We start from the raw sequence: 71,366 nt of genomic DNA, 5'->3' as shown, positions 1-71,366 counted from the left end.
AGGTTCAATAATTTGCTAGAATGGGTCATAGAACTCAGGAACAGTTTACTTACTATTACCAACTTATTATAAAGGATGCAAATAAACAGCCAGATGAAAAGGTACATAGGGTGAGATCTGGAAGGATTCTGAGCACAGGAGCTTCTGTCCCCGTGGAGTAGGAGTGCACCACCCTCCTAGGCATGATTGATTAAATCACTGGCCATTGGTGATTAACTCAATCTCCAGTCCCTCTCTGCTCCCTGGAGGTTGGGGGATGGGGCTCAAAATTCCAACCCTCTAATCATGCCTTGTTCTTTTTCATGACCAGTCCCCATCCTGAAGCCATCTTGGGGCCCACCAAGAGTGGCCTTATCAGAAAAAAATACGGACCTATCACCCAGGAAATTCTAAGAGATTTAGGAGCTCTGTGTCAGGAACTGGGGATGAAGACCAAATATATATTTTTTATTATCTCACAGCTACCCTAAAGACTTGGAATAAAATTTTCTAGGACACTGCCAGCAAATCTTTCTCTTCCTCCAAGAAGTATCTGAATTTGTCTAGCAAGGATTTAACACTATTTTGTCCTCGCAAAAGTACCCTAACTCACTGATCATTGAAAAAGCAGACTAGAAATGTCTTTGAACAATCAATAAGCCAATACTTATTAAACAATTGCTATGCATAGGCACTTGCTGGGAGCTATAGGAGACACGACACAAAGGAGTAAGACGCTCCTTGACTTCTTTTTGTTGAGGACAAGTCAGCAACAAATCCCAGATTTGACGCCCAGGTTTCAACATTGTGTTCAAGTTTCAGCTTGCTCCCTAGCTGCCGAGGACTCGGGCCTCTGTTTCCTTCTCTGTGATATGGTGATAATAAGAACATTGAGTCATAGGGCTGTTGGGAGGATTAAATGAGATAATCCCTGGAAAGCAGTTACAGTGGTGCTTGGCATATGGTAAGCGCTCAGTAGGTGTTGTCTGAGCATCTGAGACATGTGTTCATGCACGAAGCTGCTAACACCAGGAGACACTGTACCAGAGAGGTGACAAGACATCCCACGCCCAAGGCCAAATGAACAGTAGAACGGGGTTATGGGGGAGAGAGTTCCTGCGACTGACTGGGCTGCCTTCCAGAGTGTCTGAGGCTTCTATCACCTAAATGACTAGTCTGAGCCTCGGCCCACTGAGGAGGCCTGCCCTGAAGGAACGTGGACTGGCCCAGGCTGGACTGGCCTCAGTGCACCTAGGCTTTCTGTCTCCTAAATAGAACTGTGAGTTCCAAGAGTGTGGGGGGAATGGTCGGCCAGGGAGGGCTTCATGGAGGAGGTGGCATTGGAGCCACAGCTTCAAGGACGGGTAGGGTTTCAGAAGGTTAGGGGGCAGAGGTAATGAAGAAGTCAGCTTAAGGGCGGCCCATCTCCTCTCTCTAGAGGCCCCTCCTCTGGGCACAGATTCCATGGCCACCTCTTCCAGGGTGGACATTGTACACTGTTGGGTGTGTATCCCTCTTTCCCCTGAAAAATCCCCCTTCTGCTGCCCAAACAGGAACCTACTTTTTCTTGCCTCATTCTTGGGAGAGCTGCTACCAACATCCCCTGTTCCACAGAACAGCCCCTTTCAGATCTGAAGGCTGAGGTGGTGCCAGCCCTTCCCTTGGGTTTTCTCCTCTCCCCAGGACCGTGTTCGGCTGGGCTCCTAGAGGCCACGACTCGTCTTGTTCACGGCCCAGCACAGAGTGCCAACCTGCAGTGGGCTGCACTGGCAGGACCTAGGCATGTGGCTGCCATCTCCTCACCCTCTCCACCGCCCTCTGTCTCCAGAGCGGCAGGAACATGCTGCCACTGGCACCCCACCCTAGGTCAGCTCAGAGACTCTATTCTCAGTACCCTGGCATCCCACTCTGGGCCATCACAGGAGACTTCAAATGGAAAAGAAAACAAAAACTGAGGAATGTCTTCCTATTTTATCACCATATATAAGCAGTCAAACATAATCCCAGCTCCGCCACTTATCAGTGGGTTGAGCTCGGGCAAATTACAGTCATGCGTCATTTAACCACAGGGACATGTTCTGAGAAATGCATCATCAGGCAATTTCATCGTGTGTGAACATCATAGAGTGTATGGTGTACACCTAGATGGTATAGCCTACTGCTCTCTTAGGCTCTATGGTACTAATCTCATGGGACCACTGTCGTGTATGAGGTCCGTCGTTGACCAAAATGCCATTATGCAGCACAAGACTGCATAACCTTTCCATGCCTCAGTTTCCCAACTATTAAACAGAAATAATAGTAGTTCCTATCATAGTGTTGTTGTGAGGACTGAATGAGTTACTATAGAAGAAGTCCAGAGTAAGGGCACTATTAGTATTATGTTGTTATCACGGTTAAGAGGGCAGAGGACTGAATCAGGCAGACTTTGGAGACATCACTTAACCTCTCTGAGCTTCAGTTTCTTCGTCTTCTTAAAGCAGGGATAATAATAGTACCAACTTCATTCTACTGTGGGAGGGCCAATTGAGATGCTGCATGCTAATTGTTTTATGTTAATAATTTAGCACCTAACTGGGCATATAGAAAGTCAGAAAAAGGTTTATACAACTGAAAAAAAAAGAAGCTTGGAAGAAAGAAAGACAGATCCTAGCTAGAAAAGTAATGACCAAACTCATTAAAGATGTAAGAATACCTGCAACTCAGCCTCCCAAAGGCAGGTGCCTGCATATTGCCCACGGTCTGCAGCCCCCTCCAGAGCATCGCCACATCTGGGTGGTCCTCGCATCCCCTCACTGTGCCTAGCTTGGGGTCTTGGACAGCACAATCACTGAAGTAAACCAGTGTTGAACGAACAGCATGTTTAAACATGCCTACCTGGCCCCCAGGAAACCAGGAGAGTAAAAAGAATTGCTTTTAGAATTTTCCCTACTTGCTCAACGCTCAGTTCCACCCTCTAGGACGGTGGCTGCTGTGGGCGGCACAGATCTCATGGACCAGCCACGTGGCTTTGAGTGCAGTGGTCAGGAGCCCAGGCCCTGGCTTTTGAAAGACTGTGGTTCAAGTCTCGATTGTGCCAGTTACTGGCTGTGAGATTCAAGTAAATTTCTTCTTCCTTCCCAGCCTCAGTTTCCTCTTCGTAAAACGGGAATTGTGAAAGAACCTTACCATGGAGTTGTGAGAATGAAATGAATTATCTGTAAGATGTCATCTTACAGATAACAGATAACTGCACAGTGTCTGGTAGACGTAAGAGCTTAATAAATTTTGGCCATTATTAAAAACTCTGGATTTCTCAAAACCCAGAAGACAGCAGGGCATTCTCTTCAGGAAGTAGTTTTAGGGAAAATCTGTACTTTCTTAACTTTTCTGGCTGGGGGTCAGGAGAAGAAGGGTGTGGCCATGGCCTGAGCCCCTGGAATGCTTTTGCCCAGGCGCCCCACATCACTGACATATGTCCATCCTATTTGGGGGTCATCGTCCTCCTCTGGCTGCAATTGTCATTCCCGTCACCATCAACACCCCTCCTTCTGCAGAGATGTGAACACTCTGGCATTGTTTCTTGCAGTCAATGGCTTCTCTCTGGCCTGTGATTGGTACCCCCGAGATTCCATTGCAATCCAGGCATCCCAGCTATGTCAGCGTGACTCAAGCTGTGTGTGTCTGACATCCACATGGCCCCGTAGAAGGCCGGCTCCAGTAAAAGGTTATTTGGAATGCTGCTGAATGTTTGAGGGCTGTCAAGTTATCTTTTTGGGGTTAGGCCATTAAAGTTGCATCTGATGTTTTATGGAACAAATGAGATAAACCGCATGTTGAAAATTCATGGGGCATGGAGAGGATTTATATGGATGTAGACATAGTGGCAGCTAAAAGCAGTTTTTTTCCCCTAAAACTTTGTAGTTGTTCTTCCACATGGTGATTTTCCTTGAATTCAAAGCAGAAACAACCCCCGAAAGCGAAGCATGGAGACTGCCAGAGCAACAAATTCAGTAAAGCTGGGGGCTGCTGGCTCACCTATAAAGAGCACGGATCCGTCCAGCTGGCTCAGATCATCCCAGTCAGAGAGCTGTCTGCTCTCTCCTTAAATTCTCTACCCAACCTTCATCAAAGAAAAATTCTTTTCCAGGCAAACCTAATCCCTGTCGGGTGCTTTTTAGACCATGGCCCTGATATCTCTCCATTCCCACGCTATCCCAAGGTGACCAAGGCTCCAGATGCTCCAGCTACACCAGCCAGTTCCCAGCCTCTGAGCATACTGTGCACTTCCCCACTTCTGTTCCTGGGCTTTGCCTCCTTTGCCCAGAGCATCCTTCCCTTTCATCTCTGCCAGGATTCATCTGACCAAACGGTTAACAAAAAGTCCAACCAAATAACAGGCTCACTGCTAAGCAATGACAGGAAGATGAGGAGACCAAGCATCGGAGTCTTCCCATCCTCCAAGCCCAGACTTGAGAGCCACCTCCTCCATGAAGCCCTCTCAGTCATCCACTCAACTGAGCCCCTTAGTCTCTGTGTTCCTGCACTCCTAGAACATTGAGGTGACTCTTATCTCCCTCTCTCTTATATTAAAGTAAAAGCTATGTGTGGATGTGTCTGCTTCCCTATAGACTGTAAGGATGTTGAAGACAGGGGCCTCGAGATGTTCATTTTCTACCCTGGATCACTTAAGTTATAGAATCAAGACCCCATGATTTTTCCCCTCCTATGGACAAATGCACAAAGAAGAAAAGTACAAACAATGCTTGATGGAACATTGCTAATAAAAGCAAAAAACTGGTGAAGGAAGGCACTCAAATGCCCATTAATTGTAGGAAGTAGTTAAATCATGATACATTCTTACTATGGAAAAGCATTCTGCACTTACAATGAATGAAGTGTATCCATATGTACTGGCATAGAGATTATTGTTAACTGAAAATCAAGTTACAAAACGATATGTTTGGAATGATCGTATTCAGGTTTTAAACTCTTATGTGCAAAAAAGAAAACCAAAAAGTCAGGATCTCTCTGATGTGATTGGGAAGGTGGTGGGTTATCTGAAAATGTTTGGAAAGTGAGAAATCATAAAAAAAAGAATCATGCATACCTTAAACATTTCTTTGAAGTTAATGCACATTTATTCACCAATCTCTCTCCCTCTTTTTTTTTTTTGGTGAGAAAGATTGGCCCTGAGCTAACATCTGTGCCAATCTTTCTCTATTTCATATGTGGGACACCACCACAGCATGGCTTGATGAGCGGTGCATAAGTGCGCACCTGGGATCCGAACCTGGGACCCCGGGCCGCCAAAGCAGAGTGCGCGAACTTAACTACTATGCCACCGAGCCAGCCTACACCAATCTCTTGATGTCAGTCCAAAGCCTATTTTTTAGCATGGGTCTGATGATGAGACTTCTACATCATCTTTCATGTATAAGCCACACCCATATTGCATTGTCTAAGATTTCTAGTTTCATTTTCTGTAAAGTGGAACGAGAACTTAAAGACAGGGATACAGTAATTTGAATTCAGGAGTCTAAGTTATGATATGTAGAAGCTGTGTGACCTATACAAGTTAAGTAACCTCTCTAGGCATCAGTTTCTTATCTGTAACACAGGGCACAGTAACAGCAGCCATAGATAACAGAGGAAAAAAGATGATTCTGTGTGTACAATGCCTAGTGCTCGATAAAGCTTAGCTAAGCCAGGAAGCACTTTACTTTCCTATTATTATACCTCAGTAAGAAGATGAAGAAGCCAGAGGAGACCACTCTACCTGGGACTCTGGCCACCTTCTCTTTCTGCCTCGAAGATGCTCAAAGGCGGGGCCGACCTGGTGGCACAGCGGTTAAGTGCACGCATTTCGCTGCGGCGGCCCGGGGCTCGCAGGGTCAGCTCCTGGGCGCGCACTGACGCACTGCTTGTCAAGCCATGCTGTGGCGGCGTCCCATATAAAGTAGAGGAAGATGGGCACAGATGTTAGCCCAGGGCCAGTCTTCCTCAACAAAAAGAGGAGGATTGGCATTGGATGTTAGCTCAGGGCTCATCTTCCTCACACACACACACAAAAAAATGCTCAAAGGCCATAGGTCCCAGGGGGAAATGAGTATGGTGGCCTGAAGCGTAGATGAATGAGAACCTGCTATGTGACAAAACTGGACTAGGTGGCATGGCAACACAGAGCTTAGTAAATTAGTTAATGTTCCAAAGGACATTATAATCTAATGACAAAGGGTTGCATATACATGGGGAGGTAATAATAATAATATTTTCAGTTTCAAATGATAAAAAAACTAAAAAATTAGCTTAAATACTAAATTTTTAAATTGGCTCAAGCAATGGAAAATTCCAGAGGTTGGAGGACTTCAGGAGATAATTGATCAGGCCTCTAGTTCTAATTCTCTTTGATTCCTCAGCTCTGCCTTACTACATGTGTCAGCTTTGTTCTCCGGCTGGCTTCCTGCTAGTAAAATCAATGGCTCTAGCAATTCCAGGTCTCACATCTGAGACCACATCATCAAACTGCAGTCTCAAAAGTCACTCTGGACTAGTCAAGTTCATGTACCCATCTCTAACCCAATCATTCTGGCAAGATGGATGGGATTATGATGATCAGCTCAGGCTAGTCAAGGCTCACCCTAGACCTGGTGATGGAGTCAATTTATTGAGTGCTTCTTTCATGTGTCAGGCACTGTGCTATCTGCCTCTACACATTTATCCTCACAACAACCCTATGAGGTAAGTGCTACTAGCATCTCTAGTTTATGGTTGAGGAAACTGAGGCCCAGAGAGGTTAAGTAAATTTTCCCAAGGTTGCACAGCTAATAAGCAGTAGAGCCAGGATTCACAGAAGTAGTAGAGCTGCATTCATAACCACTAAACCCCAAGGCATACGTCCCCAGGCGGTGCCTGATCTGTAGCACGACAGCACTTGCTGGGTAGATTGGGAGGGAAGAGCGCTTGGCCAGGCTGAGGTGATGATGGAAAAGGCAGGGCTTTAGCCACATCTCAAGCAAGGGTGGGAAAATTAGATCAAGTGAACTTTCAGAAGCAGGAGTCATGTGATAGCAGAAATAACAAAGGCAATGGGATCATACAGCTGCCAAGTCTGCCATCTATGTGTGAGCTGAGTGACCCTTTCTGAGTTATTTGACTTCTCTGAAACCATAGTTGAAATAAGAAGCCATCAGAGTGAATCAAAGGCCCATGGGGAGAATCTAAAGAGAGAAGAGGTCAGAGAACATAATCTTGGAAACCCTGAAAAGGACCAGTGGGAGTCAAGCTAAATCCTATGTGAAATGGAAAGCCCTTTGGGAGGATAGAGAACAGGAATCCACAACCCATGGACTCACTCTAGTGACAAGTCTAGAGCAGTTATTTTCCAGCAGCCTTACCATTGCCAGCTAGGAAACAGGAAAGTGGGGGAAGAAGATGAAGCCTCAGGAACTGTAAGCATACCCTGATGAAGACAGCTGCTGACAATCACCCAATTCTGGAACTGGATGGAACCACGGACAACACACAGGACAACCTGCTTGTTTTATAGAGAAGAAAGGAGACCCATTTGAACACTTATATACAGAGGCTCGAGGGTACGGTAGGTGCTCAATTGATAGTAGTTCTTATTATTTATTCAAGTGACTTATCCAAGGTCTCAGAAGTTGGCTAGTGACCAAAAAAGATGAAAATCCATGTCTTTTAATGCCCGGTGTAGTTCCTTCCATTACTCTTAGCTTTTTTCTTCCATGGTAAATTTGAGTTGAAGGATGCTAGATACCATTGAAAGAAGCGAAAAGAAAGAAGAGTTATTTAGTCCCTCTCACCCAAAGCCAGCAGCCCTCCCTTAGTACCCAGAGTGGGGGACACTATCACAGAAGGAAAATGCTGGAACAAGCACTAGACAAGGAGTTGGGATATTGGTCTGCCGTTAACTAGCTCAGTGATCTTTTCAGCTTGGCCCCCAGCTTACTTATTATAAAATTAGAGATTTGTAAAAAATAATCTCAGTTGCCTTCCAACTCTGCAATTCTATGAAAGTAGGTTCCACTCTTGACACTGCAGTAGCTTTCTTATAGGAAAAATTTTATAGCACAAAGTTCACATTAAAAAATTGGAAGTGAGAAAAGACATGAGAATTGGCTTCCAATGTTTGAACAATTCAAGTCACACAGGGGTTAGACTTCCTTTGTGTGAGGCTCTAGAGGGCAGAAATAAGACCAAGGAGTAAAAGCAACGGAGGCAGGTTTCTGGTCAACACAAAACAAATTTTTTTCATGTATTTTGGGGGTTCTTTTATTAGGTGCATATATGTTTATAATTGTTAGGTCTTCTAGGTGAGTCGACTCTTATCGTGATAAATTATTCTTTTTGTCTCCAGTAAAAATTTGCGTCTTAAATTCCGTTTTGTCTGGTATCAGCACAGCCACTTCAGCTCCCTTTTGGTTAGTATTTGCATGACGTCCATCTTTCCATCTTTTTACTTTAAACTTATTCATGTCTTTGAATCTAAAGTTTCTCTCTCGTAGTGAGCACGCAGCTGGATCATATTTTCTTTATCTATTCTGCCAATCACTTCCTTTTGATTAAAGTGTCTAGCCCATTGTACATTTAATGTAATCACTGATAAGGTAGGATTTATGTCTGCCATTTTGCTATTCGTTTTTTATATGTATTATGTGTTTTATGTTCTTGTATTCTATTTTTTAGTGTCTTCTTTTGTGTTAAATAGTATTATCTAGTGTGCCATTTAAATTCTCTTGTTGTTTCATTTCCTTTTTTTCCAAAAAATTATTTTCTTAGTGGGTGTCCTGGGGATTACAGTTAACATCTTAACTTAAAACAATGAAGTTTAGATTAATACCAACTTAACTTTAATAGTGTATAAAAATTTTACTCCAATACAGCTCTGTTAGCTTTCACTCTTTTGTGCTATTATTGTCATATAAATTACATCTTTATACATTATAAGCCTGTCAACAGTTTTATAATTATTGCTTTATGCTTTTTGGCTTTTAAATTAGATAAGAGAAGAAAATTTTTACCAAAAAAGAAAAAAAACTACATCTATATTGTCTTTTATATTTACTTATGTAGTTACATTTACCAGTGTTTTTTATTTACTTCTGTGGATTTGAGTCACTGTCTAATGTCCTTTCATTTAAACCACAAGAGCTCCTTTATTATTGCTTGTAGAGAAAGTCTGCTAGCAACAAACTCTCTCAGTTTTTGTTTATCTGAAAATGTCTTAATTGCTTCTTCATTTTTGAAGGATAATTTTGCCAGATATAGAATTCTTGGTTGACAGTCTTTTTCTTTTAGCACTTTGAACATGACATCCCACTGCTTTTTGGCCTCCATGGTTTCTGATGAGAAGTCAGCTGTTAAACTTATTGAGGCTGCCTTGTATATGATGAGTTGCTTTTTTCTTTCTATTTTCAAGATTTTCTCTTTGTCTTTTGAAAGTTTGACTGTGATGTGTGTAGGTGTGACTATCCTTGAGTTTATCCTACTTAGAGTTTGTTGAGCCTGTTGGATGTGTAGACTAATGTTTTAAAATAAAGATTAATGGGGAAGTTTTCAGCCATTGTTTCTTCAAATATTCTTTCTGCCTCTTTTTCTCTCTTCTCCTTCTGGGACTCCCATTATGTGTATGTTAGTATGCTTGATGGTGTCTCATAAGTCTCTGAGACTGTTTATTTTTCTTCATTCTTCTTTATCTCTGTTCCTCAGACTGGATAATCTCAAATGACTTATCTTCAAGCTAGCTTATTCTTTTTCCTGCTAGTTCAAATCGCCTGTTGAGGCCCCCTAGTGAATTCTTCATTTTAGTTATTGTACTTTTCAACTCCAGAATTTATATTCAGTTCTTTTTTTTTTTTTTGGTGAGGAAGATTGGCCCTGAGCTAATATTTGTTGCTAACCTACCTCTTTTTGCTTGACAAAGATTGTCCCTGAGCTAACATCTGTGCCAATCTTCCTCTATTTTATATGTGGGATGCCACCACAGCATGGCTTGAGGAGTGGTGTGTAGGTCTGCACCTGGGATCTGAACCCATGAACCCTAGGCTGCTGAAGCAGAGTGCACAAACTTAACCACTATGCCACTGGGCAGGCTCCTATATTTGGTTCTTTTTAATACCTTGTCTCTTTATTGATATTCTCTATTTCTTATGCTTTAATTCTTTAGGATGGTTTCCTTTAGTGCTTTGAACATATTTATATTTTAAATAATTGATTTAAAGCCTTTGTCTCATAAGTGCAATATATGGGCTGCCTCAGGGATGGTTTCTATTGACTGCATTTTTCCCTGTGTATACGCCATACTTTCCTGTTTCTTTGTGTGTCTTGTAATTTTTTATTGAAAACTAGACATTTCAGATAATATAAGGTAACAACTCTGCAAGTCAGATCCCCCAAGCACACTCGCTGCCGAATTTATTGTTTTTTGTTATTGTTATTGTTGCTATTTGTTTACTTAGTGACTTTCCTAGACTAATTCTATAAAGTCTGTATTCTTGGTCATGTGCAACCACTGAAGTCTCTGTTTAGTTTGCTTCATGATCAGCTAATGATTAGATGGAGATTTCCTTAAATGTCTTGAGCCAATATGTCACCTAGCCTTTGTCAAGGGACTGTGTGTGTTGGGGGGCATGCCTTCAGCAATCTAGCAGGCAGTTTAAAACTCTGCCTTAACTATCACTTCCTGTTTGCACAGAGTCTCAAGGTCAGCTGGTGGTGAGTAATTAGGGCTTTCTCAGCTCTTTCCTGGGTACATGCAAAGCCACGCACATGCATATGGCCTTCTAGATTCCCAAGAATATGCGAGAGCTTTTCAAAGCCCCCGAGGACAGTGCATTTCCCAGTGTTTCCTTCTAATTTTTTTCAGCCACCTCTTGTTTGCCCCCATGGGTACTGCCACCTCAGGTAGTTGAAATGCTAAACAGTTGCCACAGATTGTTTTGGACAAACACGCTGGGGATAGGGCTATTCACCGAGAATGGAGGTTTTCCAGCGAACTGCTGAATTAGTCAAATAATGACATTTCTCTGCCTTTTTAAAGGCAGCAAAGTTTGTAAAAGTGACAAGACAAAAGGAAAACCTACTTGGAGAGGCAAAAATAATAGGCAGCAGTGGTCTGGAAAAAGCAGAGCACTCAGTCCAAAAGTCCAAAGTAGGGAAAAATCATTAAAACAGAAATGAGCAATAAGATATATCTAAGGCCATTCAGAGAAAAGAACACGTTTGTGAAACACAATAAAATATTGACAGAAGAAACAAGAAGAAAGGGGAATTGTAACAATACTGTTTAAACAAAAAGAATCCATGCAAAGCCTTAACGTCTTTACTTTCAGAAGTCAGGGGTGTTAGTCCCAGCACTGCCACTGACAGGCTGTGTGATTGTGGGTGTAAGTGAGCTGCTGTCCTTCAGTTTTCTAAGGAAGAATTGGAGTTTATTTCCCAAATTTTAATTATTTGCACACAACCTTCCTGATTTTTAAAAACCATATCTATATATCACATCTTCAACTTACTTAATTTTTAAAAAATTGATTATTTTTTGAACTTAAATGCCATTATAATATTTGTGAAATTATGAGTTTGATATGTTACATGTTTTTATAATACTCATTAAAATAAACCTCAAACCATTAAAATACAAAATGCTCCTCCATGTACCAACCCCTTACTTTGGTAAACAATGGATTCAATATGTAAAGGTTCTTTCCACTTCTGTGATTGTGTTGATTCATTTTCCCCTGTCCCTTTTAACCAGGTTGGAATATTACCTCTTAGTACATGTCTGTCTGAGGATGAGGTACTCTGGAGTTTAGAATGGACTGGTTTCAGATAAAATCATATTGGCAGCAGTCACTGACCACATGGTGGTGATCAACAGTAGGTAGAGCTAGCCTAGAGCCGAGATCTGGTACAGAAATGCCCATACTGTTTTAGAGTGTATGAAATACGCTAATAGTTCCATGGAATCCTAGTGCTGAATTGATTCTGGGAGAACACAACACAATAGAGTTTAATAATAATAAACCCCACTTAGCTTTATCTCAGTGCTTACTGTATGTCAGGGCACGATGCTAAGCACACCACAAACATTTACTCCTTACAACCACTCTGCTAGGTAGATATTATTATCCTCATCTTACAGATGAGGAAACCTAGGCTCAGAGCAAATAAATGACTCACCAATCCCCGTGAAACATCCCTAATAAGTTACTATAGGTCCGCTATTTGATCACTAAAGGTAACCTTTGCCTTGTTGGCATGGATTGCAGAGGAAGCTTATTATATGAGCAGAAATCTGCCTCCTTCTAACGTTTTATTAGAGACACTAGTTTTGTTCCCTGGGGCCATAGAATATAGATATGGTAAAATCATCCATAGTTTAATTCATTCAATTTATAGAGGAGAAAATGGAATGCAATTCTGGGTTTCATTAATAAAATCAGCCTCCAGAAGATGGGATAACTATTTTCTCTTTCCTGTCTACACTATCCTCAGAGGTACTGGGGGATGCCGCAATGGTATCAGGAAAGTGGGGTGAGGGGAGGCAAATGGTGGTCTACGGCCTACTGTGTTTTGCTGTAACCATCTTGATGGTCTGTAGGTTTCTGAAGTTACTCCAAGTTGCTCGTTCTCATCAGCCACACATTAAGAAAGATACCATACTTTAAGATGGATGTCTATGAATCAGTCAGGATCTAGAGGAGGGCAGCCTGCTAGCGAGACGCTAGCATCCAACTGAACAGCTGAACAGGAAAGGTAGGCTAGCCTGGAGGAGAATGGATGGAGGGATGGCACCCTCGAATCTCTGACCAACTGTCAGCATAAATGAGGGAGATGGCTAGTTCTACCTTGTTTCAGTGGCCAGAGACAGCACTTGTGGGAAGAAATTGCCAGAAAGTAGGAAGTTTTGGGCCCCTAACTAGCTGTGTGACCCTCAGTAAGTCATTTATCCTATCTGTCCTTCAGGATCCTAATGGTAAATGGTTCCTGGAAAGATCCTATAAAGCAAAGGATCTAGCTCAAGGCCCACAAATAGTAAGTAGACACTCACCAACGCTGCTAAGTTTAGATGCTGATGAAGCATCTTGTTCAACCTAAGAAAGCAATGTATAAACTTAGAATAGACAATGGGGATGCCTTACAGAACATGAGTTCCTCATCAGTAGAAATGTTTGAGCTAAGGTATCATCTTTATCTGTCAAGGATGTCTAAAGGGGTTCCTCCATGATCAGTGGGGGTGTGGATTGGGAGACCCACAGAGCTCCTTTACAATCCTAAAATGTTGTAATTCTGTAAGAGTCTTGTCTCAAGTTATACAGCTTGTGGCATAGTAGGGACTAGCACCCACCTCCCTCAACCCTAGTCCAGTGCTCTCTCCATGACACCATATACCACATATTAAAAAAAATTATTTAGAACATTGTCCAGAAACTATTCCAAATGTAATTGTTTATTAATTACTACAAGTTTCTCTTTCTTACTAGCCACACTTTAAGAGGAAATGTGTCTACAAACACATACTTTGTAAAGCAAATAATTTACATCTAAGTGGATTTCATTGGAATACAAAGAACCCCAATAAATGAAGTTTCTCATATGTTCAAAGCAATAAAACATGCTGAAGAAAAGTAGGAAACAGCAGAAAGCTGTACTTGCTTATTTCTACTTATTAGGAAATGCCAGAAAGCAAGGAGGGATGTCTTGTCTAAAGATTTCAGCTCTGGGAAATTTGCTTTACTCCCTCTTCACCAAAGGAGCCTCCTGACGCACCATGAGTTCCATGTAGTTCAGAATAAGGCTCATTTAAATAGGCCCACAAGGCTCTGAGCTGTCACTCAGTCAGACTACCTAAAAGAAGGATCTGCAAGTTAGGGTCCATTCAAAACTACATGCCTATATGTGCTCTAATGGGGGCTGTGTTTGAGTTGTAGGAATAAGCATTAGGTTAATCTATGTGCTGGGATTTCCTTAAGCACCCTGGAACAATGATAAATTCCATATATCTTTATATTCCATACATATTTGTGTGTGTGTGTGTGTGTGTGTGTGTGTGTGTGAGAGGAAGATTAGCCCTGAGCTAACATCTGTTGCAAATCCTCCACTTTTTGCTGAGGAAGATTGGCCCTGAGCTAATATCCGTGCCCATCTTCCTCTACTTTATGTGGGGGACGCCTGCCACAGCATGGCTTGATAAGCAGTGCATCGGTCTGTGCCTGGGATCCGAACCTGCGAACCCTAGGCCGCCGAAGTGGAGCGTGTGAACTTAACCACTACACCACCAGGTTGGCCTCATACTTTCCAAATATTTTTGAAGACTGACATCCTGTTCTATTGTCTTAGGGTAAGGAAAATAGCCTTCTCCATCAGCTGAAAACATGCACCAGGTGCCCACCTATATAAGGAACTGAGTTTAAAAGGTTCCAATCAGTGATGAGTTAATATCTCCCAGATACCTAGAGAGCGAGAATATACCTAAATCCACAATTTAAGAACTGTGATGTAAAAAATAAAATATATAAAAGATGCTATAAGACTTGATTCCTATTTTGATGATGATGATGATAATAAAGCCATGGGAACTTGAGAAATTTAGAGCTGAAAGGGAACTTAATGAGCATTCACTACGCTAGCTAATTTTGTAGCTGAGGAACCTCAGAAATGGAAACACGTACGCTATCCCCGGGTCACAGTGCTGACTGGTGGCAGAGTAGGAACCAGAATGAGAGTGTTCTGACTTCCAGCCTAGAGCCATTTCACCAGCGTGATGCCAATGACAAGGACGATATTCTCTCCGTCAGTTTTAGGAGACACCCAAGCTAACAGTCAGAGGTCTATATTCTGTTCTGGGTGACTCAGGGCAAGTAAAGGAGCTGCTATGACATCAGCTTCCTAACCAAACGGGGGAAAGACTAATCAATGCCCTGTCAGACTGAGGGAGGGTTCCTTCAGACGAGAGACAGGTGCTCTGGGAATACAGCTATTTAAAGAAAGGCGTGTTCTCAGACTGATGGACCAAGAAAGCGGCTCTAGCTTTGGCCACTTGAAAACGACTAACCAAACCCCAAACACATGACCCAGGCAACCGACCAACTAGTTCCAATAGATTATAAACAAATTGAGAACATAATTTATGAATAATTTAAGAACATAATAAAAAAACACTATGCCATTCAAGTAATAATTACTTGACTAGACTGAAGTTATAAAGAGAAGATAACTTTCCATGTCCCTGGCTTAAAATAGGTTGTGTCAGACGGATAAAACACGGCATCTCGTTCTATGCCTTTTGTTCTATGGTTTTATTATTTTTTTAAAGCATTCAAGTATGGGATGTTAATTCTTTCCCATACTTAATCACTAGACAATGTGCTTCTGGGGGACAGGGACTGCATTATTCAACTCTTGTTCCTTCCTGCCTGCCTTCTAAAACATTCACTGAGTATCTAACCATATGCCCACTACAGCCCCAATGCCTAGCACACTGGCACATGGTAAGAACTCAGTTATCAAATAAACAAATTAATAAATCACAAAAGCCAAAGGCATTCTCCAAAGCACAGAAACCTCAGCATATGTGACTCCTCCATCAAAACCATTTAAATTGTACCTTACAAATCTGAAGCATGCCCCCGACATGCTCTGATGTATCTGTGCACAGACCTGTGATGTTATCAGTTTAGCACATATGTGATCGCTCAGCATGAGTAACCTTGATGAATACGATATAGAATTTCAATCGCAGACTCCCTGACACAGGAGGCATATTCTATGACTGGCCAAAATGTCACAAGGTTCTACAGTCCATTCGCCTGTTTCCAAGCAAGACTGCATCTCATCTATGGTAGAGAAGGAAGCTTTCCTAAGTCTGAAAGATTTCCACTGAATGAAATCTACAGGCAGCCTAGGTAAAGTCTTCATGTCTCAATGGAAGGTCAGACATTGATTTCTTGAGGTAAGTATGGTTTTCATCCCGTGTGTGGCAAATTTCACTGGAGTTTCATCACTGACTTACTCAGATCATTGGCTAGATGACATAAAATGGCTGGTAATTACACTACAAAGAGTAATTATATGAACTTTCCTTGCACAAAGGCAAGTAAATTTGAGCCTTATTCAATATTCTCTTAGGGAAATTTTTAATTAGATATACCATTTTGTTTAAAAAGAGAAACATTAGAAGAAAAATATTCAGAAGTAAGGGACAGAAAAACTTGCTATTCACCAGTTTACTGGAATTACACAATAGAGATCTCACGTGCTGCTACTTGATACAACTAACTTTCCTGAGTTGAAATGATTTCAGGAAGACCCACACACAAAACGGCCTGCACAGATCTAATCCATAATCTAGACTCCCCCTCTCAAAATATTTTTTTAAAATAATGTTTCATGATCCTGAAATAATTGGTGGCCGTGGGATGCCAGATGTAAGACATTTCATCTGAAACCTTTTATAAAGTAACCCAAACCATTTGCTTCAGAGCATCTTCCCTGACACCAGGAAAGACTTTTGGTCCTGGGTTTCCATTTGGCGCTTGGACTGACTGGCTGCTCTCAAAAAACGGAAACATATGTGGGCACAATGAAGGCAAAGATTTGGAAGTCAGGCAAAGGAATGTTCTTGTTCCTTTGTAATCCTGTGTGTTTTTTCCTTCCCCTAAGCAACAGGTATACTAAATTTTGGTGACTTTTTGTTTTCAAAAGCACAAAATTGATTGCTTTTTGTGTTATTTCCCAGGACAAAAATCTAACTTTAGTAACCATATTTCTTTACATTTTGATAACAATTTCTAAAGAAAAATAAAGGTTCGCACACACTCATTGAAACAAGGAGGAGGAGAGAGATGAATTATCATTATTATTATCATCATCATTATTACTAAATAGGGCTGAAGGAACTCACCTCTATACATCAAAGAGAAAGAATTGTCTTACAGCTGATGGGACCACAAGGAAAGTGTGATTTGAGATGGCTAACAGCAGAAATAAATTAGGATTTTCTGCTCTAATTTCACCTTCCACATAAACCCCTCTGCTCTGGATTTGTGCTTTTCTAAGTTGTTTACATAATGCATAGGCGCAGACTTTGTTTCAAGTTCATGTAAGAGCAGATGCCCTTACTTAAGGCTGAGCAAAGAGGAAATGCATTCCTCCTAAAAGTCTAAATGCAACCTAGCCCGGATTGTCTAGCATACTTATACAGACTGCCTGCTTTCAGGTCAATCCTAAAATAGAAAGAATTTCTCTCCAGAGGTGTACATTTTGAAGATTATAAAACTTTAAAATCAACTTGTTTCACATTTCAAAACTCATTCCTTTTAATGCCAACAAAAGACCACCAAGAAAGTTTTTCAGTTTGCCTCCTAAAATTTGCCACCAGGAAAAAAAAAAAAAAGGCTTAACAAGAAAATTATTTCTCCAGTTTTTATTAATTAGTTTTTAAAAGTTTGCAGAAGATGAATTCAGCATGTTGTAGAATTATGTTATAAACTGTACTAACAGATGCTGGCAATTCTTGTGTTTAATGATTGAAAAACAAAATATGAAATAAGGAATATTTATTAGAAATATTTTATATTGCTTCAATTTGGTTGTAACTGATACACAGCTGAATAAAACCATGAAATCGAAAGAATATTCAATCACACTGGGAAAGTGGACTTTTTAAAGGGGAATGAGTGTTTGAACTTGGACAAAATTGAAGTGTTTAGAAAACAAATAAAAATGACTATTGCTCAAAAAAAAATTCTGGTGTGGGTAGTCTTGACATTTTACTAAGAATTTAGATCTACAAAGTGCTTAACTTGACCTTCCACAACTTAAATGTCTGAAATTAAGCAGGAGCAAAATTTAAAGGACATTTGTCTTTTTGGTTTTTTAAACACTTCCTTTGGCTTCTTCCCTTTTTTCTCCCCCAATAATTTATTCTATTTTTCTACCTTTGTACACACAAACCAAGTGTCCACCAAATCAGGCACCAAAAATCAAGAACTCAAATACAATTCACTCAGGCTGAGCTTCAACAGCAAGTACTGACATTTTTATTAATTTTAACTTTTTTTTTTTTTCCAGAAGAAACAAAACAAAGTCTCTTGGGTCAGATCAGTAACCATTAAACGAAAAACAAATAAATAATAAGTTAAAAATAGAGGCAATGTGTTAAAATGAAGGAAGAAAGTACTGCTCATAACCAAACTCTGTCATCTTAAAAAAAGAAACATTTCCACAGCATATCTGATTCAAACAGAAAGCTTCTCCTTTACATTTGAAAGAAGTAATTCCACCTCAAATTCACATTTTCAAAGAAGCCCCTAGCTTTCTGCATCTGAGTCCTACAACACTCTCCTTACCTCATTGAGGTAAAGCCAGTCCACATTTACCATTTTTCTCCCAAACATTGCCACTGAAGCTCCTTGTAAATTTCAGCACAACTCAGAATTGTCACCATGGGTTTAGAAAATGACACGTTTCAGATATCACTCCCCAGATTGAAAGATTAAAAAGACTTTGCCCAAATTTAGGGGCAATAAGTGTGCGTGGGCTCGCTCAGCAGCCACAGTTTTCAGCCCTTGCAGACTAGAAGGTTCTCCACGAGTGCGGACACCACCCGGGCATCCAGCGGGTGGGAGGGGAGTCGCCCTGCACTTCTGCCCATCTACTTGTGGAACTCTTTTGACAAGCATGTTTCTAGACAGATTTGCTCCTAATAGAGTAAAAGTCGTCCAATACTGCTCATCTCCATCTTCGGGAGATCGACCTCACGTGTAATTATCATAGCATCAACCAACCCAGCTGGTATTTAAATAGTGAATGGGGCGGGGGGCAGGGAGGAATAAGTCGCGCGTGAAAAACTCCTGGTGTAAAAATCAGTGCAGAACTCAATGCTCGAGGAACAGAAAAACACATTCAAGTCTCCGTCCCTGGAGAAAGGGGAGAAAGCTAAGCGGCGGGGCGTCGCGACCAGCAATCGCGATACTCAGTCTGATGTCGCTACCGAGCAGAACCGGACCACAACGCAAGAAATAAGTTTTTTCCGGAGCCAAGAGCTGCTCCGGATTTCAAAGTTAAAAAATGAGCTCCTTGGGGGTGGAAGATGGCGGGGGCGGGGAGGGTCTGGGAGAAGGGTCGCCACTCGAGGTCCGGGGCAAACGAGCTCAGCCTCCTGCACGCCGCGAGCCGGCGGGGCCGCGGACTGCCCGCTACCCGCGCCGAGCGCCCACCGCGAGGTCCGGACGCGCCGCCCGCCCGCCCGCCGGCCCCCTCCCCCGCCGCTTCCTCTCGCTCTCCCAGCCCCTTCCCCCACGTGTGGATGACGTCAAAATTCCGCGAAAAAGCCGCGTGGTGGCTCCCCCAGCGGAGGCGCGATTCCGCCGCCCAGCGGCCCCCTCCCGGGGGCGCCTTGGGGAGGGCGAAGAACCGAGTCTGCCGGTTCCTTTTCCTCTGGGAGGCACGGCCCCGCCGACGCCGGGAGCCTGACGCCCCCCGCCCCAAATCGTATTGGAAAATTCACTTTCATAAAGCAAATGCATTTCCAGAGCTGTTTTCGGCCGTGTGAGGCGTGCCCTGCAGCTGAATCAGACAGGAAGAGGGGGAAGTTCGGGTCTTTTTATTTTTTATTTTATTTCCAAGGGAGGGGAGTAAGATGCTAGGTGGGTGAACAGACGGCAGACGCGCGCCTTCCGAACCCACGCCTGTGGCATCTGCTGCCTCCGGCACACACCCGGGGTCCAAGCCGAAACACCGAGAGGGCACGTGAATGCACAGGCCAGGCGACTCTGCCCCGCTGGGTCCCGAGCGCCCGGGGACGCACCGGCGGCGGTGAGAGGGTCCCGGAAGCGTAGCCACACCTGGAATCGCACTGCGCCGGCATCCGGGAGCCTCCTGTCGGCTCGTCCCCACCCACCCTCTTCCCCTGTGCTCGCCAGTTGCCGACCTGTCCCTCTTTTCCTTTCGCACGTTTTTCTAATTTTCATTCACTCCCTATTACCTCCCAATTCCTCTTGCTATACCTCTTCTAGTTCTCTCCTGGTACTCCGGGAGCCCGGAGCCGGGATGGGGACACGTCCCATCTCCTTTTAAGTAACCGTCGGGTTTTCGGTTTTGATTATCTGACCATCCATCCCTCAGTGGAAAAACATGAACACTAGTCTTTGGGGGAGTTGGAGGGAGGGCGATGGTTCCCATTCCTGAGCCTGAACTGACACCCCTGCCCCCACCCGGTGCGGAGGCCGCGGGGCTCGAACTCGAGCAGCTGGGAAGCTTTGAGACGTCGGCGGGATCACCTAGCTGGCCGGCATCCTCCAGGTGAGCTTGGCAGTATGTGTGCTTAGCGTTGCAGGTTCCTGCAGAAATGTGCCTATAAACACCCAACACCCAGCTGCACCCTACACCTACAGGGTTTTGTACACTTTCCAACCGAAACTCCAAAACGCAGGAGTAGGGGGTGGGAAGCCGGCAAAGGAGGGAATAAAAGTCCAATAAAACTTGCGTTCTCTCAAGTTTTTATCACTGATCCTACAAAGGACACAATATATATATATTTTTTCCTTTAGGATGAAAAAGGGAAAAGGAAGAACCAACATTCCCCCCCCACCCCCCTCCCCCTCAGGGACCAGTTTTGACTTCAAAGCCAGAGCCTCGGGCTTGGGCTTCTTCTCCAAACCTAGTCTACACTCAAAGAAAACGCGCACGTTTGCCCAGAAGGCAACGTGCCTTTTCCCGCGTGCTGGGCGTAGTGCTTTTTAACAAGCAAAATTAAGGTTTTAACACATGGTCGGAGTGGCGACCAAAAGGGAAAACTCAGTTTCCAGTCCAAGCCTCCCGGAGACATTCCTGCCAACCTCCGCACCCTCTCACGCCCCACCGCATGGGCTGGAGACTGAAGCTCGACCCGGGGACGGATTCGATGCGAGGTTAATGTTCGGGAACAGCCCGTAATAGGAAGGGGAAGTGAATGGGGAACTGGAAGAGGCGAGCCTGCCACGCGGGAAGCGTCCGAACTCGCGGGTCTCGGTGAATGAAGAGGGCCGCGGGGAGAGGGGGCATACGCCCGCGACCCTCTGCGCCCCTCCCCTTCGCAGCCACCTCTCCCCCGCCCCGCTCCTCGCCGGAATTGCTCCGGAAAGCCAGGCGGGGGCGGGGGGGGGAGGAAGGGACGAGAGCGCCCTGGGCTCGCTCCACAGACTTGAGGACTCGCCACCCAGGTTCTCTCCCCAGGGTGGGCGAGGCCCCAAGGACGACCACCCGCCTCCCCTCCGACCCCCCCCTTCAGGAGACCCAGGGCCCGGGATGCAGGGAAACTGCAAGGAGGCGGAGAAAGACTGCGCTCGGCTGGTTATCAAGTGATGTCAAGAGGCTGGAAGCCCTCGCCGGCTTCTGTCCTTGCCTGTCGGGTTAGATTTATACTTGAAAATACCTTTCACCCCTACTGCCCCCCCCGCCCCGCAGCTTTCTTTGATCCGCTCAAAGGTACCTAAGGTGAAGTCTGAGTAATTCCTTTATGGGGTCTTAAAATGTAAGTTAACGTATTTATCCAGAGTGACTCAAAAGCTTGAGTCGGGAAGTCCAAGTTGACTGAAATCAATAGGCAACTGTTACGGACCGACTCTGTTCCGAGGAACACTGTACTCGGCCGAGTGTCATCCGCTGCGCAGGACTGTTTCATTTTGAGTTTGCAACTTGGGTTTTTCAGTGCGCTCTTTTCCTTCCCGAAAGCTAATGGCTTCCCCAGCAATTAGACTTTTTCCTCGCCCGACCCCTTCCCTCCCTTTCTTTACATACTGTAGATTGGATACTAATTCCTGCGGCTATTGATAAGGTCGCAGGCCTCTCCCCAGCCCTCGCCCGCCCCAGCCCCCGCGCTCCCTCCGCCCTCCCTTGGCTTCCTTTTGATGTAGCGGGGAAGGCGTCCTACTAAAAAAAAAAAAAAAAAAAAAAAAAAAAAAAAGTAATCTGCCCGGTAACAATCAGCGCGCAGTAGCAGGAGCCCCAGAGCTATTGGCTATGCAAATAGAGGGAGGGGAGACGGCGCCCCAAACTCTTCCTCACCCTTTTAAAGCGATATCCCCCCCTTTCCCCTCCACCACCCACCCCTTCCGCCCCACCCTCGTTTAAAGGGGCTGGCCCCGGGGCCTGAGTTAATCGCTAGCACTAGCACCTCTGGTTTATTCACTCTCCGCCTTCGCTATTCCACCTCCCCCCGCCTTTCAGGGAACCCAGCGAACAGCTCACCCAGCACCCCCACCCCCGCTTGCTCTCCACGCCCCGGTTCGGGCCCCCTTGCTCGGCGAAGGAGGTATTCGGTCGACATCCGCGTGTCCAGGGAGCCCCGACCCACGCCATGCTCGCTGCACGTGCCAGCTCGGCCCACAGGCTGGGACGCTGGGCTCACTCCCCTAACTCCCAAAGTGAAATAACACTGAGAGGCAGGGTAGGGGTGGCGGGAGGAAGGAGGTGAGGAAACGCCACCATATCCCCTGTAAAAGCAGCCTTGACCCGAGGATGAATTTGAGCCTGTCAGAGCCGCCTGCGCTGCCAGCGTCTCCACCGCAATCCCGCTCCCGGGTAGAAAGTCTGGGCTGGCGAGTGACGCGTGAACCCAAGGGGTCGGCGAGGATGCAGGCGAAGAACCAAGGGTGGCAGTCTCGGGCCTCCGAGGAAAGGAAGGGGTGGTGTTCCCTGCGCAGGGGGAGCCAAACCTAATCCCTCCCTCGCCCCCTCCCCTCCCCCTCCCGGACTATTTCCTAGAAAGCTGTATCAGTGTGGCCACGCTCGGCGCAGACACCTCGGGCGGCTTGTCAGCAGATGCAGGGGCGAGGAAGCGGGTTTTTCCTGCGTGGCCTCTGGCCGCGGAGGAACCGCTGGTAGCCCTGCCCCCTGCCTGCAGCAGCCCTTGCCGCTTCGCCGCGTCTCCCAATGGCGTCCGTAGCGCCCCCAAGAACAGGACGGTTTCTGCTCCAGGGTCACATTCTATCACGTCGGAGAAGCCGCCCCCTCCCTCCTAACACCCACCCCTTCCTCTTCTTCCTCTCCACACACATCGGCGGGGGGCGGGGGGCGAGCAGGGGGACGTTGTTCTGGTCGCTTTAATTGGGCTTTTGAAGCTACTTCGAAATGATTAGGAACATATAAATTTCAGGGACATAACCTTTATCTCTGGGTATGCGAGGTTGCTATTTTCTAAAATCGTCCTCCTTATTTTTCACTTAAGGAATCTATTTCTAAATTGTCTGGGCCCAGCCCATCTTCAAGTAATCTACCCGTCATCCTGGATCTTAAATATTTGAGCAGGAGTGTTAGGATCAGTTTTGAAGAAGCCAAAGTTGGAGAGTTGTATTTTGGTCTGATACACCTAGAGAATGTGAGAAATTAGAGGGAATAAATAAGAAGCGGTGTTTTTTTGTGGGTTCCCCTATCCGGGGCCCCAGGCATGCGGGGCTGGATGGAGGGAGAGGGCCTCGGAGAGCTAAGGAGAGGGGTGGGGGAGGCGGGGGACCGCGTTTGAAGTTAGGTCGGGCCAGCTGCTGTTCTCCTTAATAACAAGAGGGGAAGGAGGGAGGGAGGGAGAGATTGAAAGGAGGAGGGGAGGGACGAGAGGGGAGGGAAGGGGAGGAGGAACCAGAGAGGGGAGCGAGGCGAGAGGGAGGAGAACTAACTGCCCAGCCAGTTTGCGTCACTGCCTCGCCGAGCAGAGAGAAGAGCGAGCTGGGGAGAGCGAGACCAGTTTGAAGGGGAGGGCAGGCAGAGTTAGCAGCCCCCGAGGCTCTCCTCTCCCACCGCCCATCCCTTTCCTCTCTTCTTCTTCTGCTTCTCTCTCAGCTCTTAACTTTCCCCCGAGAACCCCCTATTTAGCCAAAGGAAGGAGGTAAGGGGAACCCTCTCCCCTCCCCCTCCAAAAAAATAAAACAAAACTTTTCCAGTCCGGAGAGAGCAGGGGAACGATTGGGCACCGGGTTGGCCATGGAGCTGCTGTGCTGCGAGGTGGACCCGGTCCGCAGGGCTGTGCCGGACGCCAACCTGCTCTACGACGACCGCGTTTTGCAGAATTTGCTCACCATCGAGGAGCGCTACCTTCCCCAGTGCTCCTACTTCAAATGCGTGCAGAAGGACATCCAGCCCTACATGCGCAGGATGGTGGCCACCTGGATGCTGGAGGTAGGTCCGCAGACAGACGCTCTGTCTGTCCCCACCCGGATTCTCGCCCCCTCCCCCGCAGGGACCCTAAAACTGGAAGAGGGCAGTCGCCGCGCTCGCCTCCCAGCTCCTGTGCGCGAGGTTACCCCGCGCCCTTTGGCGAGACGCGTGGCTTCATTTCTGTTCCTTGCAGGATGCAAGATTAACTGGGGGAGGGGGAGAGGAGGGAGGAGGAAAATCTGGGAGAAACGAGGCTGTCCTGGGGCGGGGGTGGGGGAGCATCCCGTGCGCGTGTGCTTGCATGTGGCTGCCTCTTCTTCCCACCCCCATCCCGACCTGTCTTTTGCGAAGCTGCGGCTGCTTTCGGTGCAGTGAAGAAGGGACTAGGAGCGTGAAATCGGGAACCAAAAATAAAAAAACAGCCCCCCAAAAGGCCAGAGCAGATTCGTCCTAGCCTCAGGTCCCCGCATGTGGTCGCGACTCCGCGTTGGCACTTAAGGGGGGAGGGGGAGGGAGGAGGGAGGAGGAGAGAAATGGGGAATTCAGGAGCCCCGGAAGTCATATTGAAGAAACCTGTGTTTTAGGGGAACCCAAAAGACCACTTCTTTACCCTTGCTCCAAATCTTTGCCGAGCAAGCCGTGTGCCCACGTATGCACAGCTCTGGACCTGCCGTGGTTTCGCCATGTTGCTTTGCAAACTCCGGTTGGAAAGACTGGAAAACGTCGCCCTCTCGCCCTCGCACCCCGTTATTCCGGCCACCCCACTTCTCATAGTGCCCTCTCCCCCCACCCCCACCTCACAAAGGTTACTTACAGTTTGGCTTTCCAGTTTCCTCGGTGCGGAGATTTGGGTGGGGTAGGAAGGGGGGAGGAGGTGTGTGTAGGGGAGATATCGGGGCACCCCTAAAGGAGAGGTCAGCGTCCCCCGGCCTCTCTCCGGCGGCCCCCCGATCCTCGTCTTCCCCCAGCTCGTCACCACGTTCCCCAGTTTCTGCCCTTGTGGGCCGCAGCCGGACACTCCCGCCGCGGCGCTCACCCCTCCAAGTGTCCCCTCGGGATCCAAAGCCCCAGGGGTCGAGATACAGACCTTCCCGGCACCCGAAACCTCCTTTTCGGGAAGCCTGCATCCTCTTTGGGGTTTTCACGCCAAAAGGGCTTTTCTAGGATATTTCCTCGATTTTTAATTATTTTTTGAAACCGTCGCCCCGTGCTCAGACTCCAGCCGCCGAGGCTGCGGCGCTCTTCCTCCTCTGCGCCCTCCCCCTCTCTTCCCCACCTCTCCCCACCCACCCCCCCAATAGCGGCGCCTGGGCTGCGGGGACCCCTCGGGAGATTTTTTCCAATTGTCGGGAATGATAGAGCAGGGTCTGAGGGTCCGGATGGGACCAAGAAGGGGACCCCCGGAGCTTCCAGAATATTTTTATTGATTTTTTGAAAAGATGACGAAATCCAAAAAAGAGAGTGAGTGAGTGAGAGTGAGCGAAGAAGTGAGGAGGCAAAGGGAGCGTCGCGGAGCTGCGGCGGCTGCGCGCATTTCTTTGCCTCCTGGTTCGGATCTTGAATTCCCCTCTTTTCTTAGGCTCCTGGGGAAGACCCAAGCACAGATGGGCTATTTAGATTTACCCCAATTTCCTCGTCTTTATTCCTATCACATAGTCTACTCCCCTCCCCCTCCCCACAAAAAAATTAAATATTTTTTGTTGTTTCCATGGATTATGCTTTTTCTTTTTTTGTCTCTTTTCCTCATACTGTTTTCTCCTGCCCCTCCCCGCGCTTGCCCACTCCCATTGTAGGTCTGTGAGGAACAGAAGTGTGAAGAGGAGGTCTTCCCTTTGGCCATGAATTACCTGGACCGCTTCTTGGCTGGAGTCCCGACTCCTAAGACCCATCTGCAGCTTCTGGGTGCTGTCTGCATGTTCCTGGCCTCCAAGCTCAAGGAGACCATCCCCCTGACGGCAGAAAAGTTGTGCATTTACACTGACAACTCCATCAAGCCTCAGGAGCTGCTGGTAATGACTGTCCCCTTTCTCCCTCCATTTCTGCTCTTCTTTTGTGGCTCTCTCCAGGCCTAATATGCTTCTACTCACCGCTCCCCAAACCAGATTCTTAGGATGCAAAATTAACCCACCACTGGAATTTTCACACTGATGGGAGATGTCTTTTAACATTAGGTTGTGTGTATCCCTACTGTGTGCCGGGCACTGTGCTAAGCACCGAGCCTACATCCATGAAGACAATCCTCACCGAGATTTGTTTTGTGGAGATTCATTTGCTGTCGTGTGCGTCTGTGTGCACATGTGTGTGCGTGTGTGTGGGGGAAGCTTGGAACACAGTGATGACATTTTAATTAAATTCCGATTTTTCAGTCACTGAATTCTGAGAAAATAGTCCAACTTCTTACATGATAGGAATGTGTCATGGTCTGTCTCCTAAGAACCTAGAGTTGAAAGGTAGTGTCTTACCTATCTATAAAGTCTCGAGACGACCTGCACATAGTAGCTGTTCACTAAATATCAGCTCAAGGACTTTTGAGCAGAGTCAAAATTTGGCCCTTTATTGGAGGAATCTGAGGCCCTGGTTCCTAGCTCCAGTGGATCTGTGACCTCTGTACAACCACAGGGGTCCTGTCTTGACTCTGGTTTTCTGCCAGCAAACCTTTTTCCCACCCCGTCTAACTTTTTTTTCCCACCCCGTCTAACTTTTTTTTCCCTGCAGCTTCACACTTAAGACGTCAGTGTTTCAGCAGAACTGGAATGGTAGAGCAGCTCCGAGGCCCACCTTCAGTGGTCTGCACACCTTTCTCTGCACTGTTTAAAAAAGGGGCCCCCTCTTCCCACCCCCTCCCGCTCCTTACAGGCAAGGCCTGCACGAAGTCCACAGGGCTGAGAGTGGCTGCTAGAACTGAGCTCTTTGTGAGGGGGCCTTCCTTTCTGGGGCTGTGCTGCCATCTAGTGGCAGACATGTGCAAGGATAGAATTGCCGAGAATGTAGAGAGGGGCATGAATGACTTCACCTTTGAACCACTGCCAGATTTCAGCTGCTTCTGGTTTGGTCTGAGAGGCCCAGAAAGGTGCTTTCTTCTGGGAGATCTGCTTCCTTTAATAATGGGACAAGTGGAGTGGTTTGTACTCACATGCGCCTGTGAGGAGGGAGGGCTGGAATTTTAAGCTATATTTGAAGACCCTGGTTGTTAGTAGTCTATCAGGGGTTTTTTTACCCCACCTTCTGTAAAACGCCAAGGCAGACTTCAAGGCTTGTAAAGAAAAAATTGCTAGAATTGGGAACCAGTTTGCTTTTCATTTGGTTCATTTATTTCAACGTGATAGTGGACTGAGGTGTGCTTCGGAACAACCCCAATTTTTCCAGGACCAGCCAAGCTCATTTATGTTGCTCCAGACAAACCTGCCTTTTTCCATTCCCTGTCTCTTTATCCGAGAAGTTGGGGTCTGGAAGAGTCCTCGTATTTTATAAATGAGAAAGCTGAAGCCCAGGGAAGGGAGGGATCCCCCCAGACCACACAGCCAGTTAGTGCTGCAGGAGGGGGATGGGGCTCTGGTTGCTGGCTCTGCAAATGGAGAAGAGTCGGGCATCTTGGAGTGAATGGGACAGTGGGGTACACTGCCGCGCTGGTCTCTGCCTCTCATTCTTCTTCTGATGATTGATTGATAGGCCTGTTTTCCCTCTGATTGCACATATTTTTAAGGTTTTCTTTTTGACTTCTTTCCCTGTGACCACAATTCCCCCAAAATATCTCCATAAGGCAGAGAAACAAGGTTTTGCACTAGGTGGGCTGTGGGGAGAGGCCCCTGGGGGAGGGGATTGATTGTCCCAGCATTTGGACTGAGAGATTCCGTGACCTTGGACAAGCGCTATCACCTTGCCCAGAATCATGTCTAACTGCAAAACGAGGTTCCTCGTGGGATTCTGGTCCTTCAGTCACAATGACAAAGGCCTGTGCAACATCTAGGTGAAAGGCTGCTCTCTGGCTGAGTATCATTTCCCCAAGATTTCTGCATTGTATGTCGAGGGGAAAGTTTTAACAGCAGAGAGAAAAATGGCACTTTTTGGCACCAACTACAAGCAAGCTAATTGGCTGCCAAGGATTTGGGTCAAGGAACCTTATTTTGAGCTTTATCTGTGTGCATCATTTCTCCATGAGGATTAAAAAGACTATTAATCCAGTGATAGAGACATAGACAATAAATTACTACCAAAGGGCCACAATGACCTTGGCAGTGTCTTACTGTAGGTGCGACCTTCTGGGTGGGCGGGCAACAGCACTGCGTGGAAATCAGGGTGGGTGGGAGTAGGGGAGCTGGAGAGAAAACGATACATAGAAGAGAGTAGAATCTTGGCAGCTGCCACCTGGGCCCTCATTATTCCCGTGGAGCCTGACGTCTGAAGCATAAGAAGAGCCATCAACAACTTCAGAGCTTTAGGGGCACTTGGACGAATGGGCCCGCCTTACGATCTGGCAGCGTCCTAATGAGCATCATTAAAACTGGTCTGGATCCCAACCCCCAGCTCCAACACCAGGTCGGCCCTCGGGTTTTATACTCTTCTCTTCCTCCGTTCCTCACCAGGAGTGGGAGCTGGTGGTGCTGGGGAAGTTGAAGTGGAACCTGGCAGCCGTCACTCCTCATGACTTCATCGAGCACATCCTCCGCAAGCTGCCCCAGCCCAACGAGAAGTTGTCTCTGATCCGCAAGCACGCACAGACCTTCATTGCTCTGTGTGCCACTGGTAGGAGCAGCCTGGAGCCAGGGGAGGCCCGAGAGCCCTTGGGGGGGTGTTCAAGGGGAGGCCGACTTGGGTACTACCTTGGGTTTGCGGGTTTAGGGAAGGGGTGGTCCCATCTAATCTAGAGTCCAAGGTTTCATTCCTGGGCTGGTTTTCCTTTACTTTATCTGAGCTGGTATATTCTCTTTCTCTGCTGAACTCATAAATGGTTTATGAGGACAGGTGTGGTAAGGGAAAAAAATTGTGCCTGTTAAAATATTCTTTATGATGTCTAAAGTGCTCTTTGAAGATTATATATACTGCTCTCTGGTTGTGTTTGAATCTTTAATCTTTTGAGGAAAAGGATGGATTGGAGATAAGTCCAAGAGGAAATTTGGGGGGATGGGAGCAAATACAGGTTAAAGGAACACCGTCAAGATAAATGTGCTGCTGCCCTGATAAGTGGTAAGGGAGGCCGAAGGAATTCTTTTTACTGTGGGGCATTTATAGCCTTCTAGCTGTTCCCTCTGCTGGTCCGGCGAGTGAACCCGGCTGGCTTGCAGCAAGGACGGACTTTCTAAGCCTTGGGTCCTGATGCCTTCCCTTCGTGCACCCGGGTTGTGATTTGGGTTGCAGCCTTTCTCGTAGCAATCCCAACTGGCTTTCTCATGTTAAAAGCTTTCCACTCACCATGTTGATCCCACAGTTGATACATAGTTCTTATCGGCCCGGTTGCTTTCCATTTTCCTAATAAACTAAAGGCAGTGGTTTGACGCTGTCTCATTAAACTGAACTTGGGACAGTTTCTACTGTTTCTTTCTTGGTAGTGGCCATGGTAGAGACCCTGGAACCTTAATCTTCCGGGAGAGACGTCAGGAGTTCATATTTTCACACTCAGAAATGTTAAGCAAAGAACTGACCATTTGGGCAGATCTTTCGCCCCCAGGGGGCGGGGGGAGGAGTTCAGCTCAAGTTTGCCAGGAGTGCTTGAATGGCATAGGTGGGACTCAGGGGTTAACTTTTTCCATATCTTGTTACATGTTATTCATGAGTATGTGCAGATGATCATACAATATGCAATAGTGTATATGCTTTGTGTTCACGGTCAAAAGGTCAGGCTTTGCTGCTTATCACTGGATGACCTAGGGCAGGCTGCGTAACTTCTCTGAACCTCAGCTTTTTCTGCAAAACCTGCCTGTTGATACGTGATCCTACAGCATTTTCAGGGTGGTTAGGAAAATGAAAATGAGAAAGAGATGATATGCGATGAAGTACTTTGTAGACCAAGGACTGTGCAGGACGACATGCCTCGGTACTAACTGTGAAAATGCCACTGTCTCCGATTTTAATTTGTTCCAGCTCAGATGGATATGATGGCCTTTCCAGCCGCCCTCATCTGATTCCAGCAGGACCCCTTGCTTTGCCTTCGCTGGTTTGAATGTAGGATTCCAAGCCACCCATGTTTGATTCCAGGGCACAGGTTTCCTTTCGCTGGTTTTGTTTAGTCCTGCCCTTCCAGATCCAGACCGGGCCTCACGGCTTCCGTCTGTGCCCTGTGCCCCTTTGGGGGAGAGTTAGCTGCCCTTCCTGCAGCCCTGGGGGACGATTCTTCAGAGCCCCCATGGATCTTTGCTGCCTTTTAGACAGTAGCCATTCTTTTGCTTCCTCCCTTCTTCTGCTGTCTGGCCTGGGCCTGAGAGGTCAGTCCCTCATTGACTTTTCATTTTGTCTCCCAGGCCTGGCTGTTCCCTTCCTCTCTGTTATGATTCACTCTGGGGGAGGGGTCAACCAGTCTTTTTCTCTGGCCCTAGGACAGCTGACCCCCGACCCGCAGCTCGGCCGTTGCCCAGCTGTTGATGGCCAGAGTTCTGCTTTGACCTTGTCTCTTGACTGACAGATCTTTTGGGGTCTGTCTGCCCGTTCCTCCTCTCTGATCTCTGATTGGAGTAGGGATGGTGGGTAGAAATACCCAGGCATAGGCAGATCCCCAGATTCTGTAAAGGTCCATTTTCTAAAATTGAGGATCCCATCCCCCACTCTTGGCCTTCTTGCCCAGATCCTTGGGGTGGCAGCCAACTTTGGGGCCAGAGTAGGGAGCCTGGGATTCAAGGACTGAGGACAGAGGTCTGAGGGGAGGCAGAGGAAGTCGTGAAGACTGCCTTTTGGGAGCCTTGAGCTAGCTTTGGGCAGGAGGTGGGGAAGGATGGGAGAAAGAACATCTCTAACCAAATGAAAACCACATGCCGAGTACTGAGCTCAGCCGTGGACTGGTCAGAGCAGAGGGAGGCTCTCAGAAGCTTCCTGGGTCTAGAAAGGATGGGCCTGGCTCTCAAGGCATTTCTTTCCTGACCTGCACTTGAGCTTGGATGAATGACTGAGTCACGTCGAGTCACCACTGCATGGAGGTTTACAGCAGTCGGCCTGACAGAATGAAAGTCAAGGGCTGTTTTTCTTGGAGGAAGCACCTTCCAGTTAGATGAGATTCCACATTCTGGGGCCAGGGTGTGACGGCTGGGTGAGAGCTACCCTGCAGGTAGCGGGGGCGGGGTAACTGAGGACCAGAAGTAGGCAACACCAAGACCCTCCAGCCTGTTCCTTAAGCGTCGTGCCCTCTCCTGTCCCCCCAGTCCTGGATAGTCTGCCGTGGAGCTGAAGCAGCAGCTGCAGCCAGGGTCTTGGAGCCCCACAGTGGGTCCGGGGAGATGGTAGCCGGGCTGTGGGGCTAGTTTATGGGAAAAGCTGGTTGTGAAAGAGCTGGCTGTGGTTCTGCCGTCCGTGTGGAGAGCGTATGTGTGTGTGAAAGGGGAAGAGAGCGGGAGAGCACAGAGAGCAGCGGGGAGGGTAGTGGAGCGTCAGTCTTCCTCTCGGGGCTTGAGGATGAGATAGTGGTGAGACGAGAGGTGCCCCCGTTCCCTTCCCTGCACAGCCCCAAATGGCTTCTGGGAGCGAGACTGCCTCCAACTGCCTGGCACCCCTCTGCGGGCTGGTCCTGGTCAGTGGAGGCCTTGGGGGTGAGGGGGCGACCTTTATAACTACCAGCTCCTGGTACTCCCTTTGCTAGAGCTTTTGATGCCCGGGAAGCAGAACTGAGCCTTAGTGTTCCCCTGGCTGTAGCTCTGATGGTAGAGCCCCTCAGGTCTGCAGATGAGGAAAGAAGACCACTGGAGATGACTCAGGATTGTGCTCTGGCGTTGGGAGATTCTTGATGCATGATATCATGCTCAACAGATGATTCCAGTTAGTCTAGAAGGGCCAGTGGCGTTGAGTTTGAGCTTGGTGCGGGGGTGGGGAGGAGGTGCTTAGCTCCCTGCCCCTGGCCACCGCCGTCTCCCCTTTTTGCCCAGGAGCCCCACCTCAAGATGCTGTACTTCGCTCTTGTGCCACACACACCAGTCCTGGGCTCCCCACCCAGGGCCTGAGCCCCAGAGACAATGACAACTCATGTGCTCTCCAGGTCCTCCTGGCTTTACCTAAAGGTGTTTCCTGACTTTTCATCCCCAGGTGGTGGTAAGACAGTGGTGGCTCAGAGAGGGTAGATGACTTGGTCCTTGACTCAGAAAGGGAGGTTTGCCTCAGTGGTTGTCAGAAGGGAAGAATTGAAACCGCCTTTCCATCTGTGAGCCTCTGAGCTGCCTCCATGGCTGAGAGGTCACGGGGCTGAGGGGAAGTGGTGTGTGGAACCGGGAGTCTTGGTTTTTCTGTGAGTGCGCCCCGTGGGGACAGGCGGTGTGAGGAGGGCTATCTCATTTCCTATCTGGCTGTAGATGAATGAGGAGCAGGCTGCTTGCTGTTCTCCAGCCATCTCCCCCCCTCCACCTCCCCTGAGGCCTGAGGAGTGAAATGGCCTCAGCTGTCAAGGACAGGGCGTGCTGAACCTATTCTGGGGGTGGCAGATGAGATGCGTGCTGCTGACGTCATTTGTTGGCCAATGAGCACCCAGGGTTCTGGCCTTTTAAACTTCCACCTGACTGCAGGTTGGGGGGGGGGAAGGCCTGACTGGGGCTTCCCTATTTGTCTTCAGCCTCAGAACAAGTGTCTCTCGCCCCCTAGTGGCGAGCAAAAGCAAAGCACTCACTTGTACACTAGGCCTTGCCACTGGAGCCAAAACAAGCAGGGCTGGACTCACCGCATAGGGCCGGGTAATCCATGGTCTTAAACCCGTCTAGCTCAGAACTCTTTCTTCCGTGAAATCTTACCAAGAAGGGCAGGTGCCAAGTTGATGACTATGGAGCACTTCTCACGGCCAGATTAAGGAGCCCAGCGGGGCCCCGAGGAGCTGCTCTGGTGGTGAACAGCTCGTGCTTGCTGGTGCCATGGCTAGGACTGAGACCTGCCTCTGACTCCTGAGCCAGGGCTCTTTCCTCCACTTCTGATAGGAAAGACGACCTTGTCTTCCTTGGTGGGATGTGGGAGGTGACCTTGAGGAGCTAGTCACCTTCTGGTGAGTTATAAAGAGCACTGGATCCAGAGTCCAGAAGACTCGATCTTAACCCCAGGCCCAGCATTAGACATTAGACAAGTCTCTTAACCTCTCAAGATTTCATTGATTCACCTGTCAAAGGAAGTGTTTTGAAAGAGATGAATTTGGAGTTGTTTTTTATTAATACCTCACCATCACTACCACGGGGATGAGCACACAGCACCCGAGGTGCCTGTGCTCATCTGTAGAGCTGGGATCCCCCTAGAGTGTGCCCCTTGCCTCCACCTCCTCATTAGGAGGGAGGAGGTCATGCAGAGGCTTCTAGTGTGTGGGCGTTGTTCTTGCCTCTGGATGAATATGGGGTACCCTGGGAAGAGAGTTGCCAACTTCTGACTTTCACTCATTGCATGCTTGTGAGCTCTTTCCATTCTCCTGTGGGACCTCGGTTTCTCCCACTCCTGACAGACCAGCAGGAGGCTTTGGGGACTCAATGAGGTCATTTCTGGGGCACACACATGATTGACAGTGGAGGATTCTCCAGGCAGCCCAGAGCTCTCATTCTTCCTGGCCTCGGCATGCTTGGCCTGCTCTCAGCATCTGCCTGCAGTCCAGGGATGCTGGGCACCTTTCTCCTCACCCCTGCAGATGCTGAACAGAATCTCCAGCAGTCAGAGTTGCCCATCACAAGCCCATAGGAAGTTCCAGTGGTAAGAATAGGGATGGTGGTGACGACGATGGTGGTGGTGGTGGCTGACGTTTATTGCTTACTATGAGGCAGGCACTGTACTTTTACATGGATTGTTTTAGTCAGAGCAACCCTGTGAGGTGGGTATCATTATCCTTACTTGAAGGGGGGAAAACGGAGGCTCAGAGAGCTCAGTTAACTTGCCCATCTTCACACAGCTGGTAGGTAGTGGGACGTCAGCCTCCACGCACTGCACCTTCTGATTCTTGGACCTTCTTGACTCTGCTGTCTAAATCCTTGCCAGCTCCTTGGAGAGTCCTCCTAGGTATCCCCAATGCTCCTGTCCACTTGAGCACCTCCTTTCTTTAAGAAGTTTCTTGAGAAGTTACCCATGTAATACATACTTAGCCATTTAGGACGCACCATGCTGCATTGTATTACTGTGTTTTATATCTTGGGGGAATTATCCGTGCTGCCTGGAACAGGGAGGAACACGTTGTAATAACTCAATCTGGATGGGTCCCTGGTCAGTTAACTGCCTCTCATTCTGCTGCAGGAGGAGGGCTCTCAGGAAGTCACAAACATCTCTCCTTTCCAGGTGGGCAACTGAGGGTGGAAATAGACCCTCACCCCTGAGTGTGCCTTCTGCACCAAGATGCAGCTTACTGGCATTTTTCACCAAGAGATGTAGAGATTTGAGAGGTTTTTAGTTGGTTTTTATTTGCTAAAATAAAATAATATTAAAAGAAAATTTTACGAACATATTAGTATTTCCCCTTCCTAATGGTAGGAAATTTTACGAACATTTTCTGCGTATCCTCCCAGTGCATCCATATGCATGTGTATATATGTATTTATATATTTATGGAAGATTGCAATCTTGATCATAGCAAGCGTGCATGAAGTTTTGATTTTTCTGCCCCCTTCTCTCAAGTGGATATCGTGAGCATCTCTCAATATGGTTATGCAGCCAAAGTTTAAGGTTTCCAGGAATGGCTGAATGGGTTGGGTGGAAATTTCCACGGGTGAGTGTAGAAGTTGGCTAAATAGAGCTAGTACAAGGACACGACCCTTCAGATGTTTCATTCTGGTGTTTTCCTCTCTGCTGTTTCCCCTACCAGCAGAGAGGGGGTGTCCCTGCAAGTGGTGGTGGGGCAGCCCCTGATGCCCTGCAGAACTAGCACTGCTCTGTGGGGACAGATGCCTTGTGACTGCTGGCTGGTGGAAGCCATGCTATTTCTATTGTCTCGTACTTGTACTTTTTCTTAGGACTCATTCTTATTCCAGATCCTTAAGTAAAAGCAAATTAGAGCTGGAAGGCACCTGGGAGATTAGTCAGCCTACTGTCTTCCAGCTTTTTACTTAAACCCTGAAGGAAGAAATACATTTTATAACACAACTCAGGATACTCATAAGGGTACGTCAAACTGATACAAAAGTTTCTCAAAACAATACCTACTCTTACTATATGCATTACTTCCTGATACTTTCTATCCTATTCTGTTCAATTAAACAACAGAAAATGCTGGTCACGACCGACAAATGAACTTCATGGCCCGTTAATGAGTTGCAACTGGAAGTTTTAAAACTGCTGATGTAACTCATGTAACCCCTTTTTAGACAAACGGAATTCCCAGGCTTGGAGGGACGAAGTGACTTGCCCAGGGTCTTGCAGTGTGGACCTGGCTTTAGTGCTAGCGTCGCCTCCTGTCTGACTAACTCAGAGGAGCTGGGCAGTTGCCCAGGGTTCTAGAGCAGACACTGGTCTGCTGCTCTGTGGGCAGCGGAGGAGTGGCACAGGGGCTGGCCCAGCTTCTAGCAGCTCTTTTTCTCTTGCCACTGGAGCACTCTGCCCAGTCTGTGCCCCTCTGAGCTGCCAAGAGGCAGCCATGTTCATGCACACAGTGCTCCCCAATTCTGGGGGCAGCGGACAATGTCCCCAGGGGAACTCCCCTCAGCAGTATCTTAGCAAAGCAAGAAGGGAGGTAGAGTCCTTCTGGGCAACTCTAGCACCTGCTGCACCCCAGGACCACCCATATAAATTCCCTGGCTTCCAGAGGTTAATTAATTTGCTAAAAATAGGAGTTGGTTTTGCATGCAGTGGAACAGCAAAGTTACCCATGTGTGAGGTGTGCTTCCTGGTCTGAGGCCTGGGGCAGAGATGCCCTTCCCTGCCAGATGCTCCCACCGTGGGCCCAGGGCCATGGGCTGGCTGCCTCGTCTGCATTATGAATGTCACAGGGGGAAGCTAACGAGGTTATTGGGCAGAGAAACACTCTCCTGTGACCCCATGTGGAAGAGACCTACAGCAGAGCAGGAGGCAGAGAGGCCGGCTTTGTCACTGGCCACGGGGATGGAGAAGGCCCTGGAGGGGTTAGTGCACAGCAGGTTGTGGGTGGAACGCCACAATATACATCCCTCAAGAGGTAGAAATGTGAATGGGCTAAGGAGAGAAAGCCAAGGAGCAAGACAGACAGACGGCCAGGCCTGCTCTGTTATGAGATTCAGCGGAGATGGGAGGGAAGGCATGTGCATGGTTCTGTGATCAAGTGGGGTTTCTAAGAACACCACCGACGTGATGGTGTCGTCCATGGAATATATTGTTATAACAGGAAGAAGGAGAAATATTAGGTTGAACTGTTTTTGTAGGTTCAACCTAATATTTATGCTATAATGTGAAAGGTGACCCGTGTCTTCCCTCCGCACCCTGCCTCCCGACCCCCTTCCACTTCCACATACAGTAAATTCACTGGAGTATGCTGAAACTAGAAAGAGCGTACTGCGGAAGACTGGCTCCACTCCAGGACTGTTAGGTCCTAGGTAGTGATGACACTACAGCCTCTTTAACATATCAGCTCAGGGCAGGGGTGAGGGCACTTTAAACCCTCAGAAGTCTCGGATCCTCACCCACAACATTAGGATAATAATTGTGTGCACTTTATATGGTTGATGTGTGGCTTAAATGGGACGTAACGTGTAAGGTACTGTATGTGTTGGTAGGTGGTACCTGTTAGCAGCACTAACAGGAGTAAGGTGTGGGTTTCCTTATCTCCCCTTGATGGATGGAGCAGTGGCTGATCTTGCTCACCAGCTCCTTTTGGGGAGTGCTCAGAAGAAATTGGATGTTTAGTCTCCCAAGCTGAGCCGTCTAGTGCATAAGGGCATTCTCTGTATTTGCTCTTGGAGAAATGGAAATGGAGGGAGTTTGAGCCCCTCAAATTTATCCTCATTTTGCACTTCTCTCTAGCAAACTACTCTTTTTTTTTTTTTCCAGCAAGAAAATGGGATTTTCAGGCCCAAGAGCCATAAAATCTAAACCAGCTCATCCATCTGGTTAGGGTGCAGTGGTTAATCTTGGGTGCTTGATTAAATTCCTGTTCTCTCTCTAATGTTCTGAGGTCCTTGGCATTGGGCTAGAAGTTGGGAATTGTGTAAAACTCAGCCCCCATCACCTTGTCCCCTCCGTTGCTGCTTCTCTCACTTAAGACTTAAGTTCCTTTTTTTTTTTTTTTTTTCTGCTGAGGAAGATTCATCCTGAGCTAACATCTGTGCCAGTCTTCCTCTATTTTGTATGTGAGCTGCCACCACAGCATGACTTGACGAATGGTGTAGGTCCGCACCCAGGATCCAAACCCGCAAACCCGGGCTGCTGAAGTGGAGCCAAACTTTAACCACTACGCCATGGGGCCGGCCCCCATTTCCTTTTTTTAGTAAAAGCATCTTTTTTTGTTTTGGGCCATATTAGTCCTCGATGCCTATCCAGAGAATACGGCAAAGTTACATTAGGATTACCATTCTTCATAAAATTTTACCTCCTCCTTCCAACATCTAGAACCCTTGTTTTGTCTCACTTGTGTGGCACGTGTGCTGTCTTACCTCTACTGGTCTCAGGCCTCCTCGCTCTGCTCCTCCATCACCTCCAGAGGAGACCGTGTCTCACTCACCTTCCTCCCCAGAATAGTCCCTTGCACACACTAACCCCTCACAAGATTGTGGGGCTGAGGCTTGGGGGCCCTGAGTCCTCGGTGAATTCACTGTGTGCACTCGGATAAGCTCTCTACTTTCCCTGCATCGGTCTCCTCATTTTAAATCTGGAACAGCCACAGTGATGGCAAATAAATAAAGGCTGTCTTGTGAAGGAAAGAGTCAGGAGAGTATGCGTCTGTAGAGTAAGGGGTCACTTGTGCAGCTGACCTGCCACCACCCTATTTCTGAGTATCTTCAGGCTGGGGAGCTCCTGGATCCAGATTCTTCCTGTGCCCTGACCTTTTGCCTCTTGTTCTCACAGACTTTAAGTTCGCCATGTACCCGCCATCAATGATCGCAACTGGAAGTGTGGGAGCTGCCATCTGTGGGCTCCAGCAGGATGAGGACGTGAGCTCGCTCACTGGCGATGCCCTGGTAGATCTGCTGGCCAAGATCACCAACACAGACGTGGTAGGTGGCAGCCATCATCTTGGTAAAGACCAGACTTCTCTCTTTTCAGCTCAGGGAAAGAGACGGTTTGACGATGATGTGTCAGAGGTATTTTTTGTGGTTGGTTTCCGTTTTCTAAGATCAATATCCAAGGTAGTACAAAATACAGATGAGGCCTCCTCTTAAGGTTTCAAAAGGCTGTGTGCCATTAAATAGAGAAAAGAATTTAGCAAGCAGATACAAGGGGGAGGGAGCGCTGTTTACCAGTTTTCCTTTATGGCCTGGGCTTCCTAATGGGGCTGAATTGTTGCTTCATTTCCATTTATGTCCACGTTGTCAGGCTGCCTCTCGTCCACAGTCTGGATCTTTTGTGTCTCCTCACACACACTGAAGCTGGAAGGCACAGAGAGCAGAAGGGACAGCTAGAGCAGGGATCTGCTGCACTGGACGGAGCAGAGGTACAAGAGGTGCCCACCATAAGAATGGTGTCCGGCCTTGACAGACCTCTCAAGCCTGCCTGTCTCTCACTTCCCTTTTGTTCAATGTGGTAATGGATTCGAAAGCACTCTTAAAAGAATCAAGTGCCCTACACATTCAAGGAACTATTATTAGCTATAGATTTTTCCACTGTGTGTGCCCTGTGCACGGCCCAGAGGCTGTAATTCTGGTTGCCAGAATTTGAAGCTCTTAAGAAGAAGAAAGCTTTTGAGATAGACCAGGGTCAAGTAAGGCTCTGATTCAGCTGGTTGGAAATTGTGATCCTCAGGAGGTCCGAGCCAGGGTGGTTCTGAGAGGTCAGAGGCAGTTCCTATAGTTTTCCGCAGGAGGTGGGAGGTACAGAGGGCGGAGGTCACAGCCTGGGGGAGGGGAGGGCAGCAGCAGAGCTGGGACGAGAACCTGGAAGCTCGGACGCCTGGCCTGGGAACTTTGCACTCCACCCTTGCTGCAGCTCCTGGGATCTTTTTGTTTGAAAAAGGCCTTTGGTTTAAAGACAACTGAGAGGGTTGTTAGCTGTGTGGCCCTCGTGAGTCACCATGGAGATGCTCAAGAATGCAGGGGAACTCCATGAGGACCCCCTCGGGATGTTCCAGGGGGATTCTGAATGCCCTGCTGTGGGAATACACTGAGGTAGGGGATAATGTGGTTTACAGGCCAGCCAGATGCCTCCACCAGGGATGCTGAGCAGGAGGCTAAACCTCGGAGAGCCCAGGGCTGCAGCTTGCTGGTTTTCTCGTCCACCGCCCCCCCTATATTTTGCCTTGGCATTTATTACCATCTCAGGGAAATGGCTCAGGGAGGTGTTGAAGGGCGTGATGGAACAAACCTGGGGTCCTCCTCTGAAACAGTTCTTAGATATGCTTGTAAAATGCCAGCTCCAAAACATAGGCTTTTTAAACACGGTTTCCAAAATCCAGATTGAAAAGACCCCTCCAGTGCAGCTTCACGTGAAGAATGCTTTTTGAATCCTCTAGAGACAAATCTTGGACAGAACTTAACATTTATAGAAATGTTACGCTTCCTTCCTTTTCTGAATATCTCCTATTAAGGCTGCCTTGCAAAAAGGACTCCCAACCAGCTTAAGACAAGCCCTTCCTCGACCCCCAGAGACAAAAATGTCAGTGACAAGAGTTTGACCCCCAGGCATTGTAAGCTCTTTCAGATATTTATAGACCTGCTCTGATTGGCTGATTGCCCCACCCGGTCTCCAGCCTTCTTCCACATCTTTTTGTCACCCCTTATTGGTTTCACATGGACAGAGGTCACTCCTGGGGTGCCACTGAGGCTCTTGGGCTGTGCTTTGCTTTTCAAGACTGCAATCAGTCTCTCATTTCATGCTGGAGAAACTACTGGCCCTTTCCAGATACTATGTAGCCAGTCCGTTCAAGTCAGCTGTCAGACTGAGTTAAATGGATACAAAACCAGCTTAGAGGTCTCCTCCTATAAATCCCAGCTATTAACCTGGATATGCAGGCATGTGCCTCATGCTCACCAGTGAGCCTGGGGTTAAACATTTTAGTATTAAAAACCAAGCATGAACATAATAGAATATAAAATTCATACCACTTCTTCAGATAACAACTTGAGACTTCCGTAAGTTCCAAGCTTATCTCTGGTCCCCAGAGACTTATTCACTCTCTCCCTAGAAATGTTCTTAGTGGAAAGGCTTGAGCAGCCCTGGGCTGGGCTATCTGTGTGTGCCTAACTTCCAAGTGCTAAGTCTCCCCGCATCCATGAGCCTGTGTGCTCTGAAGAGTGAAGCTCAGAGTGAAGGCAAATAAAGGGACTAGAATTTAGAAGGCCTGAGCATTTGGAGGGAGGTGAGTTTTGCTTCCTGAGCTCTGTTTTACCATTTCATGAGTCAAGAAGTCCATTTCAAGCACTTACTCTCCAATCATTTCTGAAAATATTTATTAAAGGTCCACTTTTTGCAGACTGTTGCCTTATGAGCAAGGCATAAGAGATGAGCAAGGCATGGACCCAAGGCATGGTAGAAGTTGGGGTGAGTGGGTAGTGCATGGGAAATGAAAGATGAGGTTCCTGCCTTCAAGGAACTTAGCGATTGTATGGAGAACCAAGAGTAAAGCATGTAAACTAGCAAATGAAGACCGTCAATGAACGAGTACTCAGTAATGTATGAGAACTATAAATGCAGTAGGAAATCAGCTCAGAGGAAGGACCTCACCAGGCCTAATGTAAACGCAGGCCTCCCAGCAGAGTAAACTTGGTGATAGAAATTGTCCTTGGAACGGAGAAACAAAATGTGGTATGTACATGCAAGGAAATATTATTCAACCTTGAAATGAAATGAAATGCTGATACACGCTACAACATGGATGAGCCATGAAAACATGCTAGGTGAAATAAGCCAGACACAGAAAGACAAATATCGTATAATTCCACTTATATGAGGTACCTAGAATAGTCAAATTCATAGAGACAGAAAGTAGAATAGAGGCTACCAGGGGCTAGAGGGAGGAGGGAATGGGGAGTCAGCGTTTAATGCGTATGGAGTAGCAGTTTAGGATGATGAAAAAGTTCTGGAGATGCAGAGTGGTGATGGTTGCACAACAATGTGAATGTACTTAATGCCACCGTGCACTTAAAAATGAGTAAGATGGTAAATTTTATGTTACATATATTTTGCCACAATAAAAAAAATATATGTGTACACACACACACAGACACACACACGGATCGCATTTTGTCCCCCAGGCTCTAATGTACTAACGAGTAGGAATCAGGAAGAGCCGACAGTTCACCCCAGAATCCCAGCAGTCCTGTGCTTGCCTCCACGCACCTTGCTAGCTGTGATCTCTTCAAGCTTACAGTGTTCTCTATCCATGGATTGTCAAGGATCAAACTGTTGAAAGAGGGTCGCCCGCCCTGAGTCCTTTGCAACAGCCAGACAAGTTTCTCTGGCTCGTTGGCCACAGCAGATAGCTTTGATAGGAGGGACCCATGCAGCTCTGAGAAAGTCGGTCTTTGTTGCTCCCTCTGGTTGCCAAAATAAACCGGAACGCTTCATTCCAAAGAGAAGGCTGAGTGAGAAGCCTGACAGTTTTACAGGGAATAAAAGTCTCAGAGGGTGGTATATTTTAAGTACTTTTTCCTTCCACTCATAAGTGTTGCTAAAAACAGACACCAGCCAGAGAGGCAGTTCTGGCTTTTAGGGGAACTTCTACCGGGGCTTCCGTTGCCAAGGGTAAGTTTGAGGGGGGGATGGACTGTCCTGGTTCCCCAGTGAACCTTTCCCTGCTGAATCGGGGTTCCTCTTCCGTCCCCGGGCACTTTGCTCACGCTTGGTGCCAGCGTTTATCTCACTGCTCACTTGTCTATAGAACCTCTTGAACAACACCCAACTTTTACTCAGCTCTTTCTCCAGAGCCCCTGGCAGAGCCACTGGGGAATGATGCTGAAGAGGGAGGGAAGGAGGAAGGAAGGAATGGAGGACAAAGGGTGGCAGATGGGTTTCCAGTGTATTTCTAATTCTTTGGCCCTGCATGTCTTTTGGAAAGCTATTTCTTCACGTTAATTATATGTCCGGGTCCTCTGAGTTTTACCTGATTTTATCTTGGAACAAGTCACTTCATTTTCACATGACAGTTTTACTAATTCACTAATGAAACAGCAGAATTGAGGCTCACAGGCCATGAAGATGTTGTGAAGTTATTGGAAGATATTTAACAGAACAGATATAGGCTCTAGTCATGTGGCCATTATATTTATCCTTTTCTACCTAGGTCACATCAAAACTCGGTCACATTCTAAAATATCTCCCAGAGAAGATTCCAGGATCTTCCTTCCTTAGGGTCATCCTGGCGTGCTATGATTCTGGTTGTCAATGAGCTATTAAAAAACAGTGAGCGGTGCCATGGAAGAAGCCTGGATTTTGACTACGTGTTATCCATAGGGTCTCCAGCATTGTGTGTTGGTCCTCCTCAGCTAGAAACACCAGCCCTCTCCCACATGCCTTATTCTAGAGGCCTCCGTATCACTGAGACCGTCCTTGGACTTTTCAGGGCCTGTGGTCGAGAACCTTGTGAAGAGTTGCTGGGAAGGAAGCTGGGGGTGGGGAGGTGGAGGGAACAGAATTGGAGCTGGTGCTTCCCTCTCCTGCCTTATTTTTTCTGCAGGCCTCATTTGGTATGCAAGGAAATAAGCCAAACCGCCTGTGAAGAAAGGAAGAATGAGATAGTTTCCTAAGTTGTCTCTGCCTGAGTTGGCTGCGGGTCTGGGGCTCATTCAGCCCTTTGTCCCCCTGTTGAGTGCAGTGCGTGTGTGGTGACAATGGAGTGATGCAGTTACACTGAGGGCTAATGGTAGGAGTTCCGTCAGCCCATTCATGGGGGCCGAGGAGGGTGCAGGGCGCAGAGCTCGAGCCAGCGAGCAGAGGAAGTCGGAGGCCCGTGTAACGAGCTGGAGATCACAAACACTGCTGTCAGGGCTCTGAGGCTGGGGGGTGCAAGGGAGGGGCCTATCATCCTCGGGGTTGGAGGCTTGCCCGACCTCCAGCGCTGTGGAGTGCCACCTGTCCAGGCCGACAGACGAGCATTATGGCTCTCCTTTTAATCAGCTTGATTTGGGGCATCTTAACACAATGGCTGGTGCTTTGGGAGGCTGCCGGAAAGCAGAGGTCCCGGAGCCGCTGCATTTTACATGCACGTAGCATCTTTTCATCGGAGGCGCTGTTGAGTTTTTTCTGGCTGCTTGGGCTGGGTCTCCCTTTCTTGGAGATTCTCTGCCTTGTATGTCTTTACTTAGAGCTGGGAAGAAGCAGAGGTTCATAAGGAAAAGAGTTCTGAAATTGAAGGCTCGCCCTTCTAAGGGTGGGCTTATCTTCTAACTGGATGTAACTGTGGGACAAGCCGGGCTTCTGTTCAGTTCTTAGCTGTAAAATGAGGGCATCTGGCTGGTTGATCTCCAAAAGCCTGTTGGACCCCCAAAATCTCACATTCTGTAACTATCTGTGTGTGTCGTCTTATACTTCTGCCCTGTGGAAATACTGTGATTCCACTCTTCTCTAGCTTTGCCTCGTTTTCCCTTCAGGCTCTTCAACTGCCTCCCCTTCCATTTCCTTCTCTCAGCCTGACCTCCTGCACAAGCAGCCTCGCTGGACGTGAGGCAGGGTGCTTCTTTCCCCCAGGTCACCGCCTCCGCACCCCAATCCCAGGCACTCTGCTGCCCGCTGCTCGGGAGATTGGGAGCTCCTGGGGCCAGAATGGGGCTGCGTGGAGCTGGCCTGTCTGGTTGCACGTAATGGCACCACCACACGTTCTCCTCTTCCTTCACTTCCCACCAGCTCACAGAAAATTCACTGCTCGTTGGAAGTCCAAGAAGGGTTCCTACAATACTAAACAAGGGTATTAAAATGCAGGGAGTGGGCTGTCTCAAGGAAGGTGGTGCTGACTTCTTTCTCGCCGTCATCAGAGAGTAGAATGTTCAACATCGTCTGTACAAGACAGGCTCTTGCCCTTAAGAAGTTTTTCATCCAGCTAAGAAGGAGAGATCCACACAGTTGAAACTCGAGCTGATAACAGCCAAGTTGTGAAGTAGAACCTGAAGGAGGGTGAGGCAGAGAGCCCAGCGAGCTTTCCAGGAATGGGGGACATGAGTGACCCCACAGAGCTTTAGCTTCCTGCTCTGTCACAGATGAATCTAGAAGAGAGCAGGGAATGGAGTTCAGGGTCCCTCATTTCTGGGGTAACTGCTGTAGTCATCATTTTTCTCTTCAAGTAAGAGGGATCAAAGAGCAAGAGCTGGCCATAGTAATGATTTAGATTGAAATTAAAATGGGACTGAAGAAAGGCGAATATATGTTTTATATGAAATCTTCCTTGATTTTACTCAGAAAAGCCATTGCATGTGTTCTTGGCTGGAATTTATATAAATGTGACACTTGATGCATGTGTTATCTTGAAGTCCCATGGTTCTGAAAGGCCAGTAGAAGTGACTGCCAAATGTCCCAGCCCTCCCTGTAGGATTTTCTCGGAACTATTCCTTTAGGGTCTCAGGCTGCTGGAAGGGAAGGCTGAACGCCAGGAACAGTAGGAACATTGATGACCCCAAATGGAAGACTCTACTTGGCCTGAAATCAAGTTCTTAGCTTTCTGGAGCCCTGTCTCCCCATTTGAAGGACCGTCTATCTCAGGGAGGCTGCTGTGGCTAACGCAGTGATGATCATGGCGTCCTGAGCTGGTCATATTGTTGAGGTGGAAAGTGTGCTGACCCAGATTACCTCTCTATGGGGCCAAAATAGAGCCTCTGAAAGAAAGCCAGACATGATGGGCCAGGAGACACGAGGTTTCTTGTTGTGGGCAAGGTCTTGCCCAGGAACTTCACGTCGGGAAGTCTGTCCAAGTAGCTGTGCCGTGTGAAGCTCTCTGTGTAGGGGCCTCGTTGCTGGCACCTGCCAGGCATTTCTTCTTGGATTTAATGGTTCAGAGCTATTGTCTGTCCCTACACACACACACACAGTCCCTCGAGCAGCTGAGAATCTGGCCATCTTCTTTAGATAACAAAGCCTTTTTCATGCCGTATGCTCTGGGTAGGATTTGCCTTCCGTGGAGGCAAGCATACAGTTACTACCTCTATGGTAGGGAAGGGTTCTGATTCATTCCCCCTGCCTCCTAGAAAAAAATTTCAAACATAACCTTCAGCAGCTCTTGAAGGACCTCTGTAGTGGAGGGGCATCACACAGGAATTGCTTGGATTCGAGTCACTAGTCTCTGCAAGAAAAAAAGAAAGAGGAAAATAATATTAATTTAAGCCCTGTGGCTCGGCATTCCTCTGTGAGGGAGGCAGGGGAGTGAGGGAAGGCGCTGGAGACGCGAGACCTGTTGCCGCTGCTCCTGTCTCAGCTCTGCGCACCCCTGGGGGGTGGGGGCATCTTATGAGGATTCCGGTGTTTGAAGATGGTCCTATGCCACCAGCATGGCCCCTAAGAAGAAGTCAGCTCCCTCAGATGGTGCTAATGGAGAACAAGCTGTCAACCTCAGCTTTGAGCGGAAAACTGACAGAGTGGGCCTCACTGTCCATCTCGGACTCAGGACCTTCCTAAGGGACTTTCCTAAGAGCGGTTTTGACTAGAGTTGTTTTTTTGCCTTGTTAACCCCCACGTTAGCTTTGACTTGTTTTAAGATTGATTTTTTTAGATTATAAGGCTTTGAGGTTTTCACTTATCTTCTACTGAAATGCAAGTGCCCTTAGAAACATATGCCTTCAGCCTTCACCAAGTACCTTTGGGAAGTGGTGAGTGACCCAGGAGGATAGCCACTGCAGGGTGGGCTGGAGGAGGAGCAGGGAGAGCAGGGCAGGGTGGCAGGCGAGGCCATCCGGTTTCTAGTCCCAAGTTTGGGGGATCAGACAGGGTGGAGGATGTGACCAGGAGATGCCACAGAAAAGTTTGAGAGATGTCGGTGGTTTGCCCATCCCTGACTCCTCCTCAGCTTGTTCAGGGTGGCACGCAGGCCTCTCTGGCAGGGTGATGTCTGTCTTGTTTGACACTCGATCCCTGGTGCCAGGCACACAGTGCCCCCTTCCCCAATCTGGAGCAAATGCTAATCAGTACCCCATTTTAAAGAAATCTAAAGAATTATTTCAGATTCCAGGACTGATTTATTGCTATTCATAATAAATGATTATCATTTATTGAACTTAGCACTTCACATATATGATCTCAGTTGATCTTCACTCTGTGAGCATTTTGTTATCCTTATTTTACAAGTGGGGAAACTGAGATCAGAGAAGTTAAAAAACATAGCTGCTGCCTGCAAGTGTGGTAGGTGGATAGCAAGTACCACCTTCCCTCTCTTCCTTCTTACATTCCAGGTGAGACTTCATCTCTGCCCTTAGCACTCAGTTTGTGCTCTTGTTCCTAATCTTAATTTTCATAAAAAGCTGTAGTTTGAAATGTGAAATGGACGAGAGATAGGAAAGGAAAATTGGGGGGTATGGAAACTTTGCTTCTGAGTAGTTAACTCCCTGTTTATTTTAGGTCTTAGGAAAATAAAGATAATGGTTTTGTGCTTGGCAGAGAGTAACCTCAGCAGTGAAAATTGCACAGGGAAACAAACAAAAGGGAAGCACATATTAAACTGTGGGAAGACCCAGGCAGAATCAATTTAACATATTTCCCATATGTATATGCTGCTTAAGGGAGTGCAGAAAAGCAACCTTGCAGAGGAGAGAGGCTGGGAAGTCTCTACTAAGAGCAATTTCTTCAGTTCATACGCCACTTGCTAGTATGAACCACCATCCCTCTCCAGTGACACCGTGAATTGCCATGGCATCCGGCTAACAGAAGCTTCTGCCTGGGGCAAACACTCTGAATTTTCCCTACCAAATATAGACTAATATCAAAGCAATGCTGCAAAGTCTTGCTTATTCCCAAATTGGACAGCTCAAGTGTCTAGAATTTTGTAAACATTCTGTGTTGTATTTTTATCAGCGTTAAGGGAGTGGTAAATAAGCAGAAAAACAGATTTTTTCGTTTTAAGCACTCACACAGTTTATGTAAAGGTTAGTACAGTTCAGTCCATCCTCTTCATTCTTATCTATTCCTCACGTGCTGTGTTGTCTAGTCCTGGAGCAGTGTCTGGAGTCCTGGCCTTCCTCTCTTCTCTCTCACCTCCCAGCTTCCCCAAGTGGAAGGCATCTCGTTGGCCCTTTGCTTACCAGACGCTGCATGTCCATAAATGGCTCATCCTCTAGGGCAGTGTGTCTCAGAGTCTCACATGCATATGAATCACCTGGGCTTTCGCTAAAAATGCAGGTTCTGACTATATTGGTCTGGAGTGGGCTGAGATTCTGCATTTCTAACAAGCTTCCAGGTGATGCTGATACTGCCGGCCCATGGACCCCACCTGGAGTAGAGGTTCTGTGGCACTTCAAGAACACGTCTCCTTTACGTCACATTTATTTCTACTGGAAAACTAGCACGGAATTATGCGGGGCTTGAACTGTGTATGTTTGCTTCATAAAAGGCTCTGTGCACTGTTGGCCTTGCTAACAGCTCTGGTCTGGACCCCTCTCCTTCTAGGATTGCCTCAAGGCCTGCCAGGAGCAGATCGAGGTGGTGCTGCTCAACAGCCTGCAGCAGCTCCGTCAGGACCAGGGCGATGGAGCCAAGTCGGAGGACGAACTGGACCAAGCCAGCACCCCCACAGACGTGCGGGATATTGACCTGTGAGGATGCCAGTCGGGCCGAACGGGAGAGACGTGTGCAAATCTGCTCTCTCCTTCTCTCTGATTGTGTTTTGTTCTTTATGTTTTAGGATGAAACTTAAAAAAAAAATTCTGCCCCCACCTAGATCATATTGAAAGATCTTTTAGAAGTGAGAGAAAACGGTCCTATAAAAACGGAATAATTAAAAGCATTTGGTGCCTATTTCAAGTACAACAGAAGGGAATCCCTTGTATATGCGAACAGTTATTGTTTGATTATGTTAAAAGTAATAGTAAAATGCTTACAGGAAAACCTGCAGAGTAGCTAGAGAAAATGTACGCCTGCAATATGGGAACAAATTAGAGGAGACTTTTTTTTTCATGTTATGAACTAGCACATATACATCCCTTTTAGTATAATTTCAAGGAACTGCGTATGCCATTTATGGCAGGATTAGATTGCAAAGCGATGAACTCAAGAAGGAATTAGAAATAAGGAGGGACATGATGGGGAGGGAGTACAAACCAATCTCTCAACGTGACTGAATCATTTTGGTTGTAGAAACACCTTTGCTCTCGACCACCTGTTTGTTACTAAGTCAGGAGCATTACTGGGTCTCTAGTTACAAACTTGCTGTCTAGAGTAGCTGCTACCTAAAAAAGATGTTTGATTTTGCCAGTTGGACACAGGTGATTGGATCCTGGGTTTCCTGGGGTTTGACATCTTGGTTCTTCTTCCAAACATGGTTCATTGCAGACACCACCATATTTTTATCTAAGGGGGCAATCTAGCTATGGGCCATAACCAAAACTCATATGAAATGGAGGCAGATGGAGATCAAGGGTGGGATCTGGAATGGAATCTTTTCTGTTAATGTATTGAAGAGAGTAATGTGACCTTGGCATCCCTTACTAATTTTTGGTGCTGATTGGCATGTCTGGTCCACAGTTTAGCATTGTTATAAACCATTCCATTCGAAAAGCACTTTGAAAAATTGTTCCTGAGGGATAGATGGGATGGTTTATGCAAATCGTGCTGAATAGACTCCTCCCCTTTTTCTCCTGTGCCCTTTCCCCTCCTGACCCCAGTCGGGTAACTGTTCACCTCTGGTATCTGACATTCTCTGGTACATAGTTCTGGTGTCCCTACCAGGATTCAAGAGACACCCCTTTCCGCTGACATTCCCATCACAACATTCCTCAGAAAAGCCTAAAAACAAAGATCTGTTACCATTTTGATGGCACAGAAGGATCTTAATTCCCACCTATATACTTCTCCTTTGGACATGGAAAGAAAAGTTATTGCTGGTGCAAAGACAGACAGCTGACCATCACAGTGTGGCATTTGTTCCCTTTTCCGTTTTTTGTTAATTTCATTGCAAAGTTGTATTCAGCGTACTTGAATTTTTTTCCTCTCCACTTCTTAGAAGCGTTCAGTTAGCAAAGAGGTTGGAGCAACAACCTTTTTTTTTTTTTTGCACAATTATAATTGACAGGTAATGAAGCTATTTGTTAAAATATTTGCCTTTTTTAAGTAAAAAAGAAAAATCAGAACAGGGCTACTTTGAAGAATTATTTTATACACAGATTCTGCCTTGTTTCGTAGTATGAGGGTTGAAGATGGAGAAAAATCTAAGGGTCTCTTATTTTTCATTTTATTGTGTTCAGTTTTTATTATTATTTTTTTTTTTGCGCTGCTAAGAAGCTAAGATCATTCATCCTTATTCACATTAACAGTACCTAGCTGTAATGTTTCACAGAGTGTGCTGCTATTTTATAAACATTTTTATAATATATTATTTTACTGCTTAAATTCCAAGTCCTGAAGTAGATGGTTGAGATATGAGTTCTTCATACTGGAAAAGCCCTTCCATAGTTTGTTTTCTTCTGGTAGCGTATTCATGGTTTTTTTTTTCCTTTTTGGGTTTTTTTTTTTTTTCTCTCTGATCACATTCTTCAAAGACAGAGTATTCTTTACCTCAGGTTTACTGGACAAAATCAACAGCTACAAAAGACAATGATTCATATTTTTGTTTTCATAATACCTCACAACCGTACAGTTTCTGCTTGGGAGCCCATCAGCGTGGAGACAGAGGCGGGGAGGAGGCTGCATGCCCCTCAGGTGGAAGGAGGGGTGGGTTTGGCCCCAGGGTCTCACACCCAGGGACCTGTTCAGTCAGGAAGGTCATCGGGCTTCCATTTTGACTCCGGTATCCTCATCATGATGGAAAAAATACAATTGAACCAAGGGATTTCCCCTCCCCTGCAAGGCAGACATTCAGCACAAACACTGAGGCAGTGGAGTAGGTAGTCATAATTTGCACTTAGGTACCAGGTATCAGGAGACAGACTAAAAAGAATTCCAGCAGGCTGTCTGGAAATCCTCATCTGGTGGCCCTTCTAATGCAGGGCTTTCATCTGCTTAGGGTCCTTTCATCTTGGAAGTTTTCCCCTGTATCTTTCCCCGTCCCTGACCCGGGCATCCCCAGTTTAGGATAATCTCAGAGGTTTTCTAGGTCTGAATCTGTGGGTATATGAATCTGTAGCAGGCGGCGTTGCGGGGGTTCCTTCTCCCACCCGTCTTGGACTGCGGCAATCAAGCACTATGCAAGGCCAGGTCCTCTGCTGAGTGTCACTCAATGGTTTTCAGGTTTTAAATTGCATTGAATTGGCATGATTGGAAAAATAGGTCAGATGAGTATCGGGTTGGTCGTGGAAGGGAGGTGGAACGGCTGCTTCTCTACAGAGAGGCAATTCCAGATGAGTCAGTCTCTCTTGAAGTGTGTTTAGAAGGGTTCAGGATTTGGTGAGTTAGCATGACCCTAAAATTCTAGGGAGTTTCTGGTGGGCAGTGGGTGGTGAATTCTGAAGTTTTGGAGAGGAAAGCTGAACAGCCAGTGTTGTATCAAGAGCCCGCTTTGCACAGGACTCTCTCCTGGGCCCTGAGGAGTCCCAAAGAATGGAAGAAGGCATGGTCCGTAGAGTTCTTGGGAGTCTTGGAGCCTAAAGAGAAAACATGGTACACGTTCATTTAACAGTGACTAGCCCTTAGGCTCACACTGAAGTAGCAAATGAGAGAACCTGACAAATAAGGAAGGGAACAGGCCTGCAGACTCTCCCTGCATCTGTAACTTTCCACTTTTCCTGGAGCCCCGGGGGCCAATGGGGCCTTCTAGCTTTTTCTTCTTCCTGGAGCCTAGTGTGATGGGAGCTGTGGGGTTGCTGATGGGGAAGGTGCTAGCTTGTGTGGCTTTTCTTCTTGCTCCCTCCTTAAACAGAAGAAGGAACCCTGGATTTGTTCAAGTGGCTAGTACCCTCTTAATCTTGGGTCTTGGTTTCCTTGGTAGGACTTTTGTCCCAGGGGAGTTCACTTCTCCCTGTGGATTCTGTTTTTCTCTTTCTCCCCTCCCACTCAAGGGGTTCCAGACCTAGTCTGGTCTTGTTCTACCTTGTCGTCTTTCTGTCTCTTCTCTACTTCTTCCTTTCTCTGTTTTTCTCCATCAGTTGGGGCTAAGTTGTTCCCCTTGCCTGCCAAATTTTGTTCCTTCCCCTATTTTGGCCAAATCGTAGGGGGGAAAATTCTAGTATGCCAAAAATATATGCTAAGCATAATTCAGTCCATGCAGGTTCATAACAGCCAAGTAGCCTGCCGATGGACGCAGGGGACATATCGCTCGGCAGAATGTCTCCCCGTCCTGAGAGGAGAGCTCCTCTGAGAAGGGGCTTCTCTTAGAGGACGCTTTATTCTGGAACTGCCCCAGGACCCCACTGAAGAGCTCACCATGTCTCACAGCCAGGTCCCCTGTGGTCCCTGTGCAGGAGGCTCTGTCCTGCCTCTTTTACCCCCCAGGTCAGGGGCCCTCGTGGCTCGGAGGAGGCAGCCCTGACAGTGCCACCCTGTGTCCCTTGCGAGCAGGATGGCTTCTCCTCAGAGGCAGCCGCAGCTCTCCTGGGGTCCGGCACCTGTGGGGCCTTTTCACCTCACTCTGGGACTGACAGGTTAAGCACGTCAGGCACGATCGGGGGACTTTCTCAAAGAGGGCAGAGGAATTTTCTCTCTATGGGCCACAGGGGCCAGGGCTGGGAGAAGAAATAGACTTGCACCTTATGTCATGTAAATAATGATTTTCTAGTTCAAGAAGATAATATTGGTAGTGTGGGAATGGGAGGTAGGAATGGGGAGGAAGTCTGAGTAAGCCAGTTGGCTTCTAAGCCAAAAGGATTCCTCTTTGTTTATCTTTGAGACAGTCCAACCCTGAGAATAGCTTTAAAAGGGAAATTAGTGCTGAGACGGTGAAGTCCCCTTAAGCCGGCAAACTCCATAGCTATAGAGTGGGTGCAGGCTTCTATCCATGTGGGCTCAGGGCGGCTTTCGAGAGCTGCTCAGGCCGTCATCCGTTTGTACAACATAGGGCAGGAAGATTCCAGAGGATTTTATGACTTCCTCGTACCATGTGGCTTTTCATGATTCTGGATTTTCAACAACCCAGAACGGTCATTTCAGCCCGAACAGTTCTCCTACATTTGTGTGTCTCTGCTTTTAGACTTGGCTGGGCCGTCAGACCCGATTCTTGGCTCAGGTCTCAAGAAGCCATCAACAAGTGTACACGTGCACGCTGGAGCTGCAGCATTTACTCCCTTGCCTGCAGCCTACTTTGGGGGAAAAAAGTGCCTTACTGACTGTAGCCATTACAGTAACCAATATATTTTGACAGGTGCCTGTCCTTAAAAAAAAAAATTTGTTTTTTGGGTTTTTTTTAAATTGGTTTTAGTTCTTACTGGCCAACTCTTCAATCCCCAGCAAATCACTGGGCCATTGGATTTTTTCCATTATGTTCATTACCCTTGTACCATGTACCTCAGATCTCTCTCTCAGTTACAGTTTCTCGTCTTGGACTTCTTTTATTATTATTATAATTTTTTTTTTTTTTTTTGCTTTAAAATGAGTGTGATGCCATATCGAGTCAATGTTATTCTCTCACAGTGTACTCTATAAGAGGTGTGGGTGTTTTATTTGGTCGGGATGCTAGCAAGTGCTAAAGTAGCATGATCGGTATAAACAAGAGGTTTTTAGGAAGTATGGAAAAATGTTTTATTGGCTCTGATGGTGACGTGGTATAGTCAGCTACCTTTTAAGAGGTCCTATCTGTTCAGTGTTAAGTGATTTTTAAAAATAATAACCTGTTATCCTGAGTAGCTTAAAGATGGATTTGAAAATGGTTTTGGATGCGATTAGGTTATGCTATTTGGACAATAAACTCACCTTGACCTAAATTCTCTGGCCATTTTGAATTATTTATAGACCAGCAGTCCTCAGAATGGAATACATTTTTCTCATGTCAGAACTCTGTTGGCAACAATTGGTAGTGGCGTAAGATACAAATCCTAACCTGGAAGGTAATCTACACGTGCATCTGTGTCATAACGTACAAGAAATTGATGACATTTTTTTTCCTTTTGGGTCATTCATGCAACCATCTGATAGACTAGAAGCCTCAGCCCACCTGGGTAAGCCACTGCTGTCATGACTGGGCCTCAGATGCTAGTCCCCTGATTACTGCGAGCTACTTAGTCTTGGTTGTGAGTGAGCATCTCCTGGCCTGGAGGTGCCAGAAGCCCCTAGTGCCATTTCTAGATTCTGGGGGGGTCTCTGGAGCGTCCTCCCCCTGCAGCTTTCCAGGCTCCTGCCTACTGCTCTTCATGGCTCCCATCTGATTCCTGATTTCTCTGTATGCCTCCTGTGAGGACTGGGCCACAGCGGCCCTTGGTGGAACGGTGGTGAGGCAGAGCCAGGGAAAGGGGCAAGCAAGTCAGCGTTTAAACGAATTGCCAGGTCCTGGTCCTAGCTGCTCCTGGACCTCAGCTCCTCAGACCAGCTTCTTTCCTGAGAGAGATGGGTATGCTAAAGGCAGTGGCTTATTAGCCGTTTTGATGTTATCATAAAAATGCATTTTCTCTGTAGTTCTCTGTCGCTTTCAAAGACACTGAAGGCTGTTTTCTGTTTAATTCTGATCTGAGTTGCCAGCAGTAAGATTAATACCAGTCATTGGGAAAGTCCAGATTAAGACATTCCCTGTTATTCTCAAGTAACTCCATTTAATAGGATTTTTAATCTTACAAGGACTCTAGAAATTCCCCTTTGTTTCCATCCCCTGTTGATAGCCACCGTTCTTGGAGACAAACAGGGATCACGTTTTCTTGGGTTTCTGCCTAGTGGACTCTGCTGGGCCTCCGGGAGTTTCCAAGGTCTCTGGTTACCACTCTGAACCATCCTTGGAATTCTCTTCTGCATGCCCTGCTGTACAGCCGGTCCCTCTCCCTCCCCTCCTCCTCTGCCCTGCAGGATTGGTGGCATATCTGTTAATAACACTACACCACCGCTCTTTCTTCAAATGCCATCCAGTAACGCCAGGGCTTCTCCCATTCAGAGCTGTGGATATTGAAGGCTGGGAAGAAAGCAAAGCCAGCGCCGCATCCCACACAGCTGGCCAGTGATAGATCTAATGGCCCCTTTGCACGCTCTCTCAGACCCGTTTCATCTTAGAATTGGAACATCTCAAACTTGAGACAAAAGTGCCCTTCTGAAAGTGGAAGTTGGTGATGGGGTGAAGACCTAGAAATCCTAGGTCTTCTGTTTGCACTCTAGTGAGTATTTTTGTGTTTTAACGACTTTCCAGAGGTCTGGAACTTTTATTCAGTACCCAGAAGTAACATCAAAATAAAACGTTCCAGTTGGCTTAGTAATCTGCTCAACATACTGTCATGAAGCAAGTATTCCAAGCTGAATACTACAGCAGATTATTTCTCCCCTGCTCTTACAGCAATAACAACAGCAAAAATGCTGGTGACTGGGCATGAAGGTCCGTGAGCATCCATAGCCAACACGTGGGTGCAGGGCCTACACTGGGCCTTCAAGGAAAAGCAGAGAAAACAAACCCATGTCCCGTGGATTAAGAAGCTTGCAACAGGGAAACAAAACACACAGCCTATGAGACGGCGCAGAGCTGTGACAGCACACGCCAATGCCTGTGGAGTAAACTGATGCCCTGGTGTGGCAGGGGGCAGTTTCCCAGGAGACAGGACAGGTTTCCTCAAGCAAATGCACTTTAGGAAAACACTTGGTAGAAGGCAGCATAGTTTGGAAACAGTAGAAACAAAATTTGACCTTTTCCAAAAATAAAGAGATGGGAAGTGATCTTAAAAATGAAGGGAAAATATTCAAATATCTTGAAGAACACTCAATATAAGGTATTTTAAACACTATCAACACAGATGTTATCCTCAGGAAACAGGATGAACTCAGCCACAGACGTGGATTTGGGATTCCCACCCACCTCATTTCTCCCGAGGCTTGAAGAAATAAGGCTGGTAGTTTCCAGACAAGGAGTGGTGGCTTCCCCACTCCGGGCTCAGGGGCCTCCCTGCGGTGGAGGGGCCAGTTCCGTCAGCTCTGACTGCAGGCTCCGTCAAGCAGACTGGGTGGCCTGGGAAAGAAGCAAGACAAAGTCTGCTGTTGTCTCTCTGACCCTACCTCAGTATCCCCTGGAGCTTCGAGTTTATGCTTATCCAGAACATGGCTTCCATTTCACTTGTGGTGAGTTGCTTTGGCTCTTGTGGCCCTCGTCCACCACCCTCTGGCGGTTCCAGGAGTCAACGTGAAGGTTTAAACGTAGGTGCTTCCTGGGAGGTCCACTAGGTGGCGCTCATGCCACAGAAGGGAACAACTTGAAAAAACCTGTGCAGGCAGGTGTAGGATGACTGCCCAGAAGCGAGCCCTCTCCAGCAAACCAGCAGGACCAGTGCTCCCTCCCCTGCTTCTCTCAGTCCTGTCACTTCTGACTCCATCTGCGAGTGGCTGGTGGGATTAACGACTTCTCCCAACTCTTTTTTGGCGCCTAATTCAGAGATGGCAGACTGGCAGACTGGCATCCTGCGGACCAAATCCAGCTGCAGATGTACTTAGTTTGCCTCCCACCATGATTTAAACTGCCTTGGACTTACCAGTATAAGATGAGAGCTTTCTCATAAGAGTCAGGGTTTTAACTACTCTTGGTAAATCTACGTTCCGGCAACGACAGACCTGCAGAGTCTTCGGGGCTGCAGCTGAGGATGCCTGGCTCCCTTATCTGCGCCCCACCCCCCCCCAGCACCTACTGAACTGGTGTCACTCATTGACATCACCTGCCTGTCCCATAATGAGTTTGCAGCTCTGCAGCCCAAAACGTGTCTGTGACCTCTCTGGCTATGCAGTAAGCCCCTGGTGGAGCAGAGCAGGCCTGGGACCCTCCCTGCACTTTTGTACCCCAAATAAAAGAGACCTCCACTCCTCATTAGGCTCTGTGACCTCCTCATCTCTTTATGGGGTTTTAGTTACCAGATAACCGGGGGCTGGGCCCGATTCTTGAAATTCGTTTGAGACCCCTCAGCCCACACTGAGGTCTGTAGGTGGGCCAGGTGGACTAGGTTAAAGATCAGCTTTTCCTCTGCTGTCTGTTTTTGTAGTCATGTTTAGTTGTCATGGCACCATAATGACCCCATGAGAAGACAAACCTGTGAAATTTTTAGATCCGTTGAAAAAGTACAGATCCCACGTCTGTGTTTCAATCATTCCGTCCGTTAAAAATGACAACTTTGCATCGTCCTCTTTCACGCATGGGGCCCCTGGGCACTGCTCGTTCATTCAAGGCTAGCACACTCCAGGCATCCTGCACCACACACCTCGTTCAACAAGGGTTTCTTCCGCGCCTGCTTTTCCAGGTCCCACGTCCCTGCCTCCTTGATCTCAATGGCTAATGGCAGAAACAGATGAGCAGTCACAGGATGACTGCTCCTTAGTGTGGTGGTAGGGAACTCAAGTGCTCTGGCAGACTGCCTGCTCTGGGATCCCCACCAGTCCACCTACAAGCTTGTAACCTTGGGCACATTACTTAGCCCCTCAGTGACTCAGTTTCTTCATCTGTGAAATGGGGTTACATAATAGCAGTACCTCCTGAGTTCATTCGTTTTAGCACCTCGACAGCACCTGGCACATAGCCAGAGCTGGTAAATGTTAGCTGTCATCAAGGCCACAGCAGAATGTGAGAGAGGCACCTAATTCAGTCTTTTTTTTTTTTTTTTTGGTGAGGAAGATTAGCCCTGAGCTAACATCTGTTGCCAATCCTCCTCTTTTTGGTGAGGGAGATTGGCCCTGGGCTAACATCTGTGCCCATCTTCCTCTATTTTATATGTGGGACGCCTGACACAGCATGGCTTGATGAGCGGTGCACACGTCCACACCCAGGATCCCGGGCCGCCGAAGCAGAGCGTGCAAACTTAACCACTATGCCACCGGGCCGGCCCCTAATTCAGTCTTTTTAAAGGTTAATTTTATAGACAAGTACCAATCTTTTAGCTACTCACTACTGCCAACTTAAGCACTGAAGCGAAGGGGACTTGTTAGATAATTGGCAGCTAAGTGCTTTTCGAAGTTTTAAAAGAGCTTTTCATGGCTCCTCGTGTCAGTCTCACAACCCCATAGTCAATCTGATACCTCAGTTTGGACTTAAGTGAATTGAGGGTCGCACACACAGCTTGTCCACACGGCTTGCAGTAAGGAGTCAGGCTAGGGCTAGAACCCAGATGTGGCTGACTTCAGACATCATGCCTCTTCCACCACGCTGGGCTGCTTTATTTATTTGTATTTTGCTAGTGAGAATGGAGCTGAAAGAGTGAGACTTTCAGCCGAGGTGGGGTGGCTGGGTGGTGATGTCGCTTGTTCAGATCATCGGGAGCTGGACTGCCACCTTCAGTGAAGACAAGGTCCAAGAAGAAAAGGGCCTCACAACCTTAAGGAGTTTGTCGGTGGATTTACGCTCTGGAAGTAGCCTTTTCTTTCCCCGCATTTTTGCCTTGTTTCTTCGTTATTCTTCACAGTAATTCTGTTCAGGTTTCTCCCAGGATGTGTGGTTTATAATGTGTAGCCACGATGGTTCTCAGCCCAGAACTCATACATATAGGAATGTAACTATTTTCCCCTAAAACTTGTTTTGACTGGAAGAATCCAACTCTCAGGCTGTTCTTAGTTTGTTCTCCCTCTTCCCCCAGTTTTGCATTTCAGTTTGGGTTTGCCTGGCAGCGGCACTCAGGGTGGCTGGAGGGGCTGGGCAAGAGTGTGATCCTCCGGCCTCCAGTTCAAGCCTTGCATGAAAGTTTCGCTCCTCCAGGCAAACATTCCAAAGGTAGGATTCTCTTACCTTTAGAGGCAGCAACAAACAACCAGAAGGGTTCCAAATCCTATGGCAGGGCAGAGGGCTGTGAAAGAGACAAGGCTCAGCAGCCCCCCGAGGTACAGGCAGTCCCCCCAGATTCTTCACTCTGTCCATTCAGAGGTGGGGAGTGTCTCTAAGATGTCGGAATAAGCCAATACACCCATCTTGGCTTCAGCGAGGCCCAGATCTAACTTGCATTGTGATAGTTGACAGGCTGCTGTTTAGACAGATAAAATCCCATTTCTGAAATACAGGATACTAATTAAATTATCCATTGTCAATCAAGACACAGATAACAGAAGTTCTTGTGGACTATGGTTCTCCTGATTGGGAGGCCAGTGGACCATCCTTAGATTGTACATTCTTGATTAGAATGTGTATGGACTGAATGTTTGTCCTCCCTAAATTCATGTGTGGAAACCTAACCCCAGTGTGACAGTATCTGGAGGTGAGGCCTTTGGGAGGTGATGAGGTCGTGAGGGTGGAGCTCTCAAAAATGAGATTAGTGCCCTTCTAAGAAGAAGCCAGAGGGCTTACTAGCTTGCTATCTGCTGTGAGGATATAAAGAGAAGCCAGTAGCCTGCAAGCCGGAAGAGGGCTCTCACCAGGACCCGACCACTCTGGCACCCTGATCTTGGACTTCCAGCCTCCAGAACTGTGAGAAATCAATGTTTGTTGTTTAAGCCACGCAGTCTACGCCAAGGAGGAGTTTGTTCTAGCAGCCCCAGCAGACTGAGACAGAACGCTTGTGGCTTCTGGGTTATAGCTTACATAAATCACCCACATAGGCTGATTTCAAAATATCCTGAAATATGTTAAAGAAAATTGCAAACATTGTAACTGTGACTTTCTCAATGACTTTTTTTTGCTACTGTTGGATATAAAAGAAATATTCTGCTGCGCCTACACCATGCTGGGGCTTGGAGCCAAAAGATTATCCAAGGCTCTGTCTAGGGCGCTGCACAGCCACCACTTCTCTGGGGTGTTGGCACATCCAGGGGAGCTCCGCCTGGGAAAGGGGCATGGGTTCTGCCTTCCCCCCAAGCCCCCAAACTTAACGTCATTTTAAAAAATCACGTTTCTCTCTAGTTTGTCCCTGTTCCTCAGGGACCCACCAACATCCATGCTCTCATCATTTCTCCTCCAACACCCTCCCCCCTGACTCAGCCCAGAGAATCCTTCTAGTCCAGGAGGCAGGGGCGCTTTCTCATCACAGTCTCTCAAGCCTTTGCTTATGTCGAGATTACTTTCATTATCCTCCAGGGAGAGAGATTCTTTTCCTTAGCTCTGTGTCGTCACCTTCTCTTTGCTGAAAAAGGGGACACAAGATAAAGGGTCAAAAAATGCAGGGGAAAAATACTGGAGGAAAAACACTGATTATTATTCCAAAAACTCGTATCCTGGACGGATAATCCTTATAATAACCTGAGGCCCTGCAAGGGTTCATGCCGTCATTATTTAGGACCGCCCAGCAGTGAGGCATGGAAGTGGTGAGAGAACGCTTGGCTTCTGCAGGGTTCGTTCATGGCTCCGTTTAGTGAGCCTCTGGACGTCTTGGTCAATACTTTCCTAGAAAGTCTGGATGCTTCAGATGTGTTGAAGGCAATCATTCACTGATATTTCCGTGTGTCTCTGTAAAATCAAAATCAAGAGATACAGAAGATTTGCTTCAACGTGGCACTTCCTACTGCCTTACTTGCTTTCTACCCTAAATCTTTCCAGGTACTCATGCCAGGAGACCAGGATTTTAGGGCTCTAAATGTCTTCTCTTTTCCTCAGCATTCAGGGGTCTGGCAAATGCAAGCGCTTTGGCCTTCCCAATCAATACCCCCAATGCTTGCTATCTGCCTGGAGTATTATTGACTGTATCATTTACTTGTTACATACAAATTGTCACAAATATTGTGACAGGGAGAGTCAGGATGCTGTAGTGGAAAGAGAGTTTCACTTAAGCAGAAGATCTGCGTTTGAATCCCAGGGCTGCCACTTATTAGCTGTGTGAGCTCTGAGCCTCTGCTTGTTCTTTTATAAAAGAGCAAACCTCGCTGGATTATTAAGAGGATTAAATGAGGTAGTCTATGTAAAGTGCTTAATACATAGGAAGCTTCAACAAGAATCAGCCAATCTGAATACATGCAAACACATCAAGTACCGTGTTAATTATTTTTAAAGGTGTTACATAGGCAAATGTTAATTTCCCAAAAAGGCAGAGGTGGAGAGGAATATTGTTTTTCTGTGGATCCTGATGGAGGAGACTACTCTTGATACCATGGCAGTAAAACCATAGCATTTACAGCTTTCATAGTATTTCCTTGTGCTGCTGCCATGCTTCCAAATAGCAATGAACTTGGGCTTGGGGAGAATTCTTTTCCCCACTAAGTGACAGGCTAAAAGGAAAGGCATGAAAAGGGATTAGTGGATACATGTATTCAAATAAAGGGGAGTTCCCCAGAAGCAGGTCAGGCTGAGAAGGCATCCTTCGACTGTCCATCAGTAGAAAAGCTGTTTGACTGGCAGATATGATTTTTTGGAACCAGCAATAATGGGGAACTATGGGTGACAGACGTCAGATGTTGGCAGAGTGGCTGCCAAAACAAATCTCCCTCCACCTTCAGACATCAAGCTGATGGAGGACTGGGCACAGTCGGACTGGCAGCCCCTTCTCACTTGGATCATTGGTCACATTATTATTTCTCAGTCGCTGGACAAAGCAGATGGTTTACCATGTATTTGTGATTTTCCGTTGGCCTAGAAATCCTGTTCCTCCATCAGGGTACAGCATGTAATCAATTATGACAGTGGGTGGTGCAAGAAAATCCCTGCCAGTCAAAGTCCAGGACTTTCTCTTATTAAATTTGCATAAACCACTTTAATTTCCAACTTAAAAGCAATAGAAGGAGAAAGCAAAGTAGAAGTGTAACTTGGGTAATTGCAAAACCACAAGTCTCAGTTGGTCCCAAAGACTCTCAGTTTATACTAATATCTGATGTCAGTGTTGTCTGTCCAGTTTTAGTCTGAAACTTAAAATCTTCTTGTCTCTATTCTGGTGAGTCTTAAATTGCTTTATCTCAGAATTGTAAAGTGATGTTATCAGAAGTAAACAGAACAAATACCAAGAACGCACATACCCATCAACTAAGATTTCTTTTCAAATGTTCAGAGTTGTAGTCTATTAAATGGTAATAATAGTAAGTTGGCTTGCCTTTGTAGGTATGAGTGGACACATACACAGAACAATATATACATTCTTCCTTATCCACTCTCTGGATAATTTTCTTTATGAAAGACATTTTACTTAATTATATGCATGTACCTATGAAAAAAAATCCTTTAATAATAGAAAAGCACAAGAATTTTTAACATGCTAAATATTATAACATTATATCATAGTATGTCATAATATTATAACATTGTAAATAGAGAAACCCTTGATACAAATGACATATTTCTTGCCTTTTTTTTTTTTTTTTAATTGATATTTTAATGGTTTCTAACATTGTGAAATTTTGGGTTGTACATTTTTGTTTGTCCATCACCCCATATATGACTCCCTTCACCCCTTGTGCCCACCCCCCACCCCCACTTCCCGGGTAACCACAGTCCAGTTTTCTCTGTCCATGTGTTGGTTTATATTCCACATATGAGTGAGATCATACAGTGTTTGTCTTTCTCTTTCTGGCTTATTTCACTTAACATAATACGCTCCAGGCCCATCCATGTTGTTGCAAATGGGACGATTTTGTCTTTTTTTATGGCTGAGTAGTATTCCATTGTATATATATACCACATTTTCTTAATCCAATCGTCAGTCAAGGGACACTTAGGTTGCTTCCACTTCTTGGCTATGGTGAATAATGCTGCAATGAACATAGGGGTGCATAAGCCTCTTTGGATTGTTGATTTCAGGTGCGTTGGATAGATTCCCAGTAGTGGGATGGCTGGGTCATAGGGCATCTCTATTTTTAATTCTTTGAGGAATCTCCATACCGTTTTCCATAGAGGCTACACCAATTTGCATTCCCACCAGCTGTGTATGAGGGTTCCTGTTTCTCCACATCCTCTCCAACATTTGTTGTTTTTTGTCTTGGTGATTATAGCCATTCTAACGGGCGTGAGGTGGTATCTTAGTGTTGTTTTGATTTGCATTTCCCTGATGATTAGTGATGTTGAGCATCTTTTCATGTGCCTATTGGCCATCTGTATATCTTCCTTGGAGAAGTGTCTGTTCATTTCCTCTGCCCATTTTTTGATCGGGTTGTTTGTTTTTTTGTTGTTCAATTGTGTGAGTTCTTTATATATTATGGAGATCAACCCCTTGTCAGATGTATGTTTTGCAAATATTCTCTCCCAGCTGGTTGGTTGTTTGTTCATCTTGATTCTGATTTCATTTGTCTTATAAAAGCTCTTTAGTCTGATAAAGTCCCACTTGTTTATTTTTTCTTTAGTTTCCCTAGTCTGGGTAGGCATGTCATCCGAAAAGATTCCTTTAAACCCAATGTCAAATAGTGTGTTGCCTATATTTTCTTCTATGAGTTTTATAGTTTCAGGTCTCACCTTCAGGTCTTTGATCCATTTTGAGTTAATTTTTGTGAATGGCGATAGCACATGGTCCACTTTCATTCTTTTGCATGTGGATGTCCAGTTTTCCCAACACCATTTATTGAAGAGACTTTCCTTTCTCCATTGCATGTCCTTAGCACCTTTGTCAAAAATTAGCTGTCCGTATATGTGTGGTTTTATTTCTGGGCTTTCAATTCTGTTCCATTGATCTGTGTGTCTGTTTTTGTACCAGTACCATGCTGTTTTGATTACTATTGCTTTGTAGTATGTTTTGAAGTCAGGAATTGTGATGCCTCCTGCTTTGTTCTTTTTCTTTAGGATTTCTTTAGCTATTCGGGGTCTTTTGTTGCCCCATATAAATTTTAGTATTCTTTTTTCTATTTCTGTGAAGAATGTCATTGGGATTCTGATTGGGATTGCATTGAATCTGTAGATTGCTTTAGGTAATATAGACATTTTAACTATGTTTATTCTTTCAATCCACGTGCATGGGATATCTTTCCATTTCTTTATGTCATCGTAGATTTCCCTCAATAATGTCTTGTAGTTCTCATTGTATAGGTCCTTCACCTCCTTGGTAAGATTTATTCCTAGGTATTTTATTCTTTTTGATGCAATTGTAAATGGTATTATCTTTTTGAGCTCTCTTTCTGTTAGTTCATTATTAGCATATAGAAATGCAACTGATTTTTGTAGATTGATTTTGTACCCTGCAACTTTGCTGTAGTTGTTGATTGTTTCTAACAGTTTTCCAACAGATTCTTTAGGGTTTTCTATATATACAATCATGTCATCTGCAAATAGTGAGAGTTTCACTTCTTCGTTACCTATTTGGATTCCTTTTATTCCTTTTTCTTGCCTAATTGCTCTGGCCAAAACCTCCAGTACTATGTTGAACAGGAGTGGTGAGAGTGGGCAGCCCTGCCTCGTTCCTGTTCTCAGAGGAATGGCTTTCAGTCTTTCCCCGTTGAGTATGATGTTAGCTGTGGGTTTGTCATATATGGCCTTTATTATGTTGAGGTACTTTCCTTCTATTCCCATTTTATTGAGAGTTTTTATCATAAATGGATGTTGTATCTTGTCAAATGCCTTCTCTGCTTCTATTGAGATGATCATGTGGTTTTTATTCTTTGTTTTGTTGATGTGATGTATCACGTTGATTGATTTGCGGATGTTGAACCATCCCTGCGTCTCTGGTATAAATCCCACTTGATCATGGTGTATGATCTTTTTAATATATTGTTGTATTCGGTTTGCCAATATTTTGTTGAGGATTTTTGCATCAATGTTCATCAGCGATATTGGCCTGTAATTTTCTTTCTTTGTATTGTCTTTGTCTGGTTTCGGTATCAGGGTGATGTTGGCCTCATAGAATGATTCAGGAAGTGTTCCATCTTCCTCTATTTTTTGGAATAGTTTGAGGAGGATGGGTATTAAATCTTCTTTGAATGTTTGGTAAAATTCACTGGAGAAGCCATCTGGTCCTGGACTTTTATTTTTTGGGAGGTTTTTGATTACTATTTCAATCTCTTTACTTGTGATTGGTCTATTCAGATTCTCCATTTCTTCTTGGTTCAATTTTGGGAGGTTGTATAAGTCTAAGAATTTATCCATTTCTTCTAGATTGTCCAATTTGTTGGCATATAATTTCTCATAGTATTCTCTTATAATCCTCTGTATTTCCATGGTATCCGTTGTAATTTCTCCTCTTTCATTTCTAATTTTATTTACTTGAACCTTTTCTCTTTTTTTCTTAGTTAGCCTGGCTAAGGGTTTGTCTATTTTGTTTATCTTCTCGAAGAACCAACTCTTTGTTTCATTAATCCTTTCTACTGTTTTTTTGGTCTCAATATCATTTATTTCTGCTCTGATTTTTATTATTTCTCTCCTTCTGCTGGCTTTGGGCTTTGTTTGTTCTTCTTTTTCTAGTTCTGTTAGGTGTAATTTAAGGTTGCCTATTAGGGCTTTTTCTTGTTTGTTAAGGTGGGCTTGTATCGCTATGAGTTTCCCTCTCAGGACCGCTTTTGCTGCGTCCCATATGGTTTGATATGGCATGTTATCATTTTCGTTTGTTTCCAGATAGTTTTTGATTTCTCCTTTAATTTCATCAATGATCCATTGGTTGTTCAGTAGCATGTTGTTTAATCTCCACATTTTTGTCATTTTCCCAGTTTTTTTTTCCTGGTTCATTTCCAGTTTCATAGCCTTATGGTCTGAAAAGATGCTTGTTATGATTTCAATCTTCTTAAATTTATTGAGGCTTGCTTTGTTTCCCAACATATGGTCTATCCTAGAGAATGTTCCATGCGCGCTTGAGAAGAATGTGTAGTCAGCTGTTTTTGGGTGGAGTGCTCTGTATATGTCTACTAGGTCCATCTCATCCAGTTTTTCATTTAAGTCTAATATTTCTTTATTAACTTTTTGTCTGGATGATCTATCCATTGCTGTAAGTGGGGTGTTAAGATCCCCTACTATTATTGTGTTGTTGTTGATTTCTCCTTTTAGGTTTGTTAATAGTTGTTTTATGTACATTGGTGCTCCTATGTTGGGTGCATATATATTTATAAGTGATATGTCTTCTTGATGGAGTGTCCCTTTTATCATTATATATTTCCCTTCTTTGTCTTTCTTAACCTGTTTTATCTTGAAGTCTACTTTGTCTGATATGAGTATGGCAACACCTGCTTTCTTTTGTTTGCCATTAGCTTGGAGTATTGTCTTCCATCCTTTCACTCTGAGCCTGTGCTTGTCTTTAGTGCTAAGATGTGTTTCCTGAAGGCAGCATATTGTTGGGTCTTGCTTTTTAATCCATCCTGCCACTCTGTATCTTTTGATTGGAGAGTTCAATCCATTTACATTTAGGGTAATTATTGAAATATGAGGGTTGAATGTTGCTGTTTTGTCACTTATTTTCTGGTTCTTTTGCATTTCCTTTGTTTCTTGTCCCATTTGTTTTGGACTGCCAATTCAGTTTGGTTGTTCTGTCTTATGATTCTCCTAGTTTTCTCTTTGTTTATCATATGTGGTTTTAATTTGATTATTTGTTTAGTGGTTACCTTGAGGTTTGGGCGAAAAATCTTCTGTATGAGATAGTCCATTATCTGATAGCCTCCTATTTCCTTATACTAAGTCAATTCAGTCACTTTCCTCTTCCCCTTCTAAGTTGCTCTTGTTATACCTTATTCTATCTTGTGTTGTGGCTGTGTGTTTACAGTGATGAGGTTAAATTTATTTTTGGTGAGTTTCTTCCTTTGATCTTTGAGTTTAGTATTTAAGTGGTTGCTAACCTATTCCGGTAAAGATCTACTATTTCTCTGATTTTGTCTACCTACTTTTCTCCTTACTCCAAGCTTTGTGTTCCCTTTCTCTTCTTGTTTTCAGGCCTGAGGGCCTTCTTGAGTATTTCTTGTAGTGGCGGTCTTGTGGCCATGAACTCCCTTAGCTTTTGTTTATCTGGGAGAGTTACTATTTCTCCATCATATTTGAAGGATATTTTTGCTGGATAGAGTATTCTTGGCTGAAAGTTTTTGTCTTTTAGTATTTTGAATATATCATTCCAGTCTCTTCTAGCCTGAAAAGTTTCTGTTGAGAAATCCGCTGAGAGCCTGATGGGAGTTCCTTTGTACGTTATTTTTTGTTTTTGTCTAGCTGCCCTTAATATTGTTTCTTTGTCGTTGACCCTGGCTAGTCTTACCACTAGGTGTCGTGGTGAAGGCCTTTGTCTGTTAATATATATAGGAGTCCTGTTGGCTTCGCTTACTGGTATTTCCTGCTCCTTCCCCAGATTTGGGAAATTTTCAGCTATTATTTCCTTGAATAGGCTCTCTGTTCCTCTTTCCCTCTCCTCTCCCTCAGGAATACCTATAATTCTTATGTTACATTTTCTGATAGAGTCCGATATTTCTCGGAGTCTTTCTTCATTTCTTTTTAGTCTTAGTTCTCTCTCTTCTTCCATCTGGAGTATATCTGTATTCCTATCCTCTAAAGTACTAATTCTTTCCCCCATATTGTCAGCTCTGTTCTTTAAAGATTCCAGATTCTCCTTTATCTCCTCCATTGTGTTCTTCATCTCCATCAGCCCTGATAGGTTTTTCTTTATGATTTCAATCTCTTTTGTGAAGAAACTCCTAATCTCATTTAATTGTTTGTCTGTGTTGTCTCATATTTCGTTGAGTGTTTTTATGATAGCTATTTTGAAATCTCTGTCATTTAGTTTATGGATTTCTGTGTCTTCGGGGTTGATTTCTGGGTGCTTGTCATTTTGTTTCTGGTCTGGTGATTTCATATATTTTTGCATTGTGGTTCCTGTGTTGGTTTTGATTTTCCTCATCCTGGAAGTCTCTGGTTGCAATTTCCACCTGCCGCCACTGTGTGGTGGTAAAGGGCTGTGTAGTCTAAGCCCCCTGCGCTCTGCCCCAGTTTTTCTGCTGCGATCCGCAGTTTTGTTTTGTTTTGTTTTGTTTCTTTTCCCCACTGCGATCCACGGGTCCAGTCCAGTTTATTCAGGTCTGCCTCGGACCGCTAGATCTGGTCGAGCTGCAGACTCCGGGTTGCGGGGAGGGGGGAGCTCTCTCTTTTGCCCTCTGGGTCCCTGATGTGGGAGGCTTCTCGTTTGCCCCTCTTTATCCGCTCTCTGGGTTGCTCAGATGTTGATGGTAGCCCTGTGGCTCCTCTGAGCCCTCTGTGCGGGAGTTTCCCACTGGCTGAGAGAGCCCGAAGAGCTACAGTTTCCCGCCGAGGGCTGCCCCTCCCCCCTCTCTGGGAGCCGCGCGGACCGGATCGCTGATCTGATGGGGAGGGAGCGGAGTTCTCCTTACCTCTCCCCACTTCCTCCGGGGGCCCAGCACGTTCCGCTCTCAGATGTGCGGCAGTGTGGATCCCTCCGCTCCAGCTTTTGACTGTCTGGGATTCTGTTGTTGGTCTGTGGCTGTTACTTTTGTTGTATTTTGTGGGGGAAGAATTCACGGGAAAGCTCACTCCGCCATGATGCTGACGTCACTCTATTTGCCTTTTTTTTAATGTATGTATTTTTTCTTATAAAATCAGGCTCATAGTGAATAATTTTCTATCTTTTTTTTCCATTGAATCACATATCAGGGGAATGTTATCATATTATTAAATATCCTTTAGGAACATCATTTCTAATGATGACAAATATTGATTGAGCTCCTATAATGTGCCTGGCACAATTCTAGGCACTGAAGGCACAGAAGAGAAGAAGACAGTCCCCAACCTCAAGGAACCTACATTCTAGCAGAGAGAGACAAGCAATGAACCTGTAAAAACAGTAAATAAATGATATAATTTCAGATCTAAGTGCTCTAAAATAGGATGTTACATAATGACTGGAAAGGCTACTTTGCTTGAGGGAAGGCCTTTTGAGGAGGTGACTTTTGAGTTAAGATCTGAAGGCTGAGAAGGAGGTAGCTATCCAAATATCCTGGGAAAGAGTTTTGTAAGCAGAAGGAATGGAAACACCAAGTCCCTGAGACAGGAATGAGCACGACGTGGTCTAGGAACAGAGAGAAGCCATTACTGCTGGAGCTTGGTGAAGAGGGAGAGTGAAGAGGGGAATGGGACTGGAGACCTAGAGAGGGGCCAAGTCACAGAGGCCTTGTAGGAGTTGGGACTTTATTCTAGTTGCAGTGAGAATCCATTAGAGAATTTTCCAGCAAGGGAGTGACATGATATGTCTATAAAGACATCACTTTGGTGGCTGAGTAGGGGATGGTTTACAGGGTACAAGAGTATAGGCGGCAGAGCTATGTTAATAGGCCCTCACATTCATCCAGACAAGAGGTGAGGGAGGCTTAGCGTAGGATGTAGTAGGGCCACAAGGAGAAGTGGTGGACTCAAGACATAATTTGGTGACAGAGCCAACAAACTTTTTTTTTTAAGGTTTCAGATGTCTTCCTCCCTTCCTGCCTTCCTTTCTTCCTTATGGAAGATTTGAACAACACTATAAACAAGTTTGATTCAGACATATATAGAACTCTGCACCAAATAATGAGTGAATCCACATTCTTCACAAGCACACATGAAACATTTACACAAAATGACTGTGGGCTAGTTCACAAAACAAGTCTCCACAAATCTCAAAGATGTGCATCTTTAAAGATCTTGGAAGTCCTGGAGATTTAAGTCTATAACTATTTTAGTCTTACTATCAGAATAAGAAAAAAACCTTTAGTTTAAAAAAATTATAAACAAGAAGAAGAGAAATTTCACTGACTCGGGTTAACCAACAGGCCAGCATTTGGTCACAATATAATTAATTTCACCCTTAATGCTATTGTTGAAAGTATTTAAATGCCTGGGGAACTGACTCCAACCTACACTCTCCTTCTCAATCCCACATTCCAAGTAGATTAGGCATTTTCACACTTGGCTTATCTTCAGTGAAGACTAATTAAATCTTTATTTGAAAACAAGAGTACAAGTCCAGCACTCACTGCATTATTGAGCCTACAGAAATTTGTGATGAAATTGATGGCGAGTGTTAGGTTAAGGTGAAGAATCAAGGATTACATGAGCAACTGAGTAGATGGTATTGCCGTTTACTGAGATGAGAGGAGTGAGCAGTCTTTGGAGGAAAAAAATCAAAGGTTCCGAGTGGACAAAGTCAGCTTGAGATGCCTGTACTAGAGATCGAAGTGAAGATGCTGAGTAGGTAACTGGATAAATGAATGAGGAGATCAGGGGAAAGTTGCAGGCTGAAGATATCAAGAGGATTGCCTGGGAGACCGCAAGAGCAAGGAGAGAAGGCGGCCAAGGGCAGATCCTAGGATACCCCAACATGCACAGTATTCATGGCATTGTCTACTTATTAAGTATTCATGTGTCCCCCACATTTCCCATCACCTTTGCAGTTGGGTAGGGCTGTGTGAGTAGTTCTGGACGATAAATGGAGGAAGCACCTAAGAATTGGTTTAAGACCCTCAATCATTCTCATCTCCTGCCCCAGTAATCATGAATCCACTTGTTGAAGTCAATGTGTCTGTCAGCCCTAGTACCTGAGTGACAATGTGGAGCAAAGCCCCTTTCTGATCCATGTTAGACATGCAGCATGAGAGAGAAATAAACTTTTATGTGATAAGCCATGGAAATTTCATGGTTAATTTGTTACCTCAGCATAACTTGGCCTATCCTCATTAATTCAGAATTCTATCATGTGATGAGCCACACAACAAAGCACCCTTTTTCATTAAAAAAAAAAGGTATATGTGATTTGATAACTTGTCAACAAAACTATATCAATGGTTATTTCTAGCATCTATCTAAACAAAATTTAAATGAACTCCCTGTTCATTTTATAAGCTGAAGGGTAATCCTTGAACCATTGAATGAATAATGCAGGATAATGTCTATTCTTTCAAAGATCCTCATTTCTCAAACTGTTTTTTTCCTGATTCTTAAAGTTTATGAAACATTGTTTTTATACATATTTCTTAGATAAATTTAAAAATTAATATTGCTTTTTAATTTTCTAAATTTCTCCTAAAACAATTCTCTCCCATTATGTCAGCTAACTTTTTAGATGTCTGATTCATTTGACAAATTGATCACAACAGATATTCCTCATGCATTCATTTAACACATTTTCATTGAGTCCCTACCGTGTTCCAAACATTGTGATAGGAGCCAGGGAGATAATGGAACAGAGCCAATTCTCACTCCCATAGTTATTATTCTGATACCACCTGGAGCATACCTTCCTGAGGTCAAACTCAGCTCTGAGATCTTGAGAGATGGGAAATTGGTTAATCAATATGTGCCTTAGTTTCTTCAGCTGTAAGTTGGAAATAATAACTCATTCCTTGAAGAGTTATTGTGAATATTAAATGAGACAAAGTGGAAGGCTGTTTTTAGTTAGGCTTTAGAAATGCACTCAGACCACCTTAAAGAGAAAGAGGTTTTATTGTAGAAACTAGAACGTATAAGGTACTTAGTATTATAGTAGCTTGAGGGACTAGGGACCAGGCAGTCTCTGCATCACTCGCCTGTGTCGGCTTCTCTCTGTGTCCTTGGGTCTTCCACTACCTTTGCTTGTTCTTGTCCCCTACTCTTTGAATCTGTTCTCAAGCTTGTATTATTTGTGGTTGTTTCTTCAGAGCTTCGGTCTACATGCTCCCTCATAGCTCTACCTCTATCTCACGGTATCTCTCTGTTTTCTTTCTGCTTTAGACCTTACAAATAACTACCTAATTAATTTCATTTTTCTAGTTCAAATTTCCGGGAGAATCTGTTGGACTGATGTATTTATTCAGGCATTCAAAGCATATAGAGAGAGTATCTACTGTGTACAGGCAGTGTACCCCCATGGTAATCTGGGCCCACCTGTTAGCGGACTCTGAATGACCCCTCCTGAAAAATCTCATCCTGAAAATGCCTGCTGTTTCCCTGGGAGTTTTTAGAGATGCTGAATTTTACTCCTTCTCCAGACCTACTAAATCAGAACCAGCATTTTAACAGGATCTCCAGGTGATGTGGGTGCAAGCTGAAGTTTGAGAAGCACTGCTTTAAACTTCGAGCTCTCAAAACTGGC

At 45.9% G+C, this 71,366-nt stretch overlaps 1 protein-coding gene across 1 annotated transcript; it reads left to right on the top strand.

Annotated features, from left to right (window-relative positions):
• The first annotated feature begins 23,661 nt into the window (after positions 1–23,661).
• On the top strand, positions 23,662–53,288 carry CCND2 (cyclin D2). The gene is made up of 5 exons (XM_058559024.1): positions 23,662–24,132; positions 25,905–26,120; positions 28,695–28,854; positions 38,224–38,372; positions 47,890–53,288. Exons 1-5 carry the CDS (start codon positions 23,938–23,940, stop codon positions 48,037–48,039), a joined length of 870 nt encoding a protein of 289 aa, XP_058415007.1. The 5' UTR covers positions 23,662–23,937; the 3' UTR covers positions 48,040–53,288.
• The last annotated feature ends 18,078 nt before the right edge of the window (positions 53,289–71,366 follow it).

Source organism: Diceros bicornis, chromosome 17 (genome assembly GCF_020826845.1).
Source record: "Diceros bicornis minor isolate mBicDic1 chromosome 17, mDicBic1.mat.cur, whole genome shotgun sequence".
NCBI lineage: Eukaryota > Metazoa > Chordata > Mammalia > Perissodactyla > Rhinocerotidae > Diceros > Diceros bicornis.
Note: the sequence above shows the minus strand (reverse complement) of the source record. Positions and strands in the feature narration are given on the sequence as shown.

What these genes read in the sequence shown, in the direction of transcription:
- CCND2 (XM_058559024.1), top strand. Translation starts at nt 23,938, where the DNA reads ATGGAGCTGCTGTGCTGCGAGGTGGACCCGGTCCGCAGGGCTGTGCCG. An exon ending in CATTGCTCTGTGTGCCACTG is followed by an intron (nt 28,855 to 38,223) that starts GTAGGAGCAGCC and finishes TTGTTCTCACAG; the next exon opens with ACTTTAAGTTCGCCATGTAC. An exon ending in AGATCACCAACACAGACGTG is followed by an intron (nt 38,373 to 47,889) that starts GTAGGTGGCAGC and finishes CTCTCCTTCTAG; the next exon opens with GATTGCCTCAAGGCCTGCCA.